Source organism: Puma concolor, chromosome D1, assembly GCF_028749965.1.
Source record: "Puma concolor isolate L17-30 chromosome D1, mPumCon1.1.hap2, whole genome shotgun sequence".
Taxonomy (NCBI): domain Eukaryota; kingdom Metazoa; phylum Chordata; class Mammalia; order Carnivora; family Felidae; genus Puma; species Puma concolor.
In genome coordinates this window covers 28,735,102-28,807,190 of record NC_141676.1, presented here as the reverse complement: position 1 = coordinate 28,807,190, position 72,089 = coordinate 28,735,102, and the positions used below count along the sequence as shown (strand labels likewise).

Genomic DNA, 72,089 nt, shown 5'->3' with positions numbered 1-72,089 from the left:
ATGAGCACTGGATGTTATATGTAAATGATGAATCACTAAATTGTATTCCTGAAAAAAAAAAAAAAAAAGAACTGGATCATAGCAAATACTCAGTATCTTTAATCATATGTTAACCAATATCTTTGATGACCACATTTGAGCCACAGTAACACCACAATAGAAAGATATTTTCTATTAGGCAGGCCTCCTAAATATCATAGTTTGTGGATGATTGCCTACTCTACTAACATTTATTATTCTCTCTTTCTCTAGTATGATTGCTATATGGAATATCTGCTTATTTCAATATTCTATTTATGAAGAATCACTAATATCATAAATGTACAACCAGTTTTCAAGCACAGTAAAATGCGCTTAATATCAGAACATATCAACCATAATTTAATCTTGTTTAATGACTCAAAATATTTATCATCGTCTTGATGTCTCTCAGTCTTCATTAATAGCACTCATTATATTATTGGTATAACTGTGATAATATTGGTTAGTGTGACATGACATCATCATTACTATAAAGAAATGATAAAAGATCAAGGAGAGTTTTATACCAAAATATAAAAGTAAGTGACAAGCATCAATAAGTAGTTAATAGGCTTACGTATATACAGAATTCTGCTAACAAAAACTCATTCTACTTTCTTTACTTTTTTTTTTTTTTTTTTACTGTTTATTTATTTTGGGGGGTGGGCAGAGAGAAAGGGAGGGAGAGAAAATCCCAAACAGGCTCTGAGCTGTCAGCACAGAGCCTGATGCAGGGCTCAAACTCACAAACCATGAGATCATGACCTGAGCCAAAACCAAGAGTCAGACGCTTAACCAACTGAGCCACCCAGTGCCCCAAAAACTGACTCTACTTTACAAAATTGTTCTGAAAAGAAATTCCTAGTGATTAGTATGCTAAAGTTTGTGAACCACTCTCTAATAATTACTGATTTACTAACTACTCTTATGCCTGTCTATCACACCTTCAGACCATCCCTTTTTTCTGAAACCTTATTTACCATAACAACTTCTGATTGTAGTCTGTCTTCATCAATAGACATACATTAAACCACATGAACCTCTTATTGAATATTAATAATCACTTATTAATTTCATTCATTTGATTCAATTATTTTTTAATATTTATTTATTTTTGAGAGAGAGAGCACAAGCAAGGGAGGGGCAGAGAAAGAGGGGGACAGAGGACCCAAAGCAGGCTTCATGCTGACAACAGAGAGTCTGATGCAGGGCTCAAACTCACGGCCAGTGAGATCATGACCTTGGCCGAAGTCCATGCTTAACCGACTGAGCCACCCACGTGCTCCAAGTCAATTCTTTAGTCAAATCAATTTCATGAGAGAACAGATAAAACTGAATTAGTATACCTTTAGCTTAACTAGACGTTGAACTTTGTATGTTGCCATTAAGTTGCAGCTATCCTGTGTTGCCATGACTCAAATAGTATCTATCCATTAATTGATTCTCCTAGATATTATCATGTGACATAATGCGATAGATTTATCTTTATATATGCAGATTAGCTTCTAGTTATGACTGACTCTCTTTAATTCAAGTATGACCTAAAAGTCCATTATGTGATCATTATATGGGTAATTCACTAGATGTGGTATTCTTGTCAAATTGATATCATTTCTGGGGTCTCTTCTCTTCATGGTCATAAATTCCATAACTAGAACAGCTTAAAACACCACAGAGGATCAGGGAATTTGAATTAGCTTCATGTTCACATTGACAGTCAACTGATGCAGAATGGAGTTACTTTTTGCCTAGGGCTTCAAGTACAAAAACTGTTCGTCTCTTCAATAAGCCAAATATTTTCCCAGGAATGGTGTGAATGGGTTTCCCTGAGCCTTCCACACTTCTTCCCTCTTTTTTCTTTCATACTGTGCTTAAGATTTAGTCCATAATTTAGGCAAAAGTTTACCTAAGCCCTATTTGTATTGAATACCTTTAATGTCTGAAGTAGCGATATTTCCCACTAAGTATTTACATTGAGATAAAAGAGACCCCCACTTTTGCTAAATAATGCTTTGGAATGTTTACCTCTGCCCACCCTCTTCTTCCTCCAGAATTAGTTGTAGAATGTAGATAAGACATTTACCTGGTTTTCCCTGACTCCAACTGTGAGATAAAGGAGTAGGTACAGAAACAAATCGTCTTAACAGAACAGGAAAAACAAAACAAAACAAAACAAAACAAAACACGTTTTTCATCAGGAAATGGTTCTATTCTTGCAAACCTGGCTACACCACCTCAAACTTAAAGGAACTTTTTTCCAAAAGAAGGCATTTCCATTACCCAGCCTGAGTAGCAAGCTTCTAATACTCTGTCCCAACCTTGAAACAAAAAAATGAGGCAGTTACCCAGATAATTCAATTTTCCCTCCCATTCTCTTCAGTTTTATTCTGTTCGTGTTAATGCTACTTAAACTTTTATAGGATGTTCATAAATAGGTAAAACCGTTTATATACCTAAAGACTGCTTACAAACTTTTCAAGGACACAGACTTACTTCATTTCAATCACAGTAAAACTTTATGACATTAATAGGAATTCCACACAAGTAGGAAAAGGATGAAAGAGCTCTTAAAACATATACTGCTGTAAAATATACTAAAATGCTTGTTGGGCCCCTTTATTCATAGAGTTCAGTAAGTCAAATCAAATGTATGAAACTGTATCTAAAACATGGATCTAAGTTAAATAACAATATAAAACACAAGACCAGCTTGAAGTAATTTTCTGGAGAAGATTCTTTAGATCAAATTTATCTAACATACAAATTCATATTCTGGCCAAATCTGGCTTGAAATGTCCTTATTAAGTCAGTTAGAAACAATTTCACAAGGGGTGCCTGGGTGGCTCAGTTGGTTAAGCAACTGACTTAGGCTCAGATCATTATCTCACAGTTCACGAGTTCAAGCCCAGCGTCAGGCTCTGTGCTGACAGCTTGGAGCTTGGAGCCTGCTTCCTATTCTCTGTCTCTCTCTCTCTCTCTCTCTCTCTCTCTTTCTCTCTCTCTCTCTCTGTCCCTCCCCTGCTGTTCTCTCTCTCTCTCTCTCTGTCTCTCAAAAATAAATAAATAAACATTTAAGAAAAAAAAGAAACAATTTCACAAGACCTAGCAAGAGAGACCTGGATCAGCCTTAGGGAAAAATCCGGCACTATTTTTCAGTTAATTTCTGCCTTTTTCCCCTGCTTGTGAGTAGCCCCCTGAGCCACCACAGGCTGCTGTGTGGAGAGTCACTGGAGCTGACCACTATTATAGCCTCTAAGACCGTGCTCAAGAACAACATTAAAGAATCTTGGTCCAGACGGAAAGAAAATTCTCAATTTCAATTACAATTCTGATAGTAAGGCCAGAAAATTCAAATACTCTTCCCACAGTCAAATAGGCTAATACTAATTCCAAATCTGTGGTTCATTCTGTGGCCTACTCAGGGTCTCAGACTCCTTTTAGAGAGTCTTTTTATCTTGTTATGAAATAGAAAGCCAATCTAACACAAGATAATAAGGTTTAAATCACATTGCCCTGTGTGAACTTCCGAATATGTATATAATTTATGCTGTGAACAGAAAACCAGTTAAAGAAGGTTAAAAATTCAAGTTTTTTTCAGTTACTGATTATAGCTATTTATGTCAAGCCATAACAGCCTAAAATTTATCGGTTTGTGTTAACACAGAAGAGAAATAGGAAGAAGCATAGAGAAAAACTAGTCTTCCAATAGACTTTTTCCAGGCAGAAGTCTGCCCCCCTCCCTCTCTCCCCAGGTGCAAATCACAGAACTGGACAGACAGGTAGAATGGTCAGGGCATCTTCAGAACAGTATGAACAGTAGAGCCAGGGCAGTGTGAGAAAGAAGGGTGGCACCACACAGAATTCTGGTTCAGTAGGTCTAATGTGGGACTGAAGGCCAGCAAAATTTGAAAAGGACCCCCCATGTGATTCTGGTACTAACACTTTGTTCACAGTACTTATTGATGTGCAATAAAGTAAAATCTCTGGACCTATGAAAACATTCTAAAATTCAAAAGGAAGAAACCACCTAGAAAAAGGGTCATCTTTTTCTATAAAGGGCCAGATAGTAAATATCTCAGGTTTCCCAAGCCATACAGTCTGTGACAATAAGACAATGTTGCACTGTAGCAGGAAAGCAACTACTGCAGCCTATATACTGCAAATGCAGCCATAGATGCTATGTAAATGAAGGGGTGTGGCTGTATTGCAATAATATTTTCTTTACAAAACCAAGTCCCTGAGAACTGTAATTTACCCACCCTTGACCTAGAATAATCAGAGAAATGGTTCTCTCTAAAATAAATTTACTACTTAGGGGTGCTTGGATGACTCAGTTAAGCACTGGACTCTTGATTTCAGTTCAGGTCATGATCTCATAGTTTGTGGGTTCAAGCCCTGTGTAGGGCTCTGTGCTGATAGCTCAAAGCCTGGAGCCTGCTTTGGATTCTGTCTCTCTCTCTCTCTCTCTCTTTCTCTCTCTGCCCCTCCCCCACGTGTGCTGTTTCTCTCTCTCTCAAAAATAAACATTTAAAAAACTTAAGATAAACTTTCTACAAAAACAAGAGAAAGGTTTAGAAAATTTTCTGATTCTTATTCCCAATAAGGTCTAAGAATAAATTGTATTTATGAGATCAAAATAAGCATTGATAAAAATGAAACAATTTGAGAACAGAAAATATTGGATTTAAAACATGCTCACCAAATTTAAAGTTGCACTTGAAAGCAGTACATAACAAAAGTTGGAAGCAGAATTAGTAAAGTAGGAAGAAAACTTAGAAATTTAACTAAAATAAAAAGATAAAAGAAAGAGAAAAGAAAAATATGAGAACAAGGAATACATACATGGAAGAAAGAGATATTAAATAAGAATTCCTAAAAGGAAAGGTAACATATGGGAGAGAAGGAATAATCAATTAAAAGAAGAAAAAACTTTCTGAGTTGATAATATAGCATTAGTGGGGAGTAGGACAGGTGAAACTAGATAGGGCCGTGTGCTGATAAATTGTTGAAGCTGAAGAGTGACTACTTTTCTTTCTATGTTTGTAGGATAAGAACTACTTTCCCCATTTTTGTAAATTTCCATAAGAGAATTTTGAGCCAATGTTGGTGCTAGCAAAAAGTGAGCTGGAGATTAGACAACAGAAGGAGTAAAGATTCTGCAGTGACTATCTGGTGATTGTGTAGATTTTTCATGAGAGGATTAATAAACTAAGAACCTTCGTGTGTACAGAAAGAAAGAAAGAAAGAAAGAAAGAAAGAAAGAAAGAAAGAAAGAAAGAATTTTGAGTTATTATGAGTTTTTCATAATTATGATAAGAATGCATGTTAATTTTTTAATTGTCAAAATAAGGGACAAAGAAGAAATCTAACCTATAATCCCACTGCCCAGATGTTACCCCATCAATATTTTCATTATCTATCCTTTAGTACTTTTTTCTACTCAGATATATGTTTATGAAATTAAGATCATTTCATATATACTACTTTGTATCTTGCCTTTCTTTGCTTGATATAATAGAAAAATTTCCAATCTATAATTCCATTTTAATGTTATCGATTAGGTCCAGTAGAAAATATGTGTTTGGCATTATCCTAAAGGCCATACACACAGGCTTCTTATGATCTTACAGCTAGGCTTTGACTAATATGGTAAAGAAAAATTTTAATTGAATACAAAACTTAAAAATCTTAAGTATATAGGACAACTCAGTGATTAAAATATGGTGTCTTCGGGGTGCCTGGGTGGCTCAGTCAGTTAAGCATCAGACTCTTGACTTCAGTTCAGGTGGTGATGTTGTGGTTGTGAGATCAAGCCCAGAGTTGGGCTCCACCCTCATTGTAGAGTCTACTTGGGATTCTCTCTCTCCTCTCTCTTTGTCCCTCCTCCCCCATTCTCTCAAAATAAATAAATAAACATTTTTTTAAAAGTACAGCATCTTCAATAGAAGTAAGATTAAGGAGGGGGCGCCAGAGTAGCTCAGTCAATTGGGCATCAGACTCTTGATTTCGGCTCAGGTCCTGATCCCAGGGTAGTGGGATCCAACCCTGGTTAAGCTCTGTGCTGAGAGAGAGGGGAGCCTGTTTGGGATTCTCTCTCTCTCTCTCTCTCTCTCTCTCTCTCTCTGTCTCTCTCTCTCTCTGCCCCTCTCCCCTGCTTGCTCTCTAAATAAATAAATAAATAAATAAATAAATAAATAAATAAATAAATAGGAAGTTAGATTAAGGAAATCTATATTCTAGTGTGAAAGGGATTGAAATCAACTCTGGCTAACATAAGCATAAAAGAATTTGTTGCAAGGGGGTTGAGCAGCTCACAAAATCTATGAGAAGCCTGAAGGAGATTCACAAAAGAGACAGAAGCTAAGGAAGCCTGAACAGCAGGAGCCACAACCCAGACAAAACCAGAGAAGCAGATTACTTAGGACACTGAGAAGAGTCACACTACAGGACACAACTGACATCAGACACTTAACACCATTATAGACTCTTCCTGTCTTTGCTATCATAAGTAATTCCTAGATTGTTTCTGCATCTCTGTGTCTCATATCTCCCTTAGGATTCAAAACCCTATATAGGGGCGCCTGGATGGCTCAGTTGGTTAAGCGTCCAACTTCGTATCAGGGCATGATCTCCTGGTTCATGGGTTCGAGCCTCTTGTTGGGCTCTGTACTGATGGCTCAGAGCCTGGAGCCTGTTTCAGATTCTGTGTCTCCCTCTCTCGCTCTCTGCCCCTCCCCCACTCACACTCTGTCTCTCTCAAAAATAAATAAACATCAAAAAAAAATTTTTTTTTCAACCCCCTGAGCTGATTGCCAAATTCTGGATCCTAGATAAAGTGCCCTTACCCTGGCTGCACCAAGCTGGGGAAAGGGAAGATCTTCTTTCTTTGGTTTTGATGGTGGAAGGCAGGTGTCTGTATCCCACTAGGTTTACACAAAATAGCAAATTGCACCTTAATAGGAAGTGGATGGGGGAGGGATATATAGGAAGGACAGAATATTATATACATATATAATATGTGAAATATTATATATCAGTTGAGATCTAACCTTAACATTCATGACCAAAAAAATGGCTATTTGATCATGACCTACTCTTTGACTTTTAATATTCTCCTCTAAATTATGACAGTAATACTTGTTCCTATTAGCTTCATTAGTATGTTGTAAAGATAAATGATTTAATATCTGCTAACTACATTGAACACCTTAGGAAAAGAATGCATTATAGATACAAGTGGTTTTAATTAAGAAAACTATAATTAGTAGAGATGATAATATCTGCTGTACTTCAGACATAGATAACACTCAATAAATAAGAAGTCAAAGATACTAGAAGCTGTCTACAAGTATTTTGCTCTAACTACATTACTATATACATAAACTTAAAACTGCACTAATTTTTAGTTAACTTTTTAAACTTTATATAAAATACAGTTCTAGGGCTTGGAATTGGAGAGGGGAAGAAAGATGCATAGACTGTTCAGTTGGTTGGATCTGTTACATTAATTTCACAATCTGTGAAGGAGTGGATTGCCCCTTGAATGGTAATGGAAAATTAGTTTCTTTATTTCTTCATTAAGACTGTGGGAGGAAAATTAATACTCTCTTCAGCTTTCCCAAATTAATAGAATATATCTTTATTAAAATGATGAATGTACATGCCCACTTTCTTTTTGGTTGAGAGGCTCTCTAACTCCTAGAATGACTAAACTTAAAGCTGAGACTTAGAAATCATCTTGTTAAGGAAACTAAGATCCAGTGAGACTAAATTAGTTACCCAAGGTCACACAATCAATTAAGGACAGAGGAAAACTAGAAACTTGGGTCTCTGACTCTTAATCCAGTGCTCTTTCAAATTCATCAAGCCATTTAAAAGAGGAGAAAGAAAAATCCTTTAATCTACTTTTCACATTGTTAGTTTATGTAATGTTTTCAGTTCCTATGCCCCAAGGGGTAGTAATCTCCTGTGCAAAATAACAAAAGAAAATATGTATCTTTTCCCAATTTTCTTTTTGTGAGGTTTAGGTGGAAAGAAATAGAACCCCTATCTTGGAAAAGGCCAACCTTGGGCAAAATTCTGAAGTCCACTTTTGGAGATCTTTCTTGGATCCCACCTTCCCCATTTTATACTCCTACAAAAACAAGTTCCCAATCAACTGTTTCCTTTCCCCACCATCCTTCTTTATGAAAACTCCTCTGAGAGTGTATTTCACTATTTCATACATAAACAGCGTGTATGAACACACATGCATGCACACACACGCACACATACACGCACCCACACACACACCTGGGTGCCCCTGTCACTTATTTTAGGAAGTAAAACATACCACTAGTATATCACCTCCTCTTTATCCCTCCTTAATTTCATCTTGTCTCCCATGCACAGAGGTAACTAACCACTCTTCTGTCATTTCTTCCTTTTCTATCATTTCTCTGGTTTTCTTTATAATTTTACTACATAATGTACCCCTAATCATTACATTGTCTGGTTTGTGCATGATTTTAAATTTTATGTAATTTACATAAACATAAATATATTCCTATAACTCTCTTTTTTCATTCAACATTTCATTGGTTAAAAATTGTTTTTTTTTGTTTTTTTAAAATTTTTTTTTCAACGTTTTATTTATTTTTGGGACAGAGAGAGACAGAGCATGAACGGGGAAGGGGCAGAGAGAGAGGGAGACACAGAATCGGAAACAGGCTCCAGGCTCTGAGCCATCAGCCCAGAGCCTGACGCGGGGCTCGAACTCACGGACCGCGAGATCGTGACCTGGCTGAAGTCGGACGCTTAACCGACTGCACCACCCAGGCGCCCCTGGTTAAAAATTGTTTTATGTTACCTTAACGTACAGTTGACCCTTGAACAACATGGGTTTAAACTGTGTGGGTCCACTTATATGCAGATTTTTTAAATAAATACAATACAGTACTGTAAATGTATTTTCTCTTATGATTTCCTAAATAACATTTTTCTTTTCTCTGGCTTACTTTATATATGTAAAACATATAACATACAAAATACATATTAATTCTTTATGTGTTGGTAAAACTTCTTCAACAGTAAGCTATTAGTAGTTAAGTTTTTAGAGAGTCAAAAGTTATATGCAGATTTTTGACTGCAGGGGAGAGGGGAGTGTCACCCCAATGTTTGCATTGATCAAGGGTCAACTGTATTTGTTTTCAGTGCTATGTTGGATGCCATTAAATGAATATTCCAAAATGTATTTATCCATTCTTCTATTGATAGCCAACTCAATTTTTTTGCTATTAAAAACAAAACTGCCAAGAATATTTTTGTACCTCTATCCTGTGGCATGGGGGCAAAAATACTCCAGTAGTAGAATCACTAAGTGGTGAGTTTATGATCATCTTCAAATTTGAAATAATACCCAATTTTCTGGAGTTATTTTTACCAATTTTACTCTACCTAGCAGTGATTATGAGTTCCCATTGATCTATATACCCTTGCTTACACTTGGAAGTATAAGATTTTTTTCACGTCTTCCAATCAGATGGTAGTTTTCTTTTACTTTTATCTGGCTAATAATGATATTGAGCATGTTGTCGTATACTCATTGGCCATTCTGACATCCTTTGCATGTTTTTATTAGGTTGTTTGTCTTTGTCTTACTGATTTGAAACAATTCTTAAAATACCATTTGTTTGTCAGTTATCTATTTTGAAAATATTTCTTCCTGTGAGTTATCTTTTCAATTTTTTTCATCATGTCTTTTGCTAAAAACGTTATTTTATTTCATTTATCAATATTTTCTGAAAACATTATTTTATTTTATTTATCAATATTTTCTGAGGGTGTGCTTTTTGTGTCTTGCTTAAGAAATCCTTCCCTTCTGGGGCGCCTGGGTGGCTCAGTTGGTTAGGCAACCGACTTTGGCTCAGGTCCTGATGTCACAGTTGGTGGGTTGGAGCCCCGCGTTGGGCTCTGTGCTGACAGCTCAGAGCCTGGCGCCTGCTTCAGATATTGTGTCTCTCCCTCTTTATACCCCTCCCCTGCTCAAGCTCTGTGTCTCTCTGTCTCTCAATAATAAATAAATGTTAAAAAAAAAAAAAAGAAAAATAAATTAAAAAAAGAAATCCTTCCCTTCCCTTATGTGATAATGATTGCTCCTTGATATTCTTCTAGATCTATTTCTCAGTGTTTTAAACATTGATTTTTATATGTAAATCTTTAAACAGCCTAAAACTTATTTTCATGTATTATATGAGAACTGCATTTTTTTCCTCATATGGGTGAGAAATTGGGCCAGGACCATTTATTGAAGGGTCCTTTTTATCCTTATGATTTGGGATGATATCCAATATATTAAGTCATAACTTTCCCATTTTCTGTTGCAGGCCTCTAGATTCTGTTCCATTGATCTATTAGTTTAATATCACACTATCTTAATACTATAGCTTTACAAGTCATGTGATAATCTGATAGGGAAATTCTCCTCTAACATATTCTCCTTCAGGAATGTCTTGGTTATTCTTGGGCGTCTGCCTTTCCAAATCAATTTTAGAATTATTTTGTCAAGTTTCCACAAATAATCCTGCTGGAATCCTTATTGTATTGTACTGAATTTGATTATATTAGGGAGAATTCAATCTTTCTATCCTTGAATATGTTATTTCTGCTCATTTATTTAAACCTTCTTTGAATTCTCTCGTAACATTTTATAAATTTCCCCATAAAGTTTATGTACCTTTTTGGTTAGATTTCTTTCTTTCTTTCTTTCTTTCTTTCTTTCTTTCTTCCTTCCTTCCTTCCTTCCTTCCTTCCTTCCTTCCTTCCTTCCTTCCTTCTTTCCTTCCTTCCTTCCTTCCTTCCTTTCTTTTTAAGTAGTCTCCATGCCCAGCATGGAGTTCAAACTCAGTGAGGCTTGAACTCACAACCCTGATACCAAGACCTCAGCTGAGATCAAGAGTCAGACATTTAACCTACTGAGCCACCCAAGCACCCCACTGGTTAGGTTTATTTCTAAATCTACTTTCATATGGAATACATTATACTTGCTCTGAAAGTCAACATTCAAAATTAAGTTATGCCAGGGACTCCTGGCTGCTGGTTCAGTCGGTAGAATGCACAACTCTTGATCTCAGGATCATGAATTCAAGCACCATGTTGGATGTGGAGCGTAATTAAATTTTTAAAAAAATTATGCCAAATGGCTTTAACTAGGAGCTGCAAATCCAATTATCTGTGGAGCCAGTTTAAAAAAAAAAATCAATGTGAAAAGCAGACCAAAGTGTAAGACAATAGAAAATGGTGAAGATTGCAGGGCCCCTACACAGCTATGGCCAATTATTGCCCAATATTACCAAAACTTCCAAATATTCTAGTCTTGCTAGAAAGTTTTCTGATTTTTAAAACATTGTGTGGGCTGCCGTTTTCAATCATCCTCAGATGACTTAAAATAAAGAATAAATGAAATATCAAGTTTTAGCCAGCAAGTGAGAACAGAAAGGAAAGCAAGCCACTGTAGTGGCTATAATAAAAATAAAAATAAAAATAAAGAGACAATAACAAGTGTCAGCAAAAATGTGGAAAAATTGGTATCTATTGTTAGTGGGAATGAAAAATTGTGTAGCCACTTCAGAAAACACAAAAAGTTAAACACAATAATATTGTATTACAATGATCAAACTTGTTAAGACACTAGATCTTGGTTATTCTCACCTCAAAAAAGAAGTGATAATTATGTGATGTGGTAGAGGTATTAACTCTTGCTACAATGGTAATCATATCACAATATATAAATGTATTAAATCAAAATGTTATATCTTACATTTACATAATGTTATACGTTAAACATAATTCATTTAAAAAAAGAAAGCTGGGGGGCGCCTGGGTGGTGCAGTCGGTTAAGCGTCCGACTTCAGCCAGGTCACGATCTCGCGGTCCGTGAGTTCGAGCCCCGCGTCAGGCTCTGGGCTGACGGCTCGGAGCCTGGAGCCTGTTTCCGATTCTGTGTCTCCCTCTCTCTCTGCCCCTCCCTCGTTCATGCTCTGTCTCTCTCTGTCCCAAAAATAAATTTAAAAAACGTTGAAAAAAAAAATTAAAAAAAAAAAAAAAAAAAAAAGAAAGCTGGGGGTGGGGGGGCTAAACACAGAGTTACCATATCACCCAGCAAGTCCATGTCTAGATGCCCTAAGAAAGTGGAAACACACTCCACAAAAAACCTTGGTTTCTGTTTTAAAGTTTATTTATTTATTTTGAAAGAAAGGGAGAGTGGGAGAGGGACAGAGAGAGAGAGACAGGAAGAAACAGAAACCCAAGCAGTCTCCAGGCTGACAAGATAGAGAAGCATGTACCCATATGTGTTACAACATGGACAAAACTTGATGACATTATTCTAAGTGAAAGAAGCCAGACACAGAGGGCTACATATTGTATGATTTCATTTATATGGAATATCCCAAACACGCAAATTCATAGAGACAGAAAGTAGCTTAGTAATTTCCGGGGGCTGGAGAGAGGGAAATTGGGGAGTAGCTGTTATGGTATGGGGTTTGTTTGGGGGGTGGCAAAAATGTTTCAGAATGAAATAGTTGTGATGGTTACACAACCTTGTGGAAAAACTAAAAACATTGAACTGTACATGTTAAAAGGTTAAATTTTGTGGTTTATAAATTATATCTTAATTTCAAATTTTTAACTTGAAAAAAGAGAAAAGAAAGTAAGTATATGTTGGGCTTTCCTCCAAAGTTATAATCGGCCAACATGAAGCTAGTTTCAACTTTGAGATTAAATAAATTCACCCATAAGTAAAAGTGAACATTTGTGTTTCTATTATTTTCACCTTTTTCTAATAACAGCTTTTGATAGTAATACCTTTGTTATTGTAATTTTAACAAGACCTATTCTTCCAGACGGGATGGAAAAAGTTCTGTAACATCTCCTTGTTTATTAAAAGACTGTGACTTATGCTGTTGCCTTGCGTTAGTATGATTTTTTTTCTTTACTAGTATTTCTAAAAAGAGATGGCCTATGCGTTCCCCCCAGGTCCCTGCTTAGGCTCCCAACAAAACTTGTTGCCTTTGCTCTGTCTCATTCTGTCTCACCTCCCCACCACCTCATCTTCTTAAAAACACATGGATCTACCACCCTGATACATCTGTAGTTTCCTTGGAAAATCCAGCCCTTTTAGGTCTCTGTGCCTTTACACATCAAGTGCTCTGTGTATGGAAACTCCTTCTGGAGGGGGGGGTAGCAATGTATATGGAAAGGGGTTGATGGACATTTTTTGGAGGCAGTTATTAAACTTTTTTTTTTTTAAGAGAGAGAGAGAGAGAGAGAGAGAGAGAGCCCGAGGGGGTAGGTGGGGAGAGGGAGAGAGAGACAGAATCTTAAGCAGGCTCCACACCCAGCATGCAGCCCTACTTGGGCTCTCTCCCATGACCTTGGAACCGTGACCTGAGCCAAAATCAAGAGTCAGACACTCCACTAACTAAGCCACCAAGGCACCTCTTGAAAGCAGTTCTAAAAGAACTTGCTAATGAATTAGATATGGGGTAGCCAAGAAGAAAAGAATCAAGGATGCTTACTGTCTGACTTTAATACTTTTAGTTGGTACTGCCGTTTTCCAAGTTTGGGAAGACCAGGGTGGGGAAGACCAAGTTCAACATGGTAAACTTGAGCTGTCCATGAGACATCAAGAGGAGATATCAAGTACAGATATTATTGTGGAGTGAGTTAATATGCATCTGGAGCACAAAGGGAAGATTTGTGCTAGAGGTATAAATCTGGGAGTTGTCAGCATATAAGCAATATATAAGCAATATTTAAAACCGTGGAAATGAACACAATCACCTAGGGAGGACATTTTTTTTTTAATGTTTATTTATTTCTGAGACAGAGAGAGACAGAGCATGAGTGGGGGGAGGGGCAGAGAGAGAGGGAGACACAGAATCCGAAGCAGGCTCCAGGCTCTGAGCTGTCAGCACAGAGCCCGACGTGGGACTCAAACTCACAAACCATGAGATCATGACCTGAGCTGAAGTCGGTCGCTCAGCTGACTGAGCCACCCAGGCACCCGGGGAGGAAATATTTTTAAAGAGTGCTCAATAAGTATTAGTAACAAGTTGGGCCACAATGTGTTAACAAATCCCCTTTCTTCTTTTTTTTTTTTTAACATATGTGTTCTCAATGTTTTGTATAACTCATGAGTAATTTCCAACACGAATATTTACAACAATTTTTGTCTGATAGAAACCAGCTTTTCATAAAAAGAGCCTTACTCAGAATAGATTTTGAGACTCAAAGTCATAGCAGAGTAAGTAAGTCTGAACAGTAAAACGGGGAGAAGACGGAGAGCAAGGCTAAGTTCTGTGTGAACAAGGGTTGCAGAGATGAGAATCCCTGCTCAGCACTTTGGTGAAAGCAAAAATGTCTAAGGGGAATTCATCAAGTTTGCTGAATGTTTTTAAATTAAACAAACAACAAAAAAAGACTCTCTTCCATCTCACCTACATAATCTTTAGTAAATTCAACATTGCTAACTAAATGCAGTGAGTTCTCTACAGTGAATTAAATGCCAAGTCCTGACTCAGGTGGGATGGTTTCAAGAGGAAATACTGTACAGCCAATATCTGGGCTACATATGTTTTGTTTTTTGTTTTTTGTTTTTTTTTTTAATTTTTTTTTTCAACGTTTATTTATTTTTGGGACAGAGAGAGACAGAGCATGAACGGGGGAGGGACAGAGAGAGAGGGAGACACAGAATCAGAAACAGGCTCCAGGCTCTGAGCCATCAGCCCAGAGCCTGACGCGGGGCTCGAACTCACGGACCGCGAGATCGTGACCTGGCTGAAGTCGGAGGCTTAACCGACTGCGCCACCCAGGCGCCCCTGTTTTTTGTTTTTTTTAATGGCAATGCAGGATTACCTGGCTGGCTCAATCGGTAGAGCATGTGACTCTTGATCTCAAGGTCATTCACACTATCATTGTTGAGCTTGACACAGGGCTCCAGCCCACGAACTGTGAGATCATGATCTGAGCCAAAACCAAGAGTTGGACACTTAACCAACTGACTCACTCAGATGGCCCAATTAAGTGTATTTATTTTGAGAGATAGAGAGCATGCTAGCAGGAGAGGGGCAGAGAGAGAGGGAGAGAGAATCCCCAGCAGGCCCTGCACCATGAGCACGGAACCAGACGCAAGGCTTGAAACCATGAACCGTGATATTATGACCTGAGTAGAAACTAAGAGTCAGATGCTCAACTGACTGAACCACCCAGGCACCCTTGACCATTTTTTTGACGATTTTTATACATGTTGCCAAATTGCCCTCAGGAGAAGTTGAACTAATGTATCACCAACATAACACTGGAGTGTTCATTTCCCCTCACCTACGTTTTCTTTTTTTTTTTTTATTCTTTTTTTTAATTTTTAAAAAATTTTTTAAAATTTAAATCCTAGTAAACATATAGTGTAATAATGATTTCAGGAATAGAATTTAGTGATTCATCACTTATATGTAACACCCAGTGCTCATCCCAACAAGTGTCCATTTAACCCATTGCCCATTTAACTCATTCCCCCCCCCCAACACCCCATCAGCAACCCTCAGTTTGTTCTCTGTATTTAAGAAACTCTTGGGGCGCCTGGGTGGTGCAGTCAGTTAAGCGTCCGACTTCAGCCAGGTCACGATCTCGCGGTCCGTGAGTTCGAGCCCCGCGTCAGGCTCTGGGCTGATGGCTCAGAGCCTGGAGCCTGCTTCCGATTCTGTGTCTCCCTCTCTCTCTGCCCCTCCCCCGTTCATGCTCTGTCTCTCTCTGTCCCCCAAAAAATAAATAAACAGTGAAAAAAAAATTTAAAAAAAGAAACTCTTACAGTTTGTCTCCCTCTCTGTTTTTATCTTATTTTTGCTTGCCTTCCCCTATGTTCATTTGTTTTGTTTCTTAAATTCCACATATGAGTGAAACCACATATTTGTCTTTCTCTGACTTATTTCACTTAGCATAATACACTCTAGTTCCATCCACGTTGTTGCAAACGACAAGATTTCATTCTTTTTAATCACCGAGTAATATTCCATTGTGTGTGTGTGTGTATATATATATATATATATATATATATATATATATACCACATCTTCTTTATCCATTCATCAGTCAATGGACATTTGGGCTCTTTCCATACTGTGGCTACTGTCGATAGTGCTGCTATAAACATTGGGGTGCATGTGCCCCTTCAAATCAGGACTCCTATATCCTTTGAATTAATACCTCGTAGTGCAATTGCTGGGTCATAGGGTAGTTCTATTTTTAATTTTTTGAGGAACCTCCATACTGTTTTCCAGAGTGGCTGTACCAGTTTGCAAAAGTGCAAAAGTGTTCCTCTTTCTCTGCATCCTGGACAACATCTATTGTTGCCTGAGTTGTTAATTTTAGCCATTCTGATCCATGTGAGGTGGTATCTCATTGTGGTTTTGATTTGTATTTCCCTGATGATAAGTGATGTTGAGCATTTTTTCATATGTCTATTAGCCATCTGATGTCTTCTTTGGAAAAGTATCTATTCATGTCTTTTGCCCATTTCTTCACTGGATGATTTGTTTTTGGGTGTATGAGTTTGATAAATTCTTTATAGATTTTAGATACTGACTCTTTACCTGATATGTCATTTGCAAATATCTTTCCCCTTCCGTCAGTTGCATTTTAGCTTTGCTGATTGTTTCCTTCACTGTGCAAAAGTTTATTATCTTTTTATCTTGATGGGTTTTTTATCTTGATTTTTGCTTTTATTTCCCTTGCCTCTGGAGATATGTCAAGTAAGAAGTTGCTGTGGCCAACATCAAAGAGGTTGTTGCCTGTTTTTTCTCTAGGATTTTGATGGCTCCCTGTCTTCCTTTTAGGTCTTTCATCCATTTTGAGTGTATTTTTGTGTATGGTGTAAGAAAGTTCCCCTCACCTACATTTTAATCTTTATTAAATTAATCAGAAAAAGTGGTAGCTTCTTGTTTTAACATGGCATTATCATCACCCATTAAATTTTTTAACATCACCCTGAGTAGTCTCCTTGTTTAATTTTTTTCCATGTCAATTCATTCTGTACACCACTGCCAGATTAATCTTTTTATAGTAGGGTGTCTATGACACTATTCCCCTGTTCAAAACTCTTCAATGGCTCCACTGAATTAAGTACAAACTCTTCAGTCTGTCATTTAAGACACTCTGCAATAAGACATCATCACATATTTCAAATCTTATTTTTTCCTCCACTTTCCTGCACATACCCCATGATCCAGTTAAAATCATACAGTAGTCATTGTTTTCCAGAACATGACCCATAATTTCTCATCTCCTTGTCATAATAGTCCAGTGATGAAAACTCATATCATAAGTGCTTCAAATCTCTCCTCCCCTGCCTTTAGCAGATACTGCTAATTAATCATTTCCCACTGAGCTAGAACACAATGTCTCAATACAGTGCTATAGACAGCCACCACCAGTGAATTGGAATTGGCATGTGAGGTGAAACTTACCTGCCATCCCAGTAATGGTCCTTTTACCTAGTTGGCCTTCACCCCAGTGAAGTTCTCTTCAAATGGCAGGTGAAATTTACCTGCCATCCCAGTAATGGTCCTTTTACCTAGTTGGCCTTCACCCTAGTGAAGTTCTCTTCAAATGTTCCCTCTCCTAGAAAGCCTTTCTTGATTTCACTCTCCACCTCCAATTCTCTAAGCACATTATATGGCTCTTATATGTCTTACTTCATTTCACCTTGTTTTGTTACTTGTGTGCCGTCTTCTACCCTTTTGAACCATATGTGCCTTAAGACAATAAGTAAAGAGTTCAGATTCTGGAGCTAGACTGCCTTAGTTCAAATCCTGGATCTGTCCCAACTAACTTGAGCACTTGAGCAAGTTGTTTAACATGTTGGAGTTGCACTGTCCTCATCTGTAAAATGGACATAACATTTGGAGCTACCGTGAGGCGCCTGAGTGGTTCAGTCAGTTATGCATCCAACTCTTGACTTCAGCTCAGGGCATGATCTCACGGTTCATGAATCTGAGCCCTGTGTTGGGCTCTGTGCTGACAGTGCAGAGTCTGCCCAGGATTCTCTGTCTCCCTCTCTCTCCCTGCCCCTCCCCTCCTTGCTCTCTATCTCTCTCTCTCTCAAAATAAATAAACATTAAAAATATATATATTTGAGCCTACTGAAGAAAGTTGTGAGAATTCAACAAGACAATGTAAGTCAAGTGCTTAGCTAAGTGCCACACCACATTAAGCTTTCAGAAATGCTACATACTTGTCAAAAATTTATACATAGAGTTACCATATGATTTAGCAATTCTAGTCCTAGATGTAAACGCAAGAGAATTGGAAACATATGTTCGGGAATGTTCATAGCAGCATTATTCATAGTAGTTAAAAATGGAAGCAACCCATGGGGTGCCTGGGTGGCTCAGTCGGTTGGGCGTCCGACTTTGGCTCAGGTCATGATCTTGCGGTCCATGAGTTTGAGCCCCACGTCAGGCTCTGTGCTGAGAGCTCAGAGCCTGGAGCCTGTTTCAGATTCTGTGTCTCCATCTCTCTCTGACCTTCCCCCATTCATGCTCTGTCTCTCTTTGTCTCAAAAATGAATAAACGTTAAAAAAAAATTTAAAAATGGAAGCAATGCAAATGTCCGACAGATGAATAAGCAATTAGGTGTATATAAGCACAATAAAAAGGAGTGAAGTGCTGATACATGAAAATGTAATGCTAAGTGAAAGAAGTTGTTCACAAAAGACCATGTATTGTATGGTTCCATATGAAATGTCCAGAAGAGGCAAATCTATGAAGACAGAAGTAGATTAGTGGTTGCCAGAGGTGATGGGAAGGTGAAATAGGTTGTAACTGCTACTAGGTATAGGGTTGCTTTTTGAATGATGAAAATGTTCTAGAATTAGATAGTGGTGATGGTTGTTTGCACAACATTGTAAATATACTAAAACTCATTGAATTGTACATTTTAAAATGGTTAAAATGATTCATGTTAGGAGCACCTGGGTGGCTTGGTTGGTTAAGCAATCGACTTTGGCTCAGAGCATGATATTGCAGTTCGTGAGTTTGAGCCCCATATCGGGCTCTGTGCTGACAGCTCAGAGCCTGGAGCCTGCTTCGGATACTGTGTCTCCCTCTCTCTCTGCCCCTCCCCCCCCCCCACATTCTGTCTCTCTCTCACTCTCTCTCTCAAAAATAAACATTTAAAAAATTTTTTAATGATTCATTTCATATAAATTTTAAAATTTTACATTATGTGAGTTTTATGTCATTAAAAAATGTTATTTATATCACTACTCATCTTTGTATCCCCTAGAGTGCCTAAGGAGATATCCTGAAAAAAATTATTTTCTTTTAAAGCGAAAGATATTCAATATCTTTAAATGCAAAGGTGAACCGATTTGAGTAACTTCTTTAAATTATAGTGATTGCAATTTGCATGCATAACAAACCATAGACAAATGCTAATTTACTACTCTGTAGAAATTCCAATAGACTAGATTCAATTAAAAGAAAACAGTTCCAACAATCTTGGGATTACACTTGGCTAAAATACCATCTAACAAAAAATAGTAATAGGGAACTCAAAAAAGCAGAACTGTAAATATCCATTGACTATGTTAAAAAAAAAAAAAAGGTTAATTAAAACAAGAGGCTATTTTAAGCCATTTTCTAAATGTTAATACCCACCATTGACAATGGGAAATTATGGTCTTTTTGTCATTTCCCATTATATGTAAATGAGCATATACATTTATAACACTTTCTAGAGGGTAATTTGACAACATGTATAATACAGACATAAATTTGTGGCTACAAAAAGACCTGGAATGATTTATCCCAAGTGCCATACTTGGAGATATAATTAGCCACTTTTTCCCCTTGTCCTTATCCCCTACCTTTGTCTACAATAAGGTAAGTGTTGCATTTGTAATAGACCATAATAAAAGCATTTCTTAACCAGTTTACTTTGTTGAAGTCAGCTTAACTTTTAAAAAACGTTTCTGAATAAACTACAACTTAATGATAGATCTAGAAAATGATAAATATAGAGATCACTAAGAAGACATTAGATCTGCAATTAGAGAATGATTCATGAGATACCATCTTTACAAATCAGCAATGCAAAAGTGCAATAGTGAGGTCAATGAAAATAGATGAGTCAATAATCTCTTGTAATGTTTAAGAACAGAATCTCTACACCTATCGAAATGAATTGCTAAATTGCTTTCTAATATGGTTATTCCACTAGTGAGCAGAAAATGCCCTTCTTACCACACCCTTCTCAGGACTGATGTAATTAGCAAAAACAGTTAGTCTCATTTTACTTCTCATCTCTTTGACTATTAGTGAAACTGAATGTTTTCTAAGGTTTACTTACTGGCTATTCATATTTCTTCTCCGGGATGTTGTCGGTTCATGTATTGTATGTGTTTTAAATAATCTTTTTCCTTGTTGATTTGTTACAATACTTTAAAAGGTAAAGATTTTAACTCCTTCCCTGTCATATATGTTTCAAATATTTCCCCCAGTTTGTCATTTTCTTTTTGACTTTAATCGTGTCTTATAATGTGTAAAAATATTTTATTTTTATGAAATCAAATATATTATTTTTTCTTTATTACTTTTGCTTTGCTTTTATTATTAAAGAGTCCTTCTCAACTTTAGGAGAACATACTATCCACCTATAAGTTCTTCTAATTCTTTTATGGGATAATTTTTTTCATTTTATTCTTAAAGCCATCTGGAGTTTACTAGGGAGTAATATGTGAGACAGGCAACTAACTCTTAAAAACACATTTTTAATTCAACAAAATTTTCTATGACATAAGCATTTAATCAGTTCTTCAGAGTTCATTTGAAAAGGATTAGTCTGTGTAGAAACAACAATTTTCTTTTGGAAAAGGTATCTTTTTACTAATTAACTTCTATATTATTTGGATGTTTTACAAAGGGTATATATTGCTTTGCTGTTAAATAATTGGGAATTTATTTTTTAAAAAAGAAAGAAAAAGTATCTTTTTCCTTGCATGACAGGTTGACACCATATGTCAGAGTCAGATCATGAACTTCACCTTTTTGTGACTAAAAGAGAACAAAAGAAACTCTTCATGATTCATAGGGCATGAATCATAAATGCTAGATGATTAAGTGAAATTCTAATACCAGTGGGGTGAAGTGCAAATTCTATTGGGTAGAAACCAGAAATCCTAGTTTCTTTTTTTTCTTTTCTTTTTTTTTCAGAAACCCTAGTTTCAATGCTTCCCCTGATTCACTTACTAAATTTCTTAAAATTTCCATACCTGTTTGTCAATGCAGTGAAAAAAAGATCTTGGTTGTTAGAAAAGATGGGCTTATAAATTAACATAGTAAAGTATTAAAGGCACCTTGAACTAAACATCTTCATGGACAGTGTCAGCAATTCTAGTCATCCAGGAACTCAGGAAACCTAAAATGGTTTTTAATTAATAAGCCTCCTCTGGAGGACTCTGCTGTTATTTCAGTGTGCGTAATTCTCAGAGTTGAATTTACATTGAAGATGGTGGATTTTCAGAGGTGAACATTGTGGGAATGACAGACATTTCATGTTACTGCTAATGAGACTGAAATAATAGTGTATTTTAAGAAACCTAACCTTCCTTTCTATTTCTGCTACTTTTAACATATTTCAGCTTTTTGAGATGTTAATCACATATGTATTCACAAATGCTCATAGAGGTGCACACCCTGTAAATTTATGTTTACTAACATTCTTGCAAATTTGTGTATAATAATACTGATGTAGGTAACCACATGATTGCCTACTAGCATATCTTCATGTCTATCTTTAGCACATTGATGAAAAGAACAAATAGGGGCACCTGAGTGGCTCAGTCGGTTGATTGAGCATCTGACTTCACAAAGGTCATGATCTTGTGGGTGGTTCATGAATTCGAGTCCCATATCGGGCTTGCTGCTGTCAGCCTGCCAGTGCAGAGCCTGCTTTGGATCCTCTGTTCTCCTCTCTCTGCGCCTCTCCTGCTTGCGCTCTCCCTCAAATAAATAAATATTAAAAGAAAGAAAGAAAGAAAGAAAGAAAGAAAGAAAGAAAGAAAGAAAGAAAGAAAGAAAAGAACTAATAAAATCAGGCAATGAGCAAATCTGGTAAGATGATTAATACCTCTGAATCCACAACTGGTAAAGAGCTCTCTGTCTAAAGTCATCTAGGCTTTCAGTGAAACTGATGAAAAGGAGGCTTTACTTATTTCTTCATCCAGAAAATAGTAATCTGCCAGGCACTGCACTAGGCACTGAGGGAAAAGATTGGGTTGAACCACATGAAACTGCTGATATTAAGCATTTTCTTATCCATAACAGTGGCAATTTCATGTGGTTCAACCTAAGAAAATTATAGAAATTCTTCAAAGAGGGGAAAAAAAATAAGAGAGTTGAAAATCATGAGAAAAACAAAATTTTCCAAAGTAACAACTTAGAAGAAATATGAGAGAATGGCAGGAAAAAGATATTATTGGGAAATGGGAAAAGGGAACACAAAAACAAAATAGAAGAGAAGGGTAAAAATGTATGACCAAAAAAAGAATTCCTTTTTAATTTTTTATCTAAGTATAATTTATATACAACATTATATTCGTTTCAGATATACAACATAATGATTCAGTATTTGTATACATTGCAAAATAACCACCACAATAAGTCTAATTAACATCCATCATGACACATAGCTACAAAAAGTTCTTTTTCTTCTGATGAGGACTTCTAAGACCTACTCTCTTAACCACTGTCAAATATGCAGTACAGTATTAACTATCGTCACTGGGCTGTACAGTACATCCCCATGATGTAATGATGATGCCTGTACCTTTTGACCACCTTTACTCATTTCACCCACCCCTCACTCTATGCCTCTGGCAACCACCAATCTGTTGTCTTTATCTACGAGCTTGGATGGAGGGATTGTTTGTTTGAAAAATGAATACATTCTTAATAATTAACTGAATTCATTCAGTATGTATTTATTGAGTGTCCAACACAATAGATAATTTCATGAAAGGCACAATATGTGCCTCAAAAGGAAAATTTGGTTGTCCTTAAAGAGGAATGATAGACCAAAGTGCCCCATGTTTATAAATTCTAAATTCTGAGGGGAAAAAAATGAAAAAAAAAATATTGAGGCAGTAGGGGAGCTATAACAGAGGAAACCACCGTAGAAATATAAAAAATATATATAAATTCAATACAAATCTGAGAAAAAGAAAGTTGGAAAAAAATAAAAGAGTCCTGATAATAGAAAAAAGATTCAGCAGCAATGTTACCTGATAACACAAAACTGAAAAGTATAAATCAAGTTATCAGAGCAAGAGAAGCTAATAAAAGTAAAATCTAAAAATATTTTAGTATCCCTTTTGCCACATAGAAAATTATATTAATTTCCCATTTTATATAATTACAAGTGAACAAAGGATAAAAATGTGTAATTTGTGTATACAGCCAATTTTAAAATTTATAGTTTCGGGGCGCCTGGGTGGCGCAGTCGGTTGAGCGTCCGACTTCAGCCAGGTCATGATCTCGCGGTCCGTGAGTTCGAGCCCCGCGTCGGGCTCTGGGCTGATGGCTCAGAGCCTGGAGCCTGTTTCCGATTCTGTGTCTCCCTCTCTCTCTGCCCCTCCCCCGTTCATGCTCTGTCTCTCTCTGTCCCAAAAATAAATAAACGTTGAAAAAAAAAATTTTTTTTTTAAATAAATAAATAAAATAAAATAAAATAAAATTTATAGTTTCATATGATTACTGTCCTTTTAAGTCATATAAATTATATAAAAGCAAGTAATCCAACACTACCTAGAACAGGAAAGAATAATTAGAAAGTCACTTAAATATAACCTTCTTTACCCTTCTATTATCAAAGGTGTTCAAAGAACCATAGAATTTTAGCATAGGAAGAAATCTTAGAGTTCATTTAGGCCAAATCCTCAATGTCTCAGAAGAGGCAGAGAGAGTTCAGAGAAGTAATTTGTTCAAAGTGATCTAGTGAGAAAGAAGCAATTTTATTCATTCTTTCATTCACTGAGCAGTTAGGAAAGCCTGCTATGTGTTAGGTGAGGTACAGAGATTATTGAATTTTGTTCCTTGCTCTCAAGGACTGTCAGAGTGGCAGTGTTCAGAGTAGACAAGGGAGAGCCAAAAGTTTTACTAATGCCATTATTGTACATCAGTAAAAGAAATAATACTTTAAAAGCCACATTTTATATGTCAAAACTCAGTTATTGAGAACTGCCATTTGAAAGCTTCAAGCCAGGGTGGTACAGAAAATAAAAAAGGAGAGTCCTTCACCAAAGAGGGATAAACAGGATCCTGGGTTTTAGATTTCCTAAGAGTTCCTCTGTATAACGTGTCTTTAATCAGTCCCAGTAACATCAATACAGAGTTAGTCATCATTCTTTGAGGCAGAATAAATGAAAGACGCTTAAACGTTGTCAATTGTATGGCTAAAATGCATGATTTGTTTGAACTCCCTTTTCACACATGTGCATGGAAAGCATGGTTTTGCAATCGATGTCACATGACCTTGTATATGAAACAATCTGTTTTTACTTAGAACATCATGATTATATGAACATGAGTTTACAAAAAAAGAAGCAGAAAAAAATTGTGTCAATCAGAAAGTAAGATTATGATGATAAACTAAGTCTGAAAGAATTATAATTGTAAAAATGCTGAAGTTTGAACAAAGAGTGAGAGTTTTGTGATCAACTGTGACATAAGTCCCTGTCACAGGCCCCTGAGGGTAGTTTGGAAGCATGTTGATTCAAGTTCCTATGTGCCTGTAAGGTCTATAAGGATTACTTTTTTTTTTTTTTTATAGCATGGCATATAGCTCTTAGTACTACTCACAGCATGACACAGAACCTGATGACCATGAAATCGGATTACCTTTCACACTGTTCTTGATTTTATTTAATTTTGTTATTAATCATTGTTCTTGAATGATAGAATTAAAAATGAGTTGTAGTCAAAAGTTCCTTTAGAGGGCTTCACATAAATGTTTAAAATTAAATCTTTAGTCCCTTTGCCTATTTGCTGAATTTGAACATACCTGCACTCGAATATATAACCAACCTTGAACAGTAGGAGTCTTTCATTTTCCACCTACTGATTTTACTGGGATAAATTAAAACAGCAAACAATCGCTGTTGAAATGTCAAGGCTAAAATGTCACAGAAACATAAGTTCAGTAAAGTTGTATCTCCTGTTCTGAATAGGATAATGACACAGTCATCAGTGTGTCTATAAGAACGTGGATGTGACCTTACATTGCAAAGCTTCGTGGCCGCAACCTTAACATTTCCTGTCACAGTCCCTGAGTCAATCCTCATGCCCACACAGTAAAATGAGTTTTCATTTCATTCTTGAGTTCACACAGGTAAATGGGTGGGTATATGCTTAAACTCAGAGATGCATTATCACATTAATCCAAGTCCATTCATCTCATTGCTCTGACTTTTTTTCTTATTTCTTTTGAAATCAAATAACACTTTACCTACTGCCCTCCATTGCTTCTTAATAACTCAGAAAAGCACAGGGAAGGGGCACCTGGGTGGCTCAATTGGTTGAGCATCCAACTCTTGATTTCAACTCAGGTTGCAATCTCACAGTTCGTGGGTTCCAGCTCCAATCAGGCTCTGCTTGGGATTCTCTCTCTCCCTCTCTCTCAAGAATAAATGAATAAACTTTAAAAACAACAACACCACTGGGAAGAATCAAGAGCCAGGCTACTACTTGGCCAATGACTATTCAAGACCCTTTACTTCTTCGTGCTTCATGCTTCAGTATCTCTCTTATAATATCTGACCCGATTCCACAGATGGCCAGAATAAAGCACTTAAAATTCCTTGGAAGAAAAGCATAGGAATATTGTGACTTTAAAAAGCAAATGCCACAAAGAAGAAAATGAGCACAGCAAGTAAATAACAGAAGAAATTGGCAGTGTGGACAATTGGCAGTTGTTACTGGTTATTCTCTTTTTTTCTTTGTTATCTAATCCCAAAATATCTTGTAATTCTATAGTGGTTGAAGTTTGTGTGCATACTGCCAAATGCTATAAAATTCCTTAGGATCCAATATTACAGGGAAACATGCAGGGATGTAATTCACCACTGAGAAACACTTTCATTTCTGTATCTGACTCCCCTCTCAGACTATAAACTTTGATATTTGATGAGAGCACAAAGCCTCATTTGTTTTGGTCCAAATATCCAGATATGTGAGTGGATGCATTCTACCAAGGAATGTCACCAAAGTTCACATCTGCTTATTCCACAGCATGAGGCATTGACCATTTGCCTCTCCCCATATAGTGTGAAGCAGTTTTCCTACATGAAAATAAATTGCTTCCGTCCAAAAAAATAATGTATTGAGCATGAACAACATAAAAGGTTCTCTGCTGGGTACCATGGAGGATGTAAAGATAAATAAATCAGTTCCTGCCCTTATGAGAACTTTACAGGCTCACATTCTTGTTTCCTGTTCTAAGATGTCAACCACAAGAAATCATTCCTAGTCTCTTCTTTGTCTGATCTCAGTTGCTTAAAAACGATAAAAGGATTGAAGGAGAGAAGAAGGATCTATCCTAGAAACAAGTTAGAGAACAAGGTGGACAAATGGAAACCGAGGAGGAAAAAATATGGAAAAGGGGAAAGAAAGAGCACTATCCTGAAGGAATCAATGAAGACAAAATTTCTGCAGAAAATCTAGGAAGAATTCAGTTAATTCTAAATAATTAGAATACAGTAGGCAATAGACTTTGTGAGCAGAAAAAAAGAATTGGGTGGATACTGAATTAATAAAAAACTAGAAAGGGGAAAAAAATGTTTCCTCTGATTTCCAGCAAGTGCCAAGCCACTTTGGTCAAAGCACAGAATCTTTTTTTTTTTTTTTTTTAATGTTTAATTTTGAGAGAGAGAGACAGAGTGCAAGCGGGGAAGGAACAGAGAGAGACACAGAATCGGAAGCAGGCTCTGGCTCTGAGCTGTCAGCACCGAGACCAATGTGGGTAGAGCTGGAAGTCAGGAACGGTGAGATCATGACCTGAGCCAAAGTTGGAGGCTTAACCGACTGAGCCACCCAGGGACCCCTCAGAATCTTAAGCAATGTTTCAAAGAATTGTGAAGCATGTTATTTGGACAATGAAGCATGTGAATGTTACCTGAATAGGTCCTCTTACAGCCTGCTGCCTTCATTACTTGAGGCACCAATTCTCAAACGATTGGGTCTCTGGACGCTTTACACTCTATCAAGGGCCCTATAGAGCCTTTACTTATGTGAATTATATCTGATTAGATCATATTACATATTAAAACTGAGATATTTTCAATATATTATTCCAAATCAAGACAACAAAGTGTACTTTTTTGTTGTTTCCTCATAAACTCAACGAAAAGTTCAAGATTTCAAGATGTTTTTGCTTTTGTTTTTTTTTAAATAATGAGGTTACAGTTATACAGTAGTGAGAACAAATTAACTTTATTAATCTCTATAGAAACGTGCATATGGATACTTAAACCTACTACCATAGAAAACACAATAATATCCATACAGGCATTCTATTAGAGTGATGACACCATTCACGTCAAATGGCCTCTGGAAATTTCCGTTGTACGGTCGTGAGACAACGGAAGTGAAAAAGGCAAATCATGTCTTTTTACCCTAATGGAAATAGTTTTGACCTAGGAGACCCCTTGAAAGGATCTTAGAAACATCCCAAGACCTGGCGGACCACGATTTGAAAACCAATGTAATCGATTAGTTTTAAAGTCACTTCCCATTTCCTATTACTAGTGAAGTGTATTTTCTCTGGTGAATATTTTGTTTTCGTTCCCGGACCACCCTCTGAGAACCGCTGACCTAAAGTAACCACAAGACAGACCCCTAGCCCAGGGAAATCCAAAGCGACAAGCCCGCGGGATGCGCCGGGGGGCGCTCTGCTTACCACCGAGCACTTTTGAAAACGCCCCCTGAACTCGCAAGCAACGCCGGGTCTAGAAACCAGTCCAAAACCTGCCACCCGCGCGCCAAGGCGGGGCCAGAACTGGATGCAGGCGGCGGGGCTCGCCCGAGGCTCCCGGCTGAAGCTGCGGCGGCTCGGGAAGCACCCGCGGATCGCCCGCCCGCCGCAGGTAGGCCGGCCCCCGGGGAGGAGGAGCGCGGCGGGTGCTCCCCAGGTAGCCGCCTCCGCCCTCCCTCTCCCACTGCTCTGCTCCACGGCCTCTCGGGATCAAGGCAGGAACTTAAAGCCGCGCGTCCCCGGGCGCCCCTCCGCAGACCCCAGGCGCTTACACGGCCCGAACGCGGAGGCCACTCCGGCCTTGAGGAGAGAGAGGCCGGGATTGTCGCCGAGATTTGGGGGTCGGGGACGCCGGGACGGAGGGTCTGGCGGCCGCAGGGACCACCCGCCGACGGGGCTTCGGCCCGGGAACTGCAGGAACATGCGCCCAGAGCCTCAGGTGCGGGGCCCGACGGCTTGGCTAGGGCCGGGAATGGGTTTCTCAGAGCGGGGCCCCCTCGCGGACCGGGTCCGATTGCAACTGAAGGTAGAGGGCTGCCCGCGGCGACAGGTGTCCGCTCAGCAGTCGGCAGAGCACCGGGGGCGCAGCATTTGTCACTAGGCGCTCTCGGAGCCGCTTTCCGGGCGCGGGTCGGGCCCGGGTGACCGAAACCCGAGAGCGGGGCGCAGTCAGGCGGTTGCTGGGAGCGCAGCAGGTAGGTGACTCAGTTCCCACGAAAACTCAAAGCGCTGAGCCAGGGGCTTTTTTGACTTTTTGCTGTTGTTATTTTGTTTCAGTTTGTTTGGCAGTTACCAGACTATGTTTACACTTCTGGTTTTTCTCAGCCAACTGCGCATAGTTACCTTCGCGTTTCCTCATTGCACAAGAAGTCCAAAGGAGTCTGGGCATGCTGGAGAAGAAGGTAAGCATGGCCTCCGTTCCGAGGAACCCTCCCCGCCGCCCCGGAAACCCGAGCCACGTATTACAGATCTCCAGCGAGAAAGTGTAGTCTTTGAAATTACATGCCCCCATCAATCATAAAAAGCACCAAAATATCCCTTAGTTTAATTTGTGGTTTATTTGGCAATGTTGTGGTTATGTTGGGTACAATTTATACAAATTTATTTCTGTAGGTTACTTTTGATAAATATATATTTAAGACCTTGTTTGTGGTTCACTGAATGGAAAGCCTGTTTCACCTTCTGAAAATCAGTGAGTGCCGTTTTTCTAGATGAGGCTATGTGGTAATTATAATGAGCATAATTACTTGTTCTTCCTGGAAAGATGGACAAGGAGTCCAGGATCTAGTCTGGACTTGTGATAAGACCCTGGGCAAGTTACTTAACCCTTCTCCACTTGAATTTCTTCCTCTGTAAAATGATGGGAGTGGGGAGTAGAATGATCCCTGAGGTGCTTTTTGACATCAAATTGTCTGATTATCTGGATGAAGTCAGATGGTTGTGGGAAGATTAGTCTTGGGGCTTGCTAACCTAGAATTTCATACCTTGCGGGTTCCAGGTCATAAATAGACTGGTTCCTGATCACATTTTAAAAGTCTATCTTAGACAAAAACAGACAAGAGGGGTGCCTGGATGGCTCAGTTGGTTAAGCTTTGGACTCTTGGTTTCCGCTCTCTTGGTTTAGGTGAGTTCAAGCCCCACATTGGACTCTGTGCAACAGTGAGGAGCCTACTTGGGATTCTCTCTCTCTCCCTCTCTTTCTGCCCCGCCCCCACTTGCACTGTCTCTGTCTCTCTCAAAATAAATAAACTTTAAAAAAAGAAAAGTCAGAAAAGAAAAAAAAATTGGCTTTGGTTTCAGCATCCTTCTCTCTGCCTAGCCATTATGCTTCCCTACCCAGTGCCAATATTTTGGATCTACTTCGTTCTCCACACATTCCTGTCCCTTGTTCCTTCTCATTAGATCTAGTCTCAGCTCATTTTCATTTGGGAAGGATCTGTTATACTAATACTCCTGGATAACTTATTAATGATTAATAAAGCTGAGTGTATTAAACCTTCCAGGAGGGTGTGTGTCTGTGTGTGCATGTGTGTGTGTGTGTGTATTTTAAGATAGGACATCTTAACCCAAAAGGATAGGTATCTTAACCCAAAGGAGTCAAACCCTAATAGCAGAATTCTAGGCAATGGATAAGCTAGCTAGTGAGTATAGGGACAGATTTTAGAAGGAGATCCTTCTCGGTGCCTCCCAAATTACACCGCATATGTAAGATTGAAGGTCTACACTCAGTGGGACCAGGTGCTGATCCCCAGTATGCTTATGAGTATATTCATTCATTCACATAATACAGACATAAAAGACATTCTCAAGGACATCACAGACTATGGAAGGAATTTAGAGATCATACTCGAGTGCAAAAGACTGGAAATATCTGTGGGAAATGTAAACAAGAAATCCTGTATTTCTTAAGTTTATTTATTTATTTATTTATTTATTTATTTATTTATTTATTTAAAGAGCATGTGGGGGAAGGGCAGAAAGAGAGGGAGAGAGAGAATCCCAAGCAGGCTCGGAGGTGTCAGTGTGGAGCCCATTGGGGGGCTCAATCCCACAAACCTCAAGACCACACCTGAGCTGAAATCAAGAGTCAGATGCTTAACTGATTGAGCCACCCAGGTGCCCCAAGGAATCCTATATATTTAAAGAGCTAATTTGTTCAGTTAGTAATCACTTTATGATCACATACTATGTGCCAGGCCCAATGCTAGGTGCTGGAGATACAGCAGTGAAAGACTAGTCCCTGCCCTGGAAGACCTCTTCATCTGGCAAAGAGGGTAGGATGTAAAGAGATAATCTCCATAAGCTCTGTGACAGAGGTAGGGACAGAGAGCTCCAGAGAGAGGAAAGAATAGCAGTAACTCTGTCTCTGGAGAGTTGTATGGCACAGAAGCCAATAATAAGTGGCGATATGAAAAGTAACCAGGAAAATAAAGGACCTTCAGCTAAACTCTGATAAAGCCCAAGGGTGGAGTTGAAATGACTTAAAAGGAGTTTATTTAGAAAACATGGTATGAGAGAGGGAGAAGGAGAGAGGGAGCAAATAAAATCCCTGGGTTGGTGGGTTTGAAACATCGGAAAGCAGAGACAGCCTCTTAGGACAGCCTTAACTGGGAGAAATCAACATGGGAAGAGAACCTGAGGAGGCAGATACAAAAGTACTAAGGACCACATATCTTCCAGCAATGGGCGGAGGGAAAATAGGAACTCTCACAGGAAGTCCCGAATGCCCCAGGACCAGGAGGTTTGCTTCTTTGGATAACAAACAAATTCACAGTTACATAGGACCCAAACAACAAAGGACAGTATTTCTCCTAAGATCAAAAGGGTGGCAGGAACAAGTTTAATGAAGCACTGAAAGTCTGAGGTCAACCACTGATGGAATCAGAACTTTCACACTTAGGGAAGTGGCAAACAGCAGCCCCTGGAGGCCATGTTTAATTTGGGGGTGAAGATTTTACTGGCATAAGTATCATCCCAAGAACAATAAAAATGTTTATGATTCTCTCTTTCTTACTTTCCTTTCAAGTTGAAAGTAGTTCTATTGAATCCCATCTGGAGGGCACAGAGTCTTTTTTTAAAAAATTTTTAATGTTATTTTATATTTGGGGGGGGGGGTGCAAAGAGAGCCAGAGACAGAATTTGAAGGAGGCTCCAGGCTCCAAGCTGTCAGCACAGAACCAGATGTGGGGCTCAAACCCACAAGCCGTGGAATCATGACCTGAGCCAAAGTCAGACACTCAACCAACTGAGCCACCCAGTCGCCCATGGAGAGCAGAGTATTTTTATAATTCAAATAACCTGCTTGAAGGAAAGACCAACAGTGAGAAATTTGCATTGCTTTCTTAGCCAATAAAATGTAAAGATCTAACCACATCTGAGAAATAGCAATACAAAAGCAGATTTCTAATTCTCCATTCTAAAATTAGATTTCATGTAGTAAGTATAGCTAAGTTAGGCAGGCCATGAGTTACTTCATCACTGATTTAGTATTTTAAACCTACAATAAACTGAGTAATACCAGATTATACCTATGAATTGTTTTAACTAGTAGAATTTAGGTCCAAGAGTTTCTTCCCAACATAGAAAAGTTGAGTTCATTCATTCATTTAGTAAAGTTTTTTGAGTGCCTTGTATGTGTCAGGAACTGCATGCCTACTTGAATGAATTTTTTTCTTCTAGTGAGGGAAACAGTGGTAACAAGTAAGTGGGTAACACATATAAAACACCTGATGGTGATAAGTGCTATGGAGAAAAACAAAGTATAGTAAGGGACAGGGGAGTGCCAGAGGTGGGTGGGTGGGGATGGGAGTTAAGCTAACATTGAACAAAATCCTAAAGGAGATGGAAGAACAAACTGAAAGAAGAAAGTTCTGTTCAGGAGAAATAGCAAGTACAAAGGTGCAATGGAAGCCAGTGAGGCTACAACACAACGTTAAAAACAGACTGTAGGGAAGCAAGGCAACCCCTTCGAGGACCAATGTAAGAATCCCAATGAGAGATGATGGTGATTTGGAAATTTTTTCATTTTGTCTCTATTTGGTAGTAGCATAAAATCTATAAGAAGACAAGGGAGAATTGGGGCGCCTGGGTGGCGCAGTCGGTTAAGCGTCCGACTTCAGCCAGGTCACGATCTCGCGGTCCGTGAGTTCGAGCCCCGCGTCAGGCTCTGGGCTGATGGCTCAGAGCCTGGAGCCTGTTTCTGATTCTGTGTCTTCCTCTCTCTCTGCCCCTCCCCCGTTCATGCTCTGTCTCTCTCTGTCCCAAAAATAAATAAACGTTGAAAAAAAAAAAAAAAGACAAGGGAGAATAAAAAATAGAAAGATTTCATCATACTGCTTGCCTTTTAGAATATTTTTTTCTTTTCTTTTCCTTTTAGAGAGAGAGAGAACATGAGCAGGGGAGAGGGGCAGAGGGAGAGAGAATCCCAAGCAGGTTCCATACTCAGCACAGAGCCCAACTTGGGGCTCGATCCCATGACCCTGGGACCAGGATCTGAGCCAAAATCAAGAGTCCAACACTCATCTAGGGGCGCCTGAGTGGCTCAGTCAGTTGAGCGTCCAACTTTGGCTCAGGTCAGGATCTCGCAGTTTGTGAGTTTGAGCCCCGCATTGGGCTCTGTGCTGACACCTCAGAGCCTGGATCCTATTTCAGATTCTGTGTCTCCCTCTCTGTGGCCCCTTCCCCGCTCATGCTCTGTCTCTCTCTGTCTCTCAAAAATGAATAAACATTAAAAATTTTTTTTTAAAAAAGGGAGTCCAACACTCATCTGACTGAGCCACCCATGCGCCCCTGGAATATTTCTGAAAACAGTTATCAACAGTGATTCCATTCTAGCTTCCCCACCACCCCAGTCCAAATAGCCCATACATGTTATTTATAACATAGATATGTATATGCTGGAATAATGCAGACCAATAGAAACATAATGTAAACCACATAAATAATTTAAAATTTTCTTTTTTTCTTTTCTTTTTTTTAATGTTTTTTCATTTTTGAGAGAGAGACAGAGCATAAGGCAGGAAGTGGCAGAGAGAGATACACACAAAGACTCTGAAGCAGGCTCCAGGCTCTGAGCTATCAGCAAAGAGCCTGATTCAGGGGGCTGCAAGATCATGACCTGAGCCAAAGTCGGGACACTTAACCTACTGAGCCACCCAGGTGCCCCCAAAATTTAAAATTTTCTAATAACCATATTAAAAATGTAAAAATAATTGATAAAATTATATGTTTTTCATATATTTAATTTAAGCCATTATATCCTAAATATCATTTCCAAATATAAGCAATATAAGACATTGATATATTTCACTTTTTTAATTAAGTCTTTCGAATCCAGTGCATATTTTACATTTATAGCACATCTCAATTCAAATTGGCCGTAGTTCAGTTCTCAATAGCCATATGTGTGCCTAATGGCTATTGTATTGAACAAAATAGCTCTATAAGATTCAGACCTATTTGGAAAGGTGATTGATTAGTGGAAAAAAAATATCTTGGACAAGGTGTGACTGTTCTCAAGGGACTAAGAATAAATGGCTAACCTGAGATCATTCACAAATCAATATTAATCTTTCAAGCCATGCTCTCTCATTAGTACTCAGTATTTCAGTCGCCCACTTTAATATATTCTTCCTTTATAGTAATGGTTAGCAGTGAGAAATACCAAATTCTTTTAAGCATTTGTCGTAGTTTTCACAGTTTCTGAATTCCAGTCTTGGTAATGTGACCTGGAACAAGATTTCTTTTTTTTTTTTTTTAATGTTTATTATTTATAGTATGCATGAACACAGAAGGGAAGGGGCAGAGTCCCAAATAGGCTCCTCACTGTCAGTGCAGAGCCCCATGTGGACTTGATCTCAGGAATCATGAGATCATGGCCTGAGTGGAAATCAAGAGTCAGTCGCTTAACCGACTGAGCCACCCAGGTGCCCCAGGAGCAAGATTTTTTAAGCATTCTTTGTGTGATGCCAGAATGAGTTTTAAGTTTGTGGGTTTTTAAAATACTGCCATGGTGGGACATTTTGGTTTTGTGTCAACCTGTGCTAAACTCTATCGTGTTTACCATTTACCTTCCCAGAAAAGATAGAGGGAGTCTTAAAAAGTATTGGAGACACATATTTGGAGGGTAGGTAGAAGGAACTAATTCTTTAGGAGGGACTGAATGTCTTTTTTTTTTTTAACATTTATTTATTTTTAAGAGAGAAACAGAGAGAGACAGAGCACAAGCGAGGGAGGGGCAGAGAGAGGAGAGAGAGGGAGACACAGAACCCAAAGCAGTCTCCAGGCTTGAGCTGACAGCAGCCAGCCTGACATGAGGCTTGAACTCACAAACCGTGAGATCATAACCTGAGCCACCCAGGCATCCTGGGGCTGAATGTCTTTTAATTAATCTTATAATTAACATAATTTTATTAACTTAGAAGTTTAAAATTTTATAAGTTTTTAGTATAAACTTGCTCTAAAATTTTTAATACATTGGGATGCCTGGGTAGCTCAGTTGGTTGGGCATCTGACTTTGGCTCAAGTCATGATCTCACACTTTGTGAGTTTGAGTCCTACGTTGGGCTCTGTGCTGACAGCTCAGAGCCTGAAGCTTGCTTCAGATTCTGTGTCTCCCTCTCTCTCTTCCCCTCCCCTGCTCGTGCTCCATCTCTCTCAAAAATAAATAAACAATGGGGCGCCTGGGTGGCTTGGTCGGTTAAGCGTCCGACTTCGGCTCAGGTCATGATCTCACGGTCCATGAGTTCGAGCCCCGCGTCGGGCTCTGTGCTGACTGCTCAGAGCCTGGAGCCTGTTTTGGATTCTGTGTCTCCCTCTCTCTCTGCCCCTCCCCTGTTCATTCTCTGTCTCTCTCTGTGTCAAAAATAAATAAACGTTAAAAAAAAAAAATTTTTTTTTTAAATAAATAAACATTAATTTTTTTTTTTTTAAATTAGGGGTGCCTGGGTGGCTCAATCACTTGAACATCCAACTTTGGCTCAGATTATAATCTCACAGTTCATGGGTTTAAACCCCAAATCAGGCTCTGTGCCAACAGCTCAGAGCCTGGAGCCTGCTTTGGACTCTGTCTCCCTCTCTGTCTCTTCCCCTTCCCTGCTCACACTCTGTCTCTCTGTCTCTCTCTCTCTCTCAAAAATAAATAAACATTAAAAAATTTTTTGATTAAAAAAATTAATATAAATGTATGAATTTATAATTTTAAAACATAAAAAGATCTTAGTAATTATTTAGTTCATTTTCCAATTTTACAAACGAAGAAATAGCAAACCAGAGATGTAAGTGACTATCCCAGGATACACAGCCAATAGCTAAGCCAAATCAAAACCGAGAATCTCTGTCTTCTCTTAGTCCAATACTCTGTCCATGACACCAAACTAATTTTTCTCAGTCAAGATAATAGAGAGCCAACCCTTTAGAAGTAGAATAGTCTGACCTGTCATTTCTTGGAAATGTTATGGTCTGGAGGGAAAAGTGATACTTAAATAATTTTAATTTATGCTAATAATTTGGACATAAATCAAAATTATACTTATGCTAGTATATGTATTTCATATATAACAGAAATTATTTTTACTGATGAGATTTCTTTTTGTCAGGACTTAAAACCATACAAGAAAATTTGGTGTAATCTTACATCAAGAGAATTATTCACTTTTCCACAGTTAAAACAGAAATTTTCTGCCCTACTTTTATCAACCTTTGAAATCTTTCTATTTCTTTATTAGTCTTCACATCAAAAGAAGAAGCAAACCTTTTCATACGTAGACACCTCCTATACAATAGATTTGATTTGGAGCTCTTCACACCCGGTGACCTAGAAAGAGAGTGCATAGAAGAAGTTTGTAATTATGAGGAAGCCAGAGAAATTTTTGTGGATGAAGACAAAACGGTAATTTGGTTTATAATGTTAATTGACTGGAAATTATTATTATTAAATGATACTTAAAGTGTCACTCTCAGTCATCAGAGATTTTATGGTTAAAATAAAATCAAGATTGTATACCTGTTACCCCTCTTTACTTCTTTAAAATGATAATTAAGCTATTTAAACTTGGTTTTTATATTTAATTAAATGGGCTTGTAGTAATTAGCAAGTTGTCAATTATGCTGTGATTTTGTGTGTTTAATGTTTATTATATTCAAAAACAATTATAAGGCAGAGTGAATTAAATTTTAAGATATTATTTGAGTTAGTTCTCGGACTCTTAGTTAGCTTCAATCATTCTAGACTCAGAAATTTTCCTATCAGTGGCCTTATCTTTTCTGATTACTGTTATGTATTAACAATCTATTATGTCAACTGCTCTGCCAAAGAGTGAAGATACAAAATATATAGTCTCTGCATTCAGGAGTTTATTGTTTGGTATATCTGTGTAATTCAAGGGAAAAAACTTTCAGAAGTTCTCCCTTTTTTTAATTTATTTTGAAGGGGGTGGGGAGGGACAAAGAGGGAGAATCCCAAGCAGGCTCTACACTGTCATTGCAGATCCCGACTCAGGGTTCGATCTCATAAACCGTGAGGTCATGAACTGAGCCAAAATCAAGAGTCAGACACTCAACTGACTGAGCCACCCACATGCCCCCTAGATGTTCTCCTTTAAAATAGAATTAAATCCTATCTATTAATCTTGGAACAGTACAAAAAAAAAAAAAAAAAATGGACAGCACTATCCCTGTATAACCTGGCACATTCTTAAAGAATGTTAAGTGATCCAAATTCTTTACTTTTGTAAATTAAATAACAGCTCCTTTTTCCTTTCCTCAAGAGTCCTGTTTTACTCTTTGGTCAATAAGAGCTCCAGGTATCCTTCAAATGCAGGTATTAATGGAACTTAGTTCCTTTTTCTTCTAAAATTGCTCCCAGCCTCTCATTCCCCACTGATATCTGCCACATCTTTTGGAGAAGGAAAACAAAGTCCGTACTTTGTAGTTGTGCCTGTTGAAATTTTATTCTGTTTGTCACAAACCCATTGAATGATTTTATCATGGTTCCTTAAAATCTGCTTCATTCTCTCAAGAAACACTGAACTTACAGAATCTCAGGGATGTCTTTCTCAATCAATACCTTTCAATAAAATCTAGCAAACTTAGGGCCCACCTAGCACAGAAAAGTTCAGACTCCTTTTCAAACTTGGTAATGGGTCCACGGTTTCAGCTCCCACCTTTGGTGCTGTCACTGACCCACTGATAGTTTCACCTGATGCCTGAGTGGGGACTCTGAGCAGGTGAAGGGAGAACGGCATGGTACAGCAGTGGGGAGCTGGCACGGCCAGCTCCCCTGACCAATTTCAGAGTTGGGAGAAACAGTGGTGGGTGTTAGTGCTTTAGTTAGAATGAGTCACACCCTCTAGCTTGAATAAACTGGTATCTTACCTGTGGCACATGCCAAGAATTTACCACCCCTGTGTGGATCATTGGGACCAAATGAAATGATAATAAAACAATGAAATAAACTTGGCACGTTTGCTTTTCTCTTAGTTGGCATTTTGGCAAGAATATTCCATCAAAGGACCAACCACAAAATCAGGTAAGGCAAGAATTGACCGAATTTAATGTTTTTCCCACCCTCTCTCTGTTATAATACATTTTAGTTTCATTGTTTGAGTTTGGTTGTTGCTCAACATACATACCTTGTAAACCCAGGGAAGATTTCTCAATTATACACTGGGCTAAGACAGAGGAAGCCACGTTCATCTTTACACACTGAAAATCAAGTTTGGTGAGATACTAGGGAAATGAGATAATAGGCTTAAAGGTGTTTTAAACAACTCAGCTAAGTCGAGACTTGCACAGAATAAAAGTAGGACTCCATTAGTTCCAAGTAGTAAGCTATTTTAATTTTTTTTTCTCTTTTACCATTGCAAGTGAGTGGAATACTTCTGCTACTAGGTAAATTAAGAGTGTTAGAATTAAGTAACTTCTACAGAGGGGAGATCCTTTATTTTATCTATATTTATCATTTGTAGCTGCTTTTTAGTCAAGTCTTCTTTGCCAACTCTTTCATTCCCCTCAGGTAGAATCCCAGCTCTGAGGAGACTTTATTACATTGCTATGCTAGTGTTTCTTAGTACATTTATCTGTGTATTTAATACTGAAATGTGCCTAGTTAGACAAAGAATGTTTTGTTTAGTATTTTTTTTAAGTTTATTTACTTATTTAGTAATCTCTACACCCCACATGGGGCTTGAACTCATGACCCTGAGATCAGGAGCCACCTGTTCTTCCAACTTGGCCAGCCAGGCACCCTAGAATATGTTTAGTCTTAAATACTATTCATTTAATATGATCTATTTAAAGTAAATGAGGGGCACCTGGGTGGCTCAGTTGGTTGAGCATCCAACTCTTGATTTTGGCTCAGCTTGTGATCCTAGGGTCAAGGAATTGAGCCCCATGTTGGGCTCCACGCTGAGTGTGGAGCCTGCTTGGGATTCTCTCTCTGTCTCTGGAAATAAAGAAATAAACTTAAAAAAAATTAAATAAAATAAATGAAACTATAACTAGGACTTTTAGAAAGTGCCATTTACAAATTTTTCGGGTCATGTCGCTAACACAAAGACTTTTTAGAAAAATCAATATTATTAGATGCTTAATAGAATATTTAGATCCAGTGTTAAATTTATTGAAATCATAGGTAGTGCTTTCCAGTTAGTATATATTTTTAATGATTTTAAAATATTAAATAAATATTAACTAAATGACTTCTCTTAAGATGGCAACAGAGAAAAAATTGATGTCATGGGCCTTCTGACTGGATTAATTGCTGCTGGAGTATTTTTGGTTATTTTTGGATTACTTGGTTACTATCTTTGTATCACCAAGTGTAACAGGCAACAATATCCAGGGTAAGTACCAAGTAAAAACATTTAATTCACTATTATACATTCTATATTGTTATTTTATTAAAAAAATTTTTGTAATGTTTATTTATTTTGAGAAAGAGAGATTGTAAGCATGGGAGGGACCGAGAAAGGCGGGGAGAGAGAATCCCAAACAGGCTCTGCACTGCCAGAGCAAAGCCCGATGCAGGGCTTGATCCCACGAACCACAAGATCATGACCTGAGCTGAAACCAAGTATCAGATGCTTAACCAAGTGAGCCACCCAGGCACTCCTCTATGTCGTTATTTTTAAATGGATAAAAGTGGCTGCCTGTTTTTTTTAAGTAAATTTTTTTTTTTATTTTGGAATAACTTTAGATATACAGGAAAGTTGCCAAGATAATACAGAGTTTTCCCATCCTTCATCCAGTTTCTCTCATTGTTAACATCTCACATCTCACACTCCCAGAGAACATTTGTAAAACAAACAAACCAACACTGGTATGTTACTGTTAACTAAACTTTAGACCTTATTCAGATTTCACCAATTTTGCCATTCATGTCCTCTTTCTGCTCTAGGACACAGTCAAGATACCACACTGCATTTAGTTGACATGTCCCTCTGGTCTCCTCTAGTCTGTGACAGTGGTTTGGTTGCCTAATTTAACACTTCCATAAACAATCTATTGACACTATTTCCAAGGTCCTTCAAAAGAATATAAGAGAATTCACAAGTGTCAACTTGAGTGTTTAATATTTCCTTCTCAAGCAGGAGGCAGATACCAGTGTCCTCACATTGTTTCCAGAAGCAAGAAGTCCCATCATTTACTCCGAGTCCCAGTATGAGCAGATCTAGCCATGTGGCTACCCAATGAAATCAGTGTAACTTGTTTTAAATTCAAACATTTTTATTGATATTTTAAATAAAAATGAATGAAATAAAATGGTTACCACTTGAAGATAATAGCACTTAATAAAGCTTCATAAGGCTTCATAAAAGCCATAATTGTTTAGATAATAGAATCTCAGCATCCTCATAAAAATGAAAAGTTATTCTCTTCTACATTATCTCTATTACCTTCTCAGTAAGTGTAGGTGAGTAAGTGTAACAATAACCTCATTTAAAAAAAAGTACTGGGGCGCCTGGGTGGCGCAGTCGGTTAAGCGTCCGACTTCAGCCAGGTCACGATCTCGCGGTCCGTGAGTTCGAGCCCCGCGTCGGGCTCTGGGCTGATGGCTCAGAGCCTGGAGCCTGTTTCCGATTCTGTGTCTCCCTCTCTCTCTGCCCCTCCCCCATTCATGCTCTGTCTTTCTCTGTCCCAAAAAATAAAAAAACGTTAAAAAAAAAAAATAAAAAATAAAAAAAAAATAAATAAAAATAAAAATAAAAAAAAGTACTAAGTGCTAACCAGGCTATTTGAAATTGATGCTTACATATCCCTATTCACACTTTCAAAATCTATGAAAAGCTCATGACCATGACCAGCTGATGAAAGAGTTATGCAAATGGTGGTGATGGTTGAATAACATTGTGAATATAATTAATGCCACTAAGTTGCAACACTTAAAAATGGTTAAAAATGGCAAATTTTATGTTATATATATTTTGCCACAATAAAAATTTTTTCTTCATCGTAAGTTAAGAGTTTAGGACAACAAATGTGGAATTAGGATTCATCTACTGGAGAATAAAAACTAAAGCCATGGGGTGCCTGGCTGACTCAGGTTGGTAAAGCATGTGACTGTTGATCTCAGGATCATGACTTTGAGCCCCACGTTGGGCATAAATATTACTTAAAAAAAAAAAAAAAAAACTGAAGCCACGAGAGTAGGCGAATATTGTAAGTGTGACGAAAAGACAGATGGAAAAGGACAGAGCCTTCAAGGATGCCCACAACAAAGGTGCAGAAAGAGGGTGGAGGACAGGGGCAACATATATTGTAATTCTATCCCCAAGCTGGAATTCCTGAGCAGCTCCCTGAGGCATTAACATGACCTGTGCGCATGGACAAAGGAGTTTGTCAGAGAGCTCTGTAAATCCTGGAAAATTTTGAGAAACGAGAGAAAGTAAGGAAGAACTTACTTAATTCTTCTTAAGCCACTATCTTTTAAGCTGAGAGACTTCTATTAATTTACCTTATTTAATATAGAAAATGAGCAAGGTCTTTCCATTTTCTAGGACTTTTGACTAATATTTTATTCAGGGTGGCTTTCTCCACAAGTAGGGGAGGGAGTCCTGTAAACTCACAGGCTAATGAAGATACAGGCAAAATTGACTATGGAGACTCTTCTTGCCTTTTATCTTTCTTTTCCACCCCATTCATAATGTCTTTCCCAAAAGGTTCGTGTATACTCTCATGTTTAATAATTGCACTCAAGGTCTGTGATAGCCTAGCCATTATTCAGTGTCCTCATGCATGGCGTCTTCTTCTCTTTTGTTTTTCTTCATTTTTCTACTTTCTGCACCACTATATCTTCTTACCTTATGCTTTTTTTTTTTTTTCTCTGAAATCTTGTAGCTTCTTCCCTGCTTTAGGTTAGAAGCAGAATACAAAGGTAGCAAAGTAGTGCCATTATTATGTATGTTTTCTGTGTATGTTGTTGTAAAATTTAAAAACCCTGAATATCTCTTATTTTATTTTTATTATTTTTTTTTTCAACGTTTATTTATTTTTGGGACAGAGAGAGACAGCATGAACGGGCAAGGGGCAGAGAGAGAGGGAGACACAGAATTGGAAACAGGCTCCAGGCTCTGAGCTGTCAGCACAGAGCCCGACGCGGGGCTCGAACTCACGGAGCGCGAGATCGTGACCTGGCTGAAGTCAGATGCTTTACCGACTGCGCCACCCAGGCGCCCCTCTCTTATTTTATTTTTTAAAGTTTATTTATTTACGTAATCTCTATACCCACCATGGGGGCTTGAACTCTTGACTTGGAGATCAAGAGGTCGCATGCTCTACCGACTGAGCCTGCCAGGCACCCGTAATATCTCTTTATTTTGTATTTTTGAATGTTTATCCATTTTTGAGAGAGAGAAAAAGAGCACAAGGGGGGGAGGGGGAGGCAGAGGGGGAGACAGAGGGTCTGAAGTGGGTTCCGTGCTGACAGCACAGAGCCCGACACAGGGCTCAAACTCAAGAACTGCAAGATCAAGACAAATAAAGTTGCTTCCTGGAAAGAAAAAAAAAAAAAACAAAACTGCAAGATCATGACCTGAGCCAAAGTCCGATGCTCAGCTGAGTCACCCAGGTGCCCATCTCGTATTTTGAAAGCAATATTAGTGAGGTGCCTGGCTAGCTCAGTCCATAGAGTGTGTGGAGTCTTGATCTTGGGGTTGTGAGTTCAAGCTCCACGTTGGGTATAGAGATTACTAAGAATAAATAAATAAACTTTAAAAAATCATAAAAAAAATAAAAGTAGGATTAGTTATTAATGTTAGTGTTGTAGTATAATGCTATACAGTTCACACATCGGTTTTACATCTGTTTTCTCACTTTGATCCCCAGAACAACCTTTTGAATTTTAGGGGACATTAAAAACTAGATTTATGAGATATTCTCTTATTTGGGGATTAACTTTTAAACACTTACTAAAGTACTTTTCATCTATTATCCCAAGAAATTCTTCTAGCAGAGTTATTTGTTCTCTTTCTGTATTTCACAAGTCTGGAAGTGGGGGAAGGGTGAGAAAATATTTGAGAAAGAAAAAAGTAAAAAATAAGATTATTGTCAGAAAAATTGTCTCATTCCTCTGTCCAAACATGCCAAGAAATGGGAAATAAGATCTTTTCATTTCTTAGTTCCTGTATTTTACGGAGAAAAATGGGCATAAGATGATGTCAGTTTATTTGAAATGTTATTGGTGCATACTTTCTGATATGAATCATTTAAGATGTATATAAGAAATCACTGTGTAGATTATTTAATAATTTTTATATTGTCTCTATATCTTTAAAGTTTGTTTGTTTTGTGAGAAAGAGAGAGAGGGCATGAGCGCGTACACTCACGCACAAGCAGGAGTGGGGCAGAGACAGAGGGAGAGAGAGAATCCCAAGCAGGCTCCATGCTGTCATCTCAGAGCCCAACATAGGGCTCAAACCCATGAACTGTGAGATCATGACCTGAGTCGAAATCAAGAGCCTTACATGTAACCGACTGAGCCACCCATGTGCCTCTGTCTCTATATCTTAAAATTTGAAAGTAGACACGGAAAATTTTATTTGTTCAAATAAAACACTTGTCTCTCCTATTCTCTGTCAGCAAACAAATAGAACTTTTGGTCATAAGCTAATGAATGTGGCAAGTGACTAGCCTACCATGACTATGTTCCAGATTTCTGGCAGAGGAGGAATTGTGTGGAGCCCTCTAAGTAAGCTTGTGATGGATGCTCTCAGTCACCCCCAGCTAACTGAAAGGCTAGTCATCCTGTCTCCTTCCCTCTAGTTTCATATCTCATTATTACCTCCAAGGAAAAGGTGTTCCAAGGTGCAAATTGACTGCCTTGGTTTGGAAAAGTTTCCAGTATTTTGCATCTGCTTAACTCTTATTAGGAAGAATATTGTAAATATTGTCTAGAAGTTGGGGATTAACCTATGAATTCTGTCTTATCAGCCATAGCTCTATGAACTTGATTTATGCATAAGTGCTTCATGTACAGCCCACTTCACAGTCTAAACAGATAAATTTACTAATGTTTAAATTATAATTGGTAATTCAATAGTGAGAAGGGAAAACAAAGGTTCAAAACACCAGACCCGTGTTGCATATTAATTTTCATTGGCTGGTGTAGCTGACAAAGTTTTGTGAAAATGGTGGGGCTTGAACTAGGCCATATTTTTTAAAATTGTTGGTCTTAGGTCAATGGAGTGCGGAAAAGACAATAATCTGAGAAAGCAAACAATGCCAGTGAAAACACAGAGGCAGGACAGAGAATGCATTGCACATAGTACTTTTCACAAGAGCAAAAAGCTGTAAAAAATAAGGTGAGGCCAGGATAAGGGAGGCTCTAAAAAGCAGGCATGGAGTTGAACTTGACTCAGTGGAAAGTAGGCTTCAGGTTACACTTTTGCAGGGAAGAGGGACATGACAGAAGTGCTGTTTAGGAGGAATGGACCAGGCAGCAGGACTGCAGGGGCAATAGGAGAGAGACAGGCATCACCTGTTGTGATTATCTCTGTGACATCACTTCCCTTGGCTTGGAGTAATGCTGCCTTTCAACAAGAAAGGATTTGGTTTCACAACAGATTTTGAGAAAGTTCTCTGTCAGGAGTGGAAGAAAAAGGGAATTAGTATGTTTTGAGCCCTTATTATAGTGTTCCAGACACTGCTTAGACACTTTAAATACGACATCTTTCTGAATCCACACAATACAACTCTGTTGAGGTAGCTATTATTATCCACATTTTATTGAGGAGGAAACTGAGTTAGATTACTTGCCTTTGGTCACGTAGCTATGAAATGATAGGATCCAGTTTCATACCTGTGTCTGACTCCAAAACGCTTGCTCTTTCATCAGAGTTTATGTGTAAAATAAAACTGTTGTTATAGTAATAACAACAACTTTTATGAAAAGTTCAACTTTTGATAAGCTTTTGATCAACTTTTATCAACATAGTCAGTTGGGTTTTATACTATTGCCATTTTAACCTAAAATGCTGCCTTTCTAGATCTAACCGCAGTCTCTCCGTTTAGTTCTTCAGCCACCTATGTAAGAAGGGGCCGGCACACTCCCTCCATCATTTTCAGAAGACCTGAGGAGGCTGCCTTGACTCCATCACCACCTTCCGTAGAGGACACAGGATTACCTTCTTATGAACAGGCAGTGGCACTGACCAGAAAACACAATGTTTCCCCACCGCCACCATATCCCGGGCCAACAAAAGGGTTTCGAGTATTTAAAAAGTCTATGTCGCTCCCATCTCACTAAGCCCATCATGGTGAAAAAGGAGATTCATGTTATTTGAATGGTTTGTTTTCCCTGAACCAAAGAGACATGTCATATCAGCCTTTATGACAAACTCTAAGGACAAAGAAAGAATAAGCATGTGTACCACACCACAGAAGTTCTGTTGGCATCTTGGACCTGAACTTGATCATTATCAGCTTGATAAGAAACTTTGATTCCATGTCCTTGCAGTAAAGAAGAGAGCACTTTTTTGTTTATTTTAATGGTTCAAAAACTCTGTTATGGATGCCATAGCTAGAAGTAGTAAATATCCTTTGTACAGATAAAGGTTATAGATTTCTTGCATTGAATATAAAAAAAAATGATTTCTGATCAGTAGATTATCCAAAGTCAGCATATTGGACTCACCCTTTATTAGGATTTCTTTTTGGTTGGAAATACTTTACAAAACTTGATACTTCAGTATAAATTGGTGGCCTTAATCACTGGGTTTTACATTTTAAATAATTGCATAGTATTGAACCATAATTTGTAGGTTTTAGTTGTTAACAATTGCTGTCAGTCATGTTTTGCTATGGGGAGTAGGGAGTAATTTAAAGAAAAATCACTTGCTAGAGAGTTAGTTCTTCAGATAGTATAGGGTTGCAATGGCAAGGATTTGCAAGGACTGTAATACTGTCAAATAAATACATAGGCTTCAAATCTAGGAGTGACTAGAACTTGATAAAGTTGCCCATTCTACTGACATATCCATTTTCATTGCTAAATTATCTATGTATCACTATATATAATTATTTATCTTGAAAATGTGTTGAAGTTTATAAATAATAGTTTGAGAACCTAGAAAAATTAATTTACTTTTCTGCTATTAAAATAATGCTGACTAGGGGCGCCTGGGTGGCTCAGTCGGTTGGGCGGCCGACTTCGGCTCAGGTCATGATCTTGCGGTCCGTGGGTTCGAGCCCCGCGTCGGGCTCTGTGCTGACAGCTCAGAGCCTGGAGCCTGTTTCGGATTCTGTGTCTCTCTCTCTCTGACCCTCCCCCGTTCATGCTCTGTCTCTCTCTGTCTCAAAAATAAATAAACGTTAAAAAAAAATTAAAAAAAAAATAATGCTGACTAGGGGCGCCTGGGTGGCTCAGTTGTTTGAGTGTCTGACTTCGGCTCAGGTCGTGATCTCACAGTTCGTGGGTTTGAGATCCACATCGAGCTCACTGCTATCAGCATGGAGCCTGCTTGGGATCCTCTGTCTCCCTCTCTCTCTGCCCCTCCCCTGCTTTGCTCTCTCTCAAAAATAAACATTTAAAAAAATAAAATAACCTTTTAAAAAATAATAATACCAACTAAAGTTATCAACAACCCCTTGTACCTCTTAATGTCTAGACCCAAAACACCATAAGTAATCGTTTTAACCTATACTTTTTGTCTCTTCTTCTAATTGTAGATATGACTAGTCTTCCTTAAGAATGTAGTAGAATATAAGCTATAAACCTCTGGAGTGAGTGTGTTTGCACACATTTATGTTAGTGGGTGTGGATGTAAATGTGAATTTGTTTTCTCTTTGCAGGAACTTAAGAAATAACATACTCCTGACAAATAAAATAGAAAATTCTGTTCTTTTTGTTTTGCTAGGCATTGCATTTTCCAATTATTTAAGACAATGTGTAAATTGTATTTTGTTTTATAATTTTTACAGAAGTGAAACTAAAACCCACATGTATTTGGTAATTCCTTCCAATTAAATGTTTACAAAGTATAAATTATCATTACAATATGTGTGTGTGAGTGTATATGCCTCTTTTAAGACAACATGATCTTAAGGCAGATACAAGCAAGACCTTAATCATTTCAGACAGCAACCACTTTATCCTTCTAGATTATGGGGTCTCTTCAGTTGCTTGGCACAAAGAAACCATCTAGCAAAATTTAGGTATAATTTTAAAAAGTAGTCTTTTTACTTTTTTATTTTTATTTTTTTAATATGAAATTTATTGTCAATTGGTTTCCATACAACACCCAGTGTTCATCCCAACAGGTGCCCTTCTCAATGCCCATCACCCACCCTCCCTCCCTCCCACTCCCCATCAGCCCTCAGTTTATTCTCAATTTTTAAGAGTATTTTTATTTTTTTAAAGATTTTATTTTTAAGTAATCTCTATACCCACTGTGGGGTTCAAACTCACAGCCCCAAGGTCAAGAGTTGTATGCTCCACAAACTGAGCCAGCCAGGCACCCCAGGAAAAGAAGTCTTAAAAAATTTTTTTTAATCTTTATTTTATGTAGGTTCCATGCCCAATGTGAGGCTTGAACTCACAACCTTGAGATCAAGAGTCACGTTCTCCACTGACTGAGCCAGCCAGGTACCCCAAAAGTAGTCTCTTTAAAGCGTCCTACATTACCTATAAAAATTTTACCATTATGGGGCAGCTGGCTGGCTTAGTAGAACATGCAAGTCTTGATCTGGAGGTCATGAGTTTGAGCCCCACATTTGGTGTAGAGATTATTTAAAAAAAAAAAGAAAATTACTATTAATCATACCTTGACTTTCCATAGGTACTTTTCTGATGTAACTTTGCACTTTGCCCTTATTTTAATTTTCTTTAAAATGTAAGAGGCAGGGGCACCTGGGGGCTCAGTCAGTTAAGTATCCAAATTCAGCTCAGGTCATGATCTCATGGTTTGTGAGTTCGAGCCCCACATCGGGCTCTGTGCTGACAGCTTAGAGCCTGGAGCCTGTTTAGGATTTTGTGTCTCCCTCTCTCTCTCTGCCCCTCCTCCACTCACACTCTGTCTCTGTCTCAAAAATAAACATAAATAAATAAATAAATAAATAAATAAATAAGAACTTTAAAAAAATAAAAAATAAAATGTCAGAGGCAAATTCTACTTTGCTCATTTTGTAGCAGTCAGACTGAGGTGTAGAAGGATAACTTGCCCTAAATCTAACATGTTGGTGAGAGCTAGGTTTAGAAAGGGCAAGCACACTTTTCCAGGCCCATCTCATACCTATAGAATTATGCTGTCTCAAATTACAAAGAACAGGGACCTTATTAATTCTAGTTCTGTATGAAAAATTGATGACCATTTGTCATATATACATAAGTGCATATAGGTATATATATATATGTATGTGTCTAGAATTGCATTGTCTCAAATTATTAAAAACAAGGATCTTATTAATACTAAGTCTGTATGAGAAATTTATGAGCACTTGTCATATATGTCATACATATGTCATACATAAACATATATAAGTACATATATGACACATAGGTGTACATATTCTCACACACATGTATTTCTTAGGATGAATAGAAATATAAGACAGGCACCTGGCTGGCTCAGTCAGAGGAGCATGCCTTTCTTAATCTCAGGGTCATAAATTCAAGCCCCACATTGGGTATACAGATTATTTAAATAAATAAACTTTTAAAAGAAAAGAAAAATATAAGATAAGATGTTTCTCTTATTGAATCATAATTTGAAATATTCCTTGAACTTGTTTACTACCACTGACACACGAGAGTCTAATTGCAAAGCTAACTTCAGAAACTATGACAACCCCTCTCTCCCAGCAGTAGCCTAGATTTGTTATATGCCATCATTTAGGGTAAAACTGTTGCTCTAACTTGAATTAATCTAGAATTTATCACTAAGGTTGTGAAATCCCTGGTATTTGTAAAACATCCAATGTTGAGCTCATAATGCTTTATACAAAGGAAAATGTGGTATGAGACTACACCAAAATAAAATGCTTCTGCACAGCAAAGGAAACCATCAACGAAACAAAAAGACAACCCACTGAATGGGAGATATTTGCAAATGATACATCCAACAAGGAATTAATATCCAAAATATATAAAGAGCTTATACAACTCAACACTGAACAAACAATCCAATTTAAAAGTGGGAAGAAGCGGGGCACCTGGGTGGTGCAGTCGGTTAAGCGTCCAACTTCAGCCAGGTCACGATCTCGTGGTCCGTGAGTTCGAGCCCCGCGTCAGGCTCTGGGCTGATGGCTCAGAGCCTGGAGCCTGTTTCCAATTCTGTGTCTCCCTCTCTCTCTGCCCCTCCCCCGTTCATGCTCTGTCCCTCTCTGTCCCAAAAATAAATAAGCGTTGAAAAAAAATTTTTTTTTAATAAAAGTGGGAAGAAGAACTGAACAGACATTTTTCCAAAGAAGACATACAGATGGAAAACAGACACATGAATAGATGCTGAAAATGTCTAGCCATCAGGGAAATGCAAATCAAAACCACAATGAGATACCACCTTATACTTGTCAGAATGGCTAGTATCAAAAAAGACAAGAAATAAGTGTTGGCAAGGATGTGGAAAAAAAGGAATCTCATGGACTTTTCGTGGGGAATTTAAATTAGTACAGACACTGTAGAAAAGAGTACAGAGGTTCCTCGAAAAAGTAAAGATAAAAAACTTATGATCCAGTAATTCTACTACTGTGTATTTACCCAAAGGAAATGAAAAATGAAAACACTAATTCAGAAAGATAACCCTATGTTTTATTGCAGAATTGTTTACAATCGCCAAGACATGGAAGCAACACAAGTGTCCATCAACAGATGGATAAAGAAGATGTGGCATACATATAATGGAGTATCACTCACCCATAAAAAAAAGAATGAGATCTTGCTACTTAAGACAACATGGATGGACCTAGAGGGTATTATGCTAAATAAGTCACACAGAGAAAGACAAATACCAGATGATTTCACATATAGGTAGAATCTAAGAAACAAACAAACAAAATGAACAAACAGACCCTTAAATGCAGAGAACAGATTGATGGTTGTCAGAGGGAAGGTGGGTGGGGAGATGGGATGAAATAGATAAAAGGGATTAAAAGGTATAAACTTCTGGTTATAAAATAAATAAGTCACAGGGATGAAAAGTACAGCACAGGAAATATAGTCAATAATATTTTAAACATTGGTGACAGATGGGGACTACCTTTATCATGGTTAGCACTGAATAACGTATAGAATTGTTGAACATATGTTGTACCTGACACTAATATAACATTGTATATTAATTCCATAACTGGTAACTGCTTATAATAATAGAAAGAAAAATATCTTAATATAAAATTATTGGCATATATTTCTCTCATTCAGCAGTCTGAATTCTTGTAGTACTTTGGGTAGTGGATTTTTTTTGTTTGATCTGTTTTATTTGTGCTTCTTCCCCAAGAAACTTATTAGTGTTAACCATTAAATCTATTTTGAAATAAGGTTTGTATTTAGGGGCGCCTGGCTGACTCCGGTGGAAGAGCATGGGACTCTTGATCTTGGGGTAGTGAGTTCAAGCCCCATGTGGGGTGCAGAGATTACTTAAATAAATTTAAAAAAAACAACACTTTGAAACACAGTTTGTCTTTAACTAGATCATTACAACTCCTCCATTACAATCAGGAAATGATGGAATATGGGTATAAAAAGGCAACTGGACACGAAAAAAGACAAATAGGCATTAAAAGGTTATACCTTCAATAGGATATTTAATTCTACACAGAATATTGTTTTTTCAAAATGAAAAAATCAAAGAGCACAAATTGTGTCAAAGTTTTTCATTTAATAATGTACCCTCTGATGGGGCATGTGGGTGGCATCTGACTCTTGATTTCAGCTCAGACTGTGGTCTCATGGTCATGGGATCAAGCCCTGCAATGGGCTCTGTGTTGATCATGGAGCCTGCTTGGGATTCTCTCTCTCCCTCTCTCTCTACCCCTCCCCTGCTTGTGCAGATGTGCACACAGACGCCTCTCTCTCTCTCTCTCTCCCTCTCACTTTCTCTCAAAATATATAAATAAACATTAAAAATAATAATAGGAGCACCTGGGTGGCCTAGTCAATTAAGTGTCTGACTCTTGATTTCAGCTCAGGTCATGATTCAGCTCGGTTTGTGGGACTGAGCCCAGCATCAGGCTCTGCGCTAACCCTGTGGAGTGTGCTTGGGATTCTCTCTCTCTGTCTCCTTCTGCTCCTCCCGTACTTGTTCTCTCTCTCTCTCTCTCTTTCTCTCTCTCTCTCTCTCTCCCTCAAAATAAATAAATAAACTTTGAAAAACAATATTGTACCCTCTGAATGAATACAGAGTGGGGTAAAAACTCTTGAAACTATAAAAACTAGAACAACAGTGTCTTCTGTATCTTTGGTTTCCCATTGGCCTGTAAAATTCAAATCAATTTTTCTACCTCTCAGATAATTTATGTGTGTGTGTGCTTTTCCTATATAGGTACAAGAGAATTTTTTGATAAGAAAAGGTTTGTTAGTGCTGCTCAAAAGCTTAATTTTTTGTTCTAGAACTGTTTTTGTTCTAATTTAATGTGAATTCTATTTTTATCAGTTATTATTTTGCTTTGAAATATTGTGTATAGCATTTATACTATTAGAGGAGTGTCTATAATGTCTGTAATTTTTAAAAACTAGAGTCTTTTCCTCTCTGACCTCAGCTGCAGCAATTTCTTACTTGACACATCCCCTAAAGGCAAGGGAATTAAAAGCAAAAATGAACTACTGGGACCTTATGAAGATAAAAAGCTTCTGCACAGCAAAGGAAACAACCAACAAAACTAAAAGGCACCCAACGGAATGGGAAAAGACATTTGCAGATGACATATCAGACAAAAGGCTAGTATCCAAAATCTATAAAGAGCTCACCAAACTCCACACCCGAAAAACAAATAACCCAGTGAAGAAATGGGCAGAAAACATGAATAGACACTTCTCTAAAGAAGACACCCGGATGGCCAACAGGCGCATGAAAAGATGCTCAACGTCACTCCTCATCAGGGAAATACAAATCAAAACCACACTCAGATATCACCTCACGCCAGAGTGGCCAAAATGAACAAATCAGGAGACTATAGATGCTGGAGAGGATGTGGAGAAACGGGAACCTTCTTGCACTGTTTGTGGGAATGCAAGTTGGTGCAGCTACTCTGGAAAACAGTGTGGAGGTTCCTCAAAAAATTAAAAATAGACCTACCCTATGAGCCAGCAATAGCACTGCTAGGAATTTACCCAAGGGATACAGGAGTACTGATGCATAGGGGCACTTGTACCCCAATGTTTATAGCAGCACTCTCAACAATAGCCAAATTATGGAAAGAGCCTAAATGTCCATCAACTGATGAATGGATAAAGAAATTATGGTTTATATACACAATGGAGTACTATGTGGCAATGAGAAAGAATGAAATATGGCCCTTTGTAGCAACATGGATGGAACTGGAAAGTGTTATGCTAAGTGAAATAAGCCATACAGAGAAAGACAGATACCGTATGTTTTCACTCTTAAGTGGATCCTGAGAAACTTAACAGAAACCCATGGGAGAGGGGAAGGAAAAAAAAAAGAGGTTAGAGTGGGAGAGAGCCAAAGCATAAGAGACTCTTAAAAACTGAGAACAAGCTGAGGGTTGATGGGGGGTGGGAGGGAGGGGAGGGTGGGTGATGGGTATTGAGGAGGGCACCTTTTGGGATGAGCACTGGGTGTTGTATGGAAACCAATTTGACAATAAATTTCATATATTGAAAAAAAATTAAAATTAAGATATTCAATTAAAAGAAAAAAAACTAGAGTCTTTTGTAGATCCTATCTACGTGACATTTAGGAACACATATGACATATACTGATACATTCCACTTTCAACCATTGTTTTGAATGCACATTTTTCTTACAGCCTTAATTATATTTTTGTTTTAATGGATTTCCTTAAATCCAGACACTTTTATACATGTGAATAAACTTTATACTAAATAACTGTTACTTGTTTCAATTAAACATTCTTCTTATGTAATGCGAAAAATATTGTGAATTTAACGTGAATAGCGCATTTCAAAACAGTGTTTACAGCATGGTGTTGCTGTGAATATCTTCTATTTAAGTGGGGCTAGCCTTCTATTTAAACAATTTTGTTACACTTGTGAAAGTGCTATTTTCCTTTTTATTTTTTAAGTTTATTTATTTTGAGAGAGACAGGGACAGTGCAAGTGAGGGAGGGGCAGAGAGAGAGGGAGAGAGAGAGAATCCCAAGCTGGCTTTGTGCCACCAGCCCAGAGCCCAATATGGGGCTCAAACCCACAAAGCCATGAGATCATGACCCCAGCCAAAACCAAGGGTTGGACACTTAACCGACTGAGCCACCCAGGTGCCCTGAAGTGCTATTTTCTTTGATGCAGTTGTTTTTTAAAAAATTTTTTAGCGTTTTAATTTATTTTTGAGAGACAGAACAGTAGCGGGGGAGGGGCAGAGAGAGAGAGGGAGACACAGAATCTGAAGCAGGCTCCAGGCTCTGAGCTGTCAGCACAGAGCCCAACGTGGGGCTTGAACTCACCGTGAGGTCATGACCAGAGCTGAAGTCAGTCACTCAACCGACTGAGCCACCCAGGTGCCCCTTAACACAGTTTTAGTATTTAATATGTTGTTTGAGGCAAATATATTACTCCTTAAAACTGAATTTATTTCTGTGGCCTATATCTATACATAACTTAAAAATGATAAGAAAATGTAGTAATGTTATATTAAATTATGGGAATAACATTGCTTCCAGCTTAAGAGAAACATATTAAGTAATACTGAGTATCCAGGCACCTGGCTGGCTCAGCAGAGTATCTAACTCTTGACCTCAGGGTCGTGAGGGCAAGCCTCATGGGGGTGTAGAGATTATTTAAAAATAAAGGTTTTTAAAAAGTTATACTAAGCATCATACCCATAAATAAACACTGGTTATTATTAAACATTACTTCATGCTAAACATTTAGACTACCTCAAAATTTTTTTGGATCCAATTGAGTTATACACAAATGTTAATACTTATACTCCTTAAAATTATAATTTTTAAAATTTTCTTATTGTTTATTTAAAAAATCTTTTTGTTTAATGTTTATTTTTGAGAGACAGAGCTCGAGGGGGGAGGGGCAGAAAGAGAGGGAGACAGAATCCGAAGCAGGCTCCAGGCTCTGAGCTGGCAGCACAGAGCCAGATGTGGGACTTGAACTCACGAACGGCGAGATCATGACCTGACCTGAAGTCAGAAGCTTAACTGACTGAACTACCCAGGCGCCCCTCCTTAAAATTACTTTAATCAAGGGAACAAGAAGAGAAGCTAGTTACTGGGAGAAAATATTTGCAAAATACTCATCTGATAAAGGACTGTTGTCCAAATTATACAAAGAACTCTTAGAAATCAACAATAAGAAAACTAACAACTCTGATTTTTAAAATGGACAAAAGAACTGAACAGCCACCTCACCAAAGAAAATGTGTGGATGGCAAGTAAGGATGTCAGCATCGTATGTCATTAGAGAATTGCAAATAAAAGCAACTAAGAGTTACCACTACACACCTATTTAAAATGACCAAAATCTATAACACAAACACTAAGTGCTGGTGACAATGTAGAGCAACAAGAACTCTCATTTATTGCTGGTTGAAGTACAAAATGGTACAGTCACTTTTGAGGACAGTTTGGCAGCTTCTTACATAACTAATTATGCTTACCGTTTGATCCAGCAATCATGCTCCTTATTATTTACCCAAATGAGTTGAAAATGTACATCCACACAAAAACCCTCACATCAGTGTTTATAACAGTTTTACTTACAATTACCAAAACTTGGAAGCAACCAAGATGCCCTTCAGTAGGCAAATAAACCATGCTACTTTAAGGTAATGGAATGGGGGGGTTGGTGAGCCTGAGTGGCTCAGTTGATTAAGGCTCCCACTTCGGCTCGGGTCATGATCTCACGGTTTATGGGTTCTTTGTAACTCCTTTATCAGATGAATCTTTTGCAATTATTTTCTCCTAGTAACTAGCTTTTCTTCTCATTCCTTTGATTGTGGGGTTGGGCTCTGTGCTGACAGTTTGGAGCCTGGAGCCTGCTTTGGATTCTGTGTCTCCCTCTCTTTCTGCCCTTCCCCCACTCACCCTGTCTGTCGGTCTCTCTCTCTCTTTCTCAAAAAGTAAATAAACATTAAAAGATAATGGAATAGAGGCATCTGGGGGGCTCAGTTGGTTAAGCATCCAACTTTGGTTCAGGTCATGATCTCACGGTTCATGAGTTCGAGCCCCACATCAGGCTCTGTGCTGACAGCTCAGAGCCTGGATCCTGCTTCAGATTCTATGTCTCCCTCTCTCTCTGTCCCTCCCCTGCTCATTCTCTCTCTCTCTCTCTGTCTCTCTCTCTCAAAAGTATATATTAAAAAAATGTTTTTTGAGATAATGGAATATTATTCAATGCTAAAAAGAAATTAACTATCAAGCCATGAAAACACATGATGCATTTCCATGCATGTTACTAAGTGAAAAAAGCCAATCTGAAAAGTCTATATCCTGTATGATTCCAACATGTAAATGCATGTTACTAAGTGAAAAAAGCCAATCTGAAAAGTCTATATCCTGTATGATTCCAATTTTGCCTGGAAAGGTGAAACTATGGGAATAGTAGAAAGACCAGTGGTTGTAAGGGATTAGGGGTGATAGGTGGAGCAGAGAGGATTTTTAAGGCAGTGAAACTACTCTGTATGATATTTTAATGGTAAATACATGTCATTACATGTTTGTCCAAATCCACAAATTGCACAACAGCAAGAGTGAACTGCAATGTAAACTATGGACTTTGGGTGATAATGATGTGTCAACATAGGTTCATTGATTAAAACAAATGTACCACTGTGGTGTGGGATGTTGATAGTGGGGGATGTTGTTTGTGGGAGGAGGACAGAGGGTATTGGGAATTCTCTGTACTTTCCAATCAATTTTGCTTTGACCCTAAACCTGCTCTAAAAAGTAAAGTTTATTAATAAAAAAAAAATTTTAAGACAAAGGTTTCCTAGGGCCAATTGAAAGGTTTTTTTTAAATACTTCTTTATATGCTATTAAAGATTAGGGGGGAAATGAATTGGCTTAGTAATTATTTTTGTGTATATTTAACTAGACAAAGCCTATAAGTTAAATTTCAAGGGAGTCAAAAATATATCCTAGATTTTGATTACTGTGATGAGATTGTGAAAGAAACACAGATACAAATTTTTAAAAACTACATGGCATAGCCACATCATCTAAGGAGGAACCTGTCCTAACAGTTTAGTGAATATGCTTCCAACAGAAACACTAATTTACAGGGCACCTAGGTGGCTCCACTCATGCTCTAGCGCCCTCTCTCAAGAATAAACATTAAAAAAATAAAAGAAACACTAATATGGAGAAGAAGAACTTTGGGGATTACAACCATAAAGATTTAGGAGGTGGGGTTGATTAGAGATACCCGTACAAAGTTAGTGCAATATTGTCTAGAATCCATTGCTGATTCTAAGCACATTTTTCTCACTCAAAGATTGGAAGAAATGACGCAGTCACTTGTAAATTGGTTAGGAGACAGGTCTAAAAGATAGAAGTCAGAACTCTAGTTGAAAGTCACAAAAGCTTGGGCCACCTGGCTGGCTTAGTCAGAAGAACATAGGACTCTTGATCTCAGGGTCGTGAGTTCCAACCCCATGTTGAGCATGGAGTCTACTTAAAATAATAATAATTTTTTTAAATAAAAAATGGTTCTAAAAAAGGAAAAACACCAAGATTCTAATTGGCCAGGCATGGGTCATATTTGCGAGCAGGCCTGGTTCATGTACCTATCTTGTATCCAGAGTGCAGCATATTTTGATTGGAAGTTGGGGAGAGACAGTTCCCTGAAAGAAGTGGATGCTATTACTAAATCAGGGGCAAAAGGATGTTGAGCAGAAAAACCAGAAGCTCTCATCAGATCAAAAACCATCCTTGGGGAGCTTGGCTAGTTCAATTGGTAGAGCACAGTAGAGCATGCAACACTTGATCTCGGCGTTGTGAGTTTGATTCCCACGTTGGCTATAGAAATGACTTAAAAATAAAGTCTTAAAAAAAAAATCATTCTAAGACAGGTGGCGAGACCAGTTAGGATCTCTTGTACCAAACCAGATGAGGTGGGGCAGGGACTAAACAGTCCAGAAACAACAGGACAGTCAGAAAGAAGGCTATTAGAGGTACCTGGGTGGCTCAATCGAGTAAGCGTCCAACTTCAACTCAGGTCATGAACTCATGATTTGTGAGTTTGAGCCCCGCATCAGGCTCTGTACTGTCTGTCAAGCTCTGTGCCAACAGCTCAGAGCCTGGAGCCTGCTTTGGATTCTGTGTGTCCCTCTCTCTCTGCCCCTCCCCTGCTCATGCTCTCTCTCTCTCTCTCTCTCTCTCTCAAAAATAAGTAAACATTTAAAAAATTCTTTAAAAAAAAGAAAAAGGCTATTAGACAGTAGCCCTAACCTCATTTGCATTTCAAACCAATTACATTTGTTGAGGACTGTAGTCGTTTTCTTTTGCTGTATAACAAATTTAATGCCTTCAAACAATACACATTTATTATCCCACAGTTCCTGAGTCAAGAGTCCAGGCGCAGCTTACAAGGTCCTCTCCTCCGTGTCTAACAAGGCTGCAATCCAGGTGCTGGCCAAGCTGTGTTCTCATCTGCAGGCTTCAATGTGGAAGAACCCACTTTCGTTATCACTCAGTTTGATGGCAGAATTCAATTCCTTGCATCTGTAGGGCTGAAGGCCCTTATAGGCCAGAAGCTGAAGGCCGACCTCAGCTGCAGAGGTTACTCGCATTTTCTAGAAGCTGTTTGCAGTTCCCTCCACATAGGATTTATCAACATGGGCACTTTATCAACCCAGCTGAGAGATCTTTGGAGTGTGTCTGCTAGAAAAGGAAGCCTTATGTCATGTAACATAATCCCAGCAGTGATATCCCATTACCTTTGCTACTTTCTATTGGTTAGAACAAAGTCACAAGTTCCACCTGCACTTGAGGAGAGGAGAGTTACAAAGGTATGAATACAGACCTGAGGAATCACTGGGGATCACCTTACGGTCTGTATACCATAAGCATCTATCATGTGCCAGTTTCTAGGCCAAATAGTTTCTCTATTACCTCTCAGTTCATATGAGTATGTTAAAAAGTCTTTCAGTTATAAAGTGTTATAGAAATGTGAGTAAACACCTAATACTAATATTATTATTGTTTCTTGAAGACTTTGTAATGTCTCAGTATTTACCATTTTCATTCATCTTGTTCATTTTCCTACAATTGTTAGCATTAAACAGTCTTCAGTAGGTTAAAGTGTTTATATAAAAGACAATATTTTTTAAAGTTTTTTTAATGTTTATTTTTGAGAGAGAGACACACAGAGCACGAGCGAGGGAGAGGCAGAGAGAGAGGGAGGAACAGAATCCAAAGCAGGCTCTAGGCTCTGAGCTGTCAGCACAGCTTGAATTCAGGAGAGCCGTGAAATCATGACCTGAGCCAAAGTCAGATGCTTAACCAACTGAGCCACCAGACACCCCTAAAAGACAATAATATTGAGAACAATTTGGGGAAATTGGTCCTATTCCTCAGTTAGCCAAGGCACACCCAAAGGAAAAGGAACTAAAAAAGAGTGGGTCGGACCCTAATCCTGAATGCCTCTGAATGTCTTCTTTACTCTCATTCTTTTTTTAAACATTTATTTATTTTTGAGACAGAGAGAGAGAGAGCATGAACAGGGGAGGGTCAGAGGAAGAGGGGGACACAGAATCCGAAACAGGCTCCAGGCTCCGAGCTGTCAGCACAGAGCCCGATGCGGGGCTCGAACCCACAGACCGTGAGATCATGACCTGAGCCGAAGTCATATGCTTAACCAACTGAGCCACCCAGGCGCCCCATTTACTCTCACATTTGATTTACAATTTGTTGTGTGTAATGTTCTAGGTTAAAAATCATTCTCCTTGGCATGTTGTAGATATTGCTCTAATATCTTTTTTTTTTTAATGTATTTATTTATTTGTGAAGGAGAGAGAGAGAGAGCATGAGCAGGGGAGGAGCAGAGAGAGAGGGAGACACAGAATCTGAAACAGGCTCCAGGCTCTAAACTGTCAGCACAAAGCTTGATGCCGGGCTTGAACTCATAAACTGTGAGATCATGACCTGAGCCAAAGTCGGATGCTTAACTAACTGAGCCACCCAGGCACCCCTGCTCTAATATCTTTTACCATCTAATTGCCATTAAGAATTCTAATAGCATTCTTGGGGTACGTGGCTGACTTAGAGGAGCATGTGGCTCTTGATCTTGGGGTTGTGAGTTTGAGCCCCACATTGGGTATAGAGATTACTTAAAAATAAAATCTAAAAATTTCTAATATCATTCTCATTCAATTCCTTTACATATGACCTTTTATTTCCAATAGAACCATTTTTTCCCCTTAAACCATGAAAATTTATTTTCTTACAATTCTGAAGGCTAGAAGTCTTGAGATCAACATCAGCAAAGCTGATTTCTTTGGAGGCCTCTACTTGGTTTGTAGATAGCCATCCTCTCTCCATGTTCTAGATGGCCTTCCCTTGATATATGTCTCAGTCCTGATCTCCTCTTCTTAGAAGGACACCCGTCAGGAGTGCCTGGGTGACTCAGTCAGTTGAGCATCTGACTGTTGATTTCGGATCAGGTCATGATCTCTTGGTTGGTGGGTTTGAGCCCCATGTCAGGCTCTGCACTTACAGTGCAGATTCTTTCTCTCCATTTCTCTCTACCCCCGCCCTGCTCTCTTTCTCTCTCAGAATAAATCAATAAACTTAAAAAAAAAGAAAAGAAGAAGGACATCAGCCATATTGGATTAGGGCCTACCCTAAAGCCATCATGTTTACTTAACCAACCCTTTAAATATCCTATTGTCAAATCTAATCATATTCTTTTTTTTTTTTTTAAAGTTTATTTATTTTTGAGAGAGACAGAGACAGAGCCTGAGCCTGGCAGGGGTGGGGAGTGGGGGCCTGGTTCAGAGAGAGAGGGAGGCACAGAATCCGAAGCAGGCTCCAGGCTCTAAGCTGTCAGCACAGGGGGCTCAAACTCACGGACTGTGAGATCATGACCTGAACTGAAGTCAGACGCCTATCCGACTGAGCCACCCAGGTGCCCCAAATCTAGTCATATTCTTAGATACTGAAGGTTAAGGCTTCAACTTCAGTTCATCCCATAACACTGGTCTCCTGTTTTTGTTCTTGTCTCCTAAAGTCCAGTTTCCATCCTCTGGAACCTTTTCAAATCTTTTTATCCCTGGTGATCTCCAATTCATTATTCTGAGTCTTGGTATAGGTTTTCATTTATTGTTCATGGTATCTAATATCTCCTTTCATTTTTTTTTTTTTTAATTTTTTTTTTTTCAACGTTTATTTATTTTTGGGACAGAGAGAGACAGAGCACGAACGGGGGAGGGGCAGAGAGAGGGAGACACAGAATCGGAAACAGGCTCCAGGCTCTGAGCCATCAGCCCAGAGCCCGACGCGGGGCTCGAACTCACGGACCGCGAGATCGTGACCTGGCCGAAGTCGGACGCCTAACCGACTGCGCCACCCAGGCGCCCCTAATATCTCCTTTCAATATAGAGATCTGTGTCCCACCTCCACACCCCCAAATCTAGGAAATTTTCATCTATAATTTTTGGCTTCATGTATAATTTTTTTTTTCTTCTCCTTTGTTTCTTCCACTTTTTGTGTGATTCCTAATGGTTGAATATTGGACTTCCTGAATTGATCTACTATTTTCCATTTCTTTCTCCATTTATCCTACTTTCTGCATAAGTTCTTATACTTTAACTTCCAACTCTATCAAATTTTAACTTTTTTTAAGATTTTATTTTTCTATATAACCACTACCCCCAATGTGGGGCTTGAACTCACAACCATGAGATCAAGAGTTGCAAGCTCTACCAACTGAGCCAGGCAGGCACCCCGAATTTTAACTTTTTGAGATTGTCATGTCTTTAATTTCCAAAAGCATTGTTTGTATTCTATGAATTGTTTCTGACATTTATAACAACTTTACTTGTGTATAATTTACATGCTATAAAATGAAGCCATCTTCAGTGAGCAGTTCCATGAATTTTAACAAAAATAGACACCAATGTAATAATCATCCCAAGTGCAGAAAGTTCCCATTTGTCCCTTTCCTGAGTCTCTAGCCTCAGGCTACCACTGATCTACTTTATATCACTATAGATTAGTTTGCCTGTGTTAGAATTTTACATAAATCGAATCACATGACATGTATTCTTCAGTGTCTGGTTTCTTTCATTCAGCAGAATATTGTTGAACATATTTGTAGTTTATTTCTATTTATTGGTGAATATATTTTCATTGTATTGATATTTATCCATTCATCTGCTGATAAGCACTTATGAATAAAGCTACTATGAACATTCATTTATGAGTCTTTGTGTAGATACATGCTTTCAGTTCTTTCGGGTAAACACCTAGGAGTAGAACAGCTAGTAATAGGTGAGTGTATGCTTAACTTTATAAGAAACTACCAAGTTGTTTCTCAAAGTGGTAGAACTATTTTACACTCCCAAAAGGAATGTATGAAGGTTCCAATGGCTCCATATCCTTGCCAAGTCTTGCTGTTATCAGTCTTTTAATTTTACGCACTCTGGTGGGTATGTAGTGGTATCTCATTGTAATTTTAATTTGCATTTTCCTGATGAGTGATGATAGAATACACCTTTTTATATGCTTGTTAACCATTCATATAACTTCTTTTATCAAGTGTTTATTAAAATCTATGACCACTTGATTTATTTATTTATTTATTTATTTATTTGGGCGCGGGGAGCAGGCAAGCATGGGGAGAGGGCCAGAGGGGGAGGGAGAGAGAGAGAATCTTAAGCAGGCTCCATGCTCAGCGCAGAGCCCAACACAGGGTTTCATCCCATGACCCTGGGATCATGACCTGAGCAGAAATCAGAAGTTGGATGCTCAACCAACTGTGCCACCCAGGCGCCCCTCTGTGGCCATTTTTTAAATTGCCTTGTTTATCTTCTTACTTTTGAGTTTTAAAGAGTTCTGTGTATGTTCTGGAGATTAGTCTCTTGTCATGTATGTGTTTGGCAGATATTTTCTCCTAGGTCGTGGCTTGCCTTTTCATCTTCTTAACAGTGTCTTTCAAAGAGGAGAAGAGTCCAATTTATCAGCTTTTCTTGTAATGTTCATTGTCTTTTTGTGTGTCCTGCCAAGAAATTATTGTCTGCCCCATAGTTGTGAAGATTTCCTTATGTTTTCTCCTGGACATTGTGTAGTTTCAGCTTTTACATGTAAGTCTAATTTTTATGTGTATATGGAGTTAGGGTCAAGGTTCACTCCCCATCCCCCCCATAGAACTATGTAGTTGTGTTAGCAGGATGTATTTACAAGGCTATCTTTTCCCCACCAAATTATCTAAATTATCTTGGAGCCTTTGTCAGAAATCAATTGAAGATACATTTGGAGTTCTCTGTTCCATTGGTCCCTATCCTTATGCCAATATCATACTGTTTTGCTCACTGCAGCTTTGTAGTTGAATCTTGAAAATAAATAACAGGGGCGCCTGGGTGGTGCAGTCGGTTAAGCGTCCAACTTCAGCCAGGTCACGATCTCGCGGTCCGTGAGTTCGAGCCCCGTGTCAGGCTCTGGGCTGATGGCTTGGAGCCTGGAGCCTGTTTCCGATTCTGTGTCTCCCTCTCTCTCTGCCCCTTGCCCGTTCATGCTCTGTCTCTCTCTGTCCCAAAAATAAATAAACGTTGAAAAAAAAATTTTTTTTAAATAAAAAAAAAAGAAAAGAAATAACATAAGTCTTCCAACTTTATTCTTTTCCCGAATTACTTTGGCTATTGAAAGTAGTCTGCATTTCCATATATATTTTAGAATCAGCTTGTCAACTTCTAAACCAAAATACTTTGGAGAATTTTACTAAGATTGAGTTTAATTTATAGAAAAATTTAAGGAGGGGGTGCCTGGGTGGTTCAGTCGGTTAAACGTCCAATTTCAGCTTAGCTCATGACCTCAAACTTCTGTGAATTTAAGCCCCACATCGGGCTCTCTGCTGTCATTGCAGAGCCTGCTTCACATCCTCTGTCCTCCTCTCTCTCTGCCCCTGCTCCACTCATTCTCTCTCTCTCTCTCAAAAATAAACATTTAAAAAAAAGAAAACTTTGGGGTGCCTGGGTGGCTCACTTGGTTAAGCGTCTGACTTCAGCTCAGGTCATGATCTCACAGTTTGTGTGTTCAAGCTCCACATTGGGCTCCATGCTGACAGTGTGGAGCCTACTTAGGATTCTCTCTCTCCCTCTCTCTGCCCCTCCCACAATTGCCCTTTCTCTCTCTCTCAAAATAAATAAATAAACTTTAAAAAAAAAAAAGAAAAATTTAAGGAGAATCAACCTTTTTTTAAGAGCTGATAGCTCAGAGCCCCGATGCGGGGCTTGAACTCACGAATCATAAGACCATGACCTGAGCCGAAATAAAGAGTCAAATGCCCAACTGACTGAGCCACCTAGGCGCCCCACTCTCTCTTTTTTTTAAGGAGAATCAACTTCTTAACAATTGAGTCCTCCATTCCATAATACATTTTTCAAGATATTGAGGCCTTTTAAATTTCTTTCATCAATGTTCATAGGTTTCAGTGTAAGTGTTGTATATATTTTGTTAAGTTCATCTTTAAGTAGTTCATGTATTTTTACACTATTTCAAGTGGTATTTTAAAAATTTGATTTCTAACTCCTAGGTGTATACCCAAGAGTATTAAAAACATGCATTCACACAAAAATTTGTGTACAAATAGTCATAGCAGCATTAATCATAATGACCAAAATGTGGAAATACTCAAATGTCCACCAACCTATGAATGAATACACAAATGTGGCATATCCATTCAATGGAATATTATTCAGTGGTAAAAAGGAATGAAGTGCTGATATATGCTGCAACATGATGAACCTTGAAAACATTATGCTAAGTGAAAGAAGTCAGACACAAAAAGGCCATTCATAGCATATCATTCCATTTACGTGAAATGTCCAGATTAGGCAAATCCACCGAGATAGAAAGTAGATTAGCGGTTATCAGAGGTTAGAAGAAAGAGGGAATAGGGAATGTTTGATGATGGCTATGAGGGAATTTGGGGTGGTGGTGGTGGTGATGTAAACGTTCTAGAATAAGATAATGGTGATGGCTGCACAATCTTATGAATATACTCGAATCCACTGAATTGTATACTCTAAAATGGTGAATTTTATGTTTTGTGAATTATGTCTCAATCTTTAAAAATCTCATTCTCCAATTGTTTATTGCTACTATATACAAATATGATGTTTTTTATTTATTGACCTTGTATCCTGTGATCTTGTGAAATTCAATTATCAGTTCTACTTTTTTCAGTAAATTCCTTAGGATTTTCAATGACATAATCATGACATTCACAAAGAGAGTTTTACTTTTTTATTTATATTTCCTTCATCTTATTGCACTGACTAACCCTACAAAATGGTGTATGAAAGAAAGAGATATTGGAAGAAAATGTGGCAAATGTTAACATTTATGAAATGTTAATGAATGATTTAAAGGTATTTTTTGTACTATTCTTTAACTTTCTTTATGTCAAATAAAAAGTTTAAAATCAAAAACCAAAAACTATGTGTGTGCCAAGCACAGTTCTTTTTTTTTTTTAATTTTTAAAAAATGTTTATTTTTGAGAGAGACAGAGACAGAACATGAGCAGGGAAGGGGCGTGAGTAAGGGAGGGGGGGAGAGAGAGAGGGAGACACAGAATTTGACTCAGTCTCCAGGCTCTGACTGTCAGCACAGAGCCTGACGCAGGGTGAACTCACAAACCGACCTGAGCCAAAGTCGGACACCCAACCGACTGAGCCACCCAAGCATCCCTGTTCTAAGCACAGTTCTAAGTGTATATGAAATTATTTAATTCTCTCAACACTTTGGTGAAGCAGTGGAAACGGAGACCCAGAAAGGTTGAGTAGCTTACCCAAGGTCCCACAGTAAGCAGCAGAAGCAGTATTTGAATCAAAGCAGCCTGGTTCCAGAGTCTATGCTCTTTAACCATTGTGCTACTCTGTCTCTCCAAAGGGTGCATCTTTAGTTTGTATTTTATTCACAAGGACATTCATAGTAGGTCAGCCCCTCTTATTTAGTTTCCATTAGGTTATGTTTCTCAACTGGAATTCCTCTTAATCTCAGGTTTTTGTTTTGTTTATTTATTATTAATTGTGGCAGCTGGAGAAGAACCACTGAACTTTATTGACTTTAGTAGATAAGTGTCTGAAAAAAAGTGGTAGAGAGTTGTCACTCAAATCAAGATGGCACAGAAGGTGAGGATGCTCAGGTCACAAGGATACCTTGTATAGTGCTTGGGGCAGAGGGACTTATGTCTGAAACTAACTGTAAAGAGAAAAGGGACCAGTTGTGATTCTAAGCTCATCAGTACTATCAAGCAAATAGCACAAGTGTGGCTGCTGTGACCTTAATTTCAACAAGGTAAGTCTAAATGGATCCATGCATTCATGCTGACATGGTACACTCAACATAGTGCTCTCATGGACTGTCGGTGGAAGAGAAATTGATACACTCTTTCTGGAAAATAATTTGACGATATGGATCAAGGACATGAAGAAGCAGTCATTAAGGAGCATTGAGGAGCATTTGTGCTCCAAGACAAAGAAAGTCCACTTCTAGGAATATAGCTTAAAGAATCAAAGGATTACATATTTTCAGAAAGTTGCTCATTGCAGTGTATAAAGTAAAAAATTAGAAATGAGGGGAGCCTGGGTGGCTCAGTCAGTTGAGCATTTGGCTCTTGGTTTCAGCTCACAGTTCGTGAGTTTGAGCCCCACATCGGGCTCTTTACTGACAGCGTGGAGCCTGCTTTGGATTCTCTCTCTGCCTCCCTGCTCATGCCCTCTCTCCTTCTCTTGAAATAAATAAAACTTAAAAAAAAATTAGAAATGAATGTTCAACAACAGTTGAAAAGTTAGTTGAATTATGTCAATATAGTAGGACTATGATGTAGCTATCAGCATTTTAACAAAATAAGAAAACTATTATAGATAAAATTTTAGCACTAAGAATTAACCAGCCACCGTTCCATTTCCTGAATACCAGCAACTCTTATTTTGGGGCCCTGTTTTTGCTTTCTGCCTGAGCTCTAGCTACTTTTCTAGCCCTATACTTTTGAAACCAACTTCATAGAGGCCTCAGAGTTTTATAAGGTGTGTTGGTAATTGCATGTAGGGAGCAAAGGAGAGGGCCAGCAAGACTCAGGATTCCACTTTTATCAGTATTATATACTAAGGGGGCATGTAAGCTTTCATTTGGAAGAACTACAGTGTGTTTTAAAAAAAAGACCCAAGCTCACTTGTTTCACACTTTATATGGATAACATCTTTGGGATTGTCTGCCCCAGTTCTAACCTCTTGAACATGCCTTTAGAATGTAGCTTTTAGCACTTTTAACAATACTCCTTTACTCTACCTTGTTCCCTATGTCAGTCCACACCTGAAAAGGGAAGATTCAATAACAACGTTGCCTTGGGAACAACCACTTATAAAAACATACATAAAAATTTAAAGTGCTAAAATTAAGTAGTTATATCAAATAATAGTATAAGACATGTTTCCCCAAAAGCAGAACCTGAAACAATGATTTGAATGCAGGTAGTTAATTGGGAGGCGGCAAGAATGACTGAGCAGGGAGTGGAACTGGGCAAGAGGACAAGCTAAAGGGTATATTATCAAAGTTGTTGCTGTTAGCAACAATGGCTCCCTTCCACTAGGACCACTGAGAAGGGTGCAAAATGCCTCCCATAGCAACCTATCTGGAACCCGGGAGGCTGACTTATTCACTGACTTCTGTTCTCTATGATGGGAGAGATGCAAACTCCTCTACACTCCAGCAAGCTCCAGTGGTGTCACAAAAAGTGGAATACAGAAAGACACATGCAGTGTCTTGGGATAGAATGCTGTGAGCATGAGGTAAGTCAGAACTGTCTCAGAGGTGAGCCAGGGGATGTGATGTGGGCACCAGAGGGGCCTGCTATAACATGTCACGAGCAATGCTTCCTCTGAGTTTTTAAACTTGTGAGAAAGCAGTCATATTACATGAGCAGCATAAAAATGAGCACATACACATAAATATAATAAAATTGGTATAATGAATAGTCCAGCACTTACCTTGCTACTTTCATAAATGTTCTCCATGAGTGGATTTGTGTGTGTGCATGCACACATGCATAACTATGAAGAGACTGAGTTTCATTTTCTACCTTGAACAGAGCCATCACTCCATAGAAGCAGAAAAAACTTGAAGACACATTGAGCAAGAGGGCATAAGTTTCCCCAGAATTTGCAGATATTTGGGAGAAGTTTTGGACTTCCACAAGGAATGTGAGCCTACCATATCTAATCTTAAGTAACTGAGAAATTCCATATGACAAAATTGAATCTGTTACCAAGTAATGAGATGCTAGTAGTTAGTAACTATATACTAACATTAACATGCATGAAAGGGGTGCTGGGTGGCTCAGTTGGTTAAGTGTCTGACTTCGGCTCAGGTCATGATCTCACAGTTTGTGAGTTTGAGCCCCCACGTTGGGCTCTGTGCTGACAGCTCAGAGCCTGGAGCTTGCTTTGGATTCTGTGTCTCCCTCTCTCTCTGCCCTTCCCTTGCTCATGCTCTGGTTCTCTCTCTCTCTCAAAAATAAAATAAACATTAAAAAAAATCGTGCATGATAATTAGGTGAAGTGTAGACAACTCCGAACTAGCTTCCTTTACCACTACCATACCTAGGGCTTTGGGACAAAGGGAACAGAGAAGGAACAAGGGAGAGGATATAAACCAGCATTGCAGGGGGCTTTCTGTTCAGGCAGAGCATGCTTTAGGGTCTTAAACTTAGGCTGTAGCTGAAGAATCTAGAGACTTGAGAACACATGCTCTACCATCCCTGGTTGAAGTTCAGTCCTTCAGCAGCAAAACCCCTGGAAAGTATTTGCCTCACGTTGTATTTATAAACAAGTAGGACAACAGGAATATAGTGGGACTGTCTTAAGTAGTGAAATGTTTTTTCTTTTCTTGTTGTTGTAGATGGTGGTGGTGTGTGTGTATGTGTGTAAATCTATGAAGGGCCTGTGCTTCTCATGTTGGTACACCGATGTTCCATCTAGCCTGAAGATATAGACTACAGTGGGACATTAGGAAGGGCAAGGGAGTGTTTTCCATGGTTTTGATCATGTTATTCCATGCTTAAAATGTTCTCATGGCTCCTTAATGTGAGGAAATTTACTAAAGTAATTGTTTTGGTATTGGGCCAAATATGTGATTTGAACGTAAAAATAAATAAATATGGCAACGGATTATAATCCTGTGTTCAAGGACCCCCCAAGACCACCTTCACATTAAAAATCAAGAAGTATGGTAACAGATTATGACCCACCCCCGCCAAGAACACCCTCATGTTCAATAATTTATTATAGGAATTCAAAAGTCAGAGAAGTTGTTATACTGATGGTTATAGTTTATTACAGTGAAAGGGTACAGATTAAAATTGGCAAGGGAAAATGGCACATAGTGCAGAGGGTAAGGGAGACCAGGTGCAGCTTGCAGTGTTCTGCCCAATGGAGTCCTGTGGGCATTAATCAGTGAAGTACTGACAACCAGAGAAGCTCACCTGAGCCTTGGTGTCCAGGGTTTTTACTGGGAGTGGGTCACATAGACATGACTGACTGCCCTGGTGGCTGACCTTAATTCTCCAGCCCCTCCAGAGGTCAAGCTGATACTGTGTGGTCCAAAGACCCCCCACCATAAATCACATCATTAGCATATCTGGTATGAACCAAGGCCTCAGGTAAACAAAGATACTCTTAATGGGCAGGGGATTCCAAGTGCTTAGAAGTTATTGCCCTGGAACCTGGCAAGGGCCAAATCTTTCTTTACAATGTACAGGGTTTGGACAAACTGGACCTGCTTAGTTAATCCTTTACTACACAAATCCGTTGAATAAGAATCCATGAGTCTGTACTGAAATAGATAAGGAAAATTCCTTCCTGTAGAAGAATGATCACCTATTATAGAACAAATGATGGAGTTAGAAAAATTACTATTTGGTAAACATAATAATAGTTGCTTCAAGAAAGAATCACTAGTGGATGTAGCACTGAGTTGATTGGTGACCCCCTAAAAGATGTGTCCATGTCCCAATCCTCAGAACATGTGAATGCGACCTTATTTGATAGAAGGGTCTTTGCAGATGTAATTAACTTAAGATCTCATCTTGAGATGAGATCATCCTGGATTACCCAAGTGGGCCCTAAATCCAATGACAAGTGCTCTTATAAAAGACATAAGAGAATGGCTTAGTCAGAAGAGTGACTCTTGAGAAAAAAAGAAAAAGAAGAGCAAATCTTGATCTCCAGGTCATGAGTTCAAGCCCCATGTTTTAGTAGAGATTACTAAAAATTAATTAATTAAAACAAAACCCCCAAAATGTAAGAAAAGACAGATATACAGAGGAGAAGGCCTTGTAAAGACTGAGACAGAGATTGGAGTGCCATGGCCACAACCCAAGGAATGCCACCAGAAGCAGGAAGAGGAAGAGATGAATTCTTCCCTAGAGCCTTCAGACGGTGCACACAGCCCTGCAGACATCGTCATTTCAGACTTCAGAATTGTGAGACAGTAAATGTCTGTTGTTTTAAGCCAGTTAGTTTGTGATAATTTGTTGCAGCAGCCACAGAAACTAATAAGGAAGCTAAAACCAGTGGTAAAAGAAGAATGCCTCAGGAATTCACGTAGTCTTAAAGTGCCCACAAGATATGTATTAATTATAAATTTTTTGTTTATTTTTTGAGAGAGAGACAGTGCAAGCGGGGGAGAGGCAGAGAGAGAGGGAGACACAGAATCTGAAGCAGGCTCCAGGCTCTGAGCTGTCAGCACAGAGCCCCACGTGGGGCTTGAACTCACAAACCATGAGATCATGACCTGAGCCGAAGTCAGATGCTTAACCAACTGAGCCACCCAGATGCTCTGATACGTATTAATTATAAAGGAAAATATGGTAACTCTTCAGTGGAGAAACCTGGCAGGACCAAGCTTATGGAGTTTTGGAGTCAAACAAACATAGGTGGCCTGAAGCTTCACTTGCACCATCATCAATTTGTAACTTAACTTCATTAGCCCTCAATTTCCTATAAAATGGAGGTGATAAAAACCAATACCCACATCTTAAGGATATTTTGAGGATTAAGTGTAATAATCTATGTAAAGCCCATAGCACAGGACCTAGCACATACATATTCAATATTTACTGGTTTTTCTTTTTTTTAAAGATTTTAGTTGTAAGTACTCTACACGCAACATGGGGCTTGAATTCACAACCCCAAGATCAAGGGTGGTACAGTCCAACAACTGGGTAAGCCAGGTGCCCCTATTTATTGGTTATTTTGATGAGAATAGCTATCATCTACAGAATGAGGTTAAAATTTCCTGTAATCTATTCAAAGAGATGAGATACACTCAATGAAAGACTTCATGATCAGGCCATACCTGCATCTTTCCAGGTCATACTTAAATTGTTCTTCATCCCCAGACCTCCTGGTCTTCTACCATTCAACCTTCCTTTTTCTAGACTCCTGATCAGCTAAGCCATTCATCAGAGCCTGAGTCCACCCACATCCATAGCTCAGACCATTTCTTTATACATACAAAATTGATGATCAAGTATGCTTCTTGAAGTTCTGCTCACTGAGAGGAATGTGCCTTATCACTGTCTTTCAGTGACACCTCTGAGTGAGGCTGTGGCTTCCAAAGAAGCAGGCTCTTCTGACTCCATTGCTAGCTCCCCGATGGATATGACAGGCAATGGAGAGCAGTCAAAGATGACTGATAGGGTTAAGCCTCATAGACAGAGAAAGTAATAGTGGGACTTACTTTATTTCTGATGTTTTAATTTCTGATGCTGACCTAAGGGACTAGAATTAGGGTTGTCCTGGCAAAGATGGGGCTTATGCCAGAAAAGAAAGGAAAAATGAAAAACTAACTAAGCCCCCTCCATCATCAATCCATTTCCCACTCCCGATATACTTGATAAAACCACAAACTTGACCTCCTTGGATCTTTCCAGTTAACAGCTGGTCCATTTGTAACATTAAAATATATTAACTCATTGACTACATTTCCAGTCAGGCAAGCCCAAATTCTGCCTTTCCCAACAAACTAATAAACAAGGCTGCCTCAGTGGAGATGGAGTTCCACTGTTCTCTCCTCCATCTGATTGCCTCCATCACCTTAAAGCAAGTGGCTGAACGCTGGGCCTCCGTTTCCTCAACAACAAAATAAGGGTGATGAACTACCCAGTCTAACTCCAATCTCCCTACAAGTTGAAATATTTTGTGATTTTTCTAATGGGAGGGAGGAAAGCTGGAAATGTGAGGACACCGTTCATGATATATTCTGAGGCATTAATAACTCCTAGACAATAAACTCAGAAGGAAGTGAAGATGGAGGTGAGGAAGAGGAAAGACTCCTTCTGAAGTGTAAGATTTCAATTCCTCTTGCCACCAAACTGCCTTTGATTGCATTGATTTTCAAAACTTGCCCCCAATTTTAGAATTGCGATAGAAATAGAGGGCAAAGGAACATCATATATGATGTCAGAGGAATATTATTTTTAAAATACTCACCAAAAAGTTCCCTTAATTTATTTTCTGATTTATGTGACATAAATAAACTACATAATGGTGTGAGGGACTATAAAGGTTTTATTACCACTTGTTTGGTATTGCCTGCATATCTGAGTACCAGTTGTGGGTATCTCAAACTAAGTGCCATAAAACATTTACAGCATGCCACCCTACTTCCTACACTTTCCGTGAAGACAAAACTTGAGTGCTCACAAAAT

The 72,089-nt window shown here is 38.5% G+C and overlaps 1 protein-coding gene across 3 annotated transcripts; it reads left to right on the top strand.

Moving 5' to 3' along the window:
• The first annotated feature begins 28,069 nt into the window (after nt 1-28,069).
• On the top strand, nt 28,070-50,416 carry PRRG4 (proline rich and Gla domain 4). 3 transcript variants are annotated; one of them, XM_086677734.1, is made up of 6 exons: nt 28,070-28,193; nt 28,859-28,983; nt 36,307-36,470; nt 38,060-38,108; nt 39,291-39,423; nt 45,089-46,186. In XM_086677734.1, the coding sequence occupies exons 2-6, from the start codon at nt 28,881-28,883 to the stop codon at nt 45,321-45,323; spliced, it is 684 nt and encodes a 227-aa protein (XP_086533860.1). In that variant the 5' UTR covers nt 28,070-28,193; nt 28,859-28,880; the 3' UTR covers nt 45,324-46,186. The 3 variants fall into 3 exon arrangements, with proteins under 3 accessions (XP_086533860.1, XP_086533861.1, XP_025784855.1); XM_086677735.1 differs by lacking the exons at nt 28,070-28,193; nt 45,089-46,186 and adding exons at nt 28,219-28,520; nt 49,830-50,416; XM_025929070.2 differs by lacking the exon at nt 28,070-28,193 and adding an exon at nt 28,234-28,520.
• The last annotated feature ends 21,673 nt before the right edge of the window (nt 50,417-72,089 follow it).

Coding starts and splice junctions, on each gene's coding strand:
- PRRG4 (XM_086677734.1), top strand. CDS start 28,881: ATGTTTACACTTCTGGTTTTTCTCAGCCAACTGCGCATAGTTACCTTC. Junction 28,984..36,306: donor TGGGCATGCTGGAGAAGAAG/GTAAGCATGGCC, acceptor TTTCTTTATTAG/TCTTCACATCAAAAGAAGAA. Junction 39,424..45,088: donor AACAGGCAACAATATCCAGG/GTAAGTACCAAG, acceptor CTCTCCGTTTAG/TTCTTCAGCCACCTATGTAA.